We start from the raw sequence: 72,089 nt of genomic DNA on the forward strand, positions 1-72,089 counted from the left end.
CAACTTGAATTGGGGGAGATTTCCAGCTTAAGAGGGTAGATAGAGAATTGCACAGGAATCAAAATTTCAAAGATTCTTAAAGGGTGACAGGAATCTATTCCAAGATGAGCTTAATATTCTGGAATGAATACAGTGTGGTTCAGAAAGAAAAGGCTTGATGCAGAAATGATTATAAATGACCAAACTTACTCAGAAGGAAAATGCAAGAAGCAACCTCGCCCTGGTCTTTCAGGTTGGGCTCTAGGAATAAGGTCACAGGTGCAGAGCAGAATGCCCTGAGGTCACCAGCCTGGCTGCTCCTTAGGAAGCAGGAGATTCTCAATGAAGATGGAGGAGAAACATGAAATTACTTCCAAATGTGCCTCAGGACAGGGCAGTGCACATGGTAATGACAGACACAAAGAGCTTTTGCAAACCTCCCACACATTATCCTATGTGAGCCTCACAACTACCCACCAGAGTGGAGCTAGCAGCCTCTTTAGAGTTGAGAAAATGGTCTGAGTGACCAACCACCCAAGATCAGAACAGACAAGACCTAGTTGTCTCATTGTTTCCATCCAGTCCTGTCTTATTCTCTTTCTATATATAATAAAGGCCTGCTTTCTGACTGGAGTGTTCCAAGTTTAAAGTCACCATAGTGACCATAAAGTATCCATAATAGGAATAATATTTTCTATATGAGGAAACCATTTGGTACATTACTCACACTTTCATTCTTACTTCCCCATTTGATTCTCTCAGCAAACTTTTGGAGGTAAGTATTCATCCCCTCTTTTTTTTTTAAGTATTTATTTATTTATTTATTTGCTTGAGAGAAACAGGAGAGTGAGGGAGAGAGCAGAGGGAGGAGCTGAGGAAGAGGGAGAGAGAGAATCTCAAGCAGATTCCATGCTGAATGTAGAGCCTGACATGGGGCCAGTCCCATGCCCTGGAGATCATGACCTGAGCCAAAACCAAGAGTTGGCCACTTAACCAGCTGAGCCACCCAGATGCCCCCATCCCTTCCTTATGAATAAAGAAATTGAGGCTTACATTCCAGGCACCACATCAGGTGACCCAGCAAGCACAGCTCTAGGACTGCTCTGGGGTCAAACAAACTCAAGTCCTAACTCTTTCAATTTCTGACCTTGTAATCTCATTTACTGACTGTGTGTCTCTCTTCCCATCATCATTAGAACCCCATGAGAAGAGGGACCTTCTCTGATATGTCCACCGCTGATTCCCAGCTCCTAAAACAGAGCCTGGCACGTAGTACCTTTCCAATGAATGAATGAATGAATGAATGAATGAATGATGAATGAAGAAGCTCTAAAACATGATTTATTAAGCCATTGGCCAATGGGCCAGCATCTGTTCTCATGATTCATCCCATCTGCCTGCTTGAGACATTTACAATTTGAAGGCTCCCAAGGTTGTTTGTTTCCTTCACAGGTCACCCCATAACTTTAATTTCCCTACTTGAGCTTCCTGCAGATTTCAGCTGAATTTTAGGGTGGCAAAAACCCACATCCTCTTCCTTCTGGTTTCCCCTCTCTCTTTTCCCCCTTCACAACCCACCAACTAGTTTCAACACATCTCCCATTTTGAGTGAAGAGTATTTAAAAGATTGTAAAGTTTATTGAACTCTTACAACACCACATTTATATTTGTTAAGTGCCAGTGACTCAAAAACAGATTAGTCTCTGCTGAAATTCATGTGGTTTTACAAATTAGGGAGAAAGTTCTAGGCTCAGAGGTATATTGCCAACTTATAAAAGCTTGTTACACACCTTTTGCAAAGCACTGTTTTCTTCCTTCCACTGTCATTTAATATGTAGCTTGAAGCAATGGAGTGAACTATATCTCTATTCCCACTGAAAATATGGAAAAAAAGATTATCCCCTTTTTAAGGGCCCTCTAAGGGGTGGGGAGAATTTGAGGGATTTGTGTTCATTCTTGAATGCAAATTATAAATGAAGATGTACACCAGTTAAACAGCAAAATATCTGCAACACCTCTGGCAAAACACAAAGACCATCAACATGGATCGACAAAGCAAAATCTTCCCTTTGCCATTCTTAAGACTCATGCCTATAATAAAATACACATAATATAGTCAAGAAAATTTATCATACAGTATTCATGTTAACATAAAATTGGATCTGGTCAAAATTACCCCCTGCAAAAGAGGTTTCTTCAAGCACATCATGGTATATACATATACAATAGAATATCATTTTGCAATTAAAATGATATTCTCAAATATTTAAGGAAAGTCATCCTGATACCTTGGTGAATGGGATTCATTGAAAGTAGAGCATATACACTGAGGTTCATTGTTAGGCACTAATCCATTCTAAGATGAATTTTGTCTTCTTCCCGCTCTCTCCTTTCTATCCCCAGTCCCTGGAGCCTTCATACAGTCCAAGGCACTGGAGGATTTGACTCTGCTTTCATTTGATTAAAGGGCATGGTTGGAGTGGAGAGCCCAGATGCCCAGAGACAACTGTCCACTGAGGGCATGATCCTGTGGCCCCTGCCCAGGGAGGCAGCATAGAACCCTAAGAACAGCATAGAGTTGGGTACTTAGTAATGAAGCAAACCTGGATTCAAACCTCAGTTCTGCCACTTATTGGCCACGTAAACTCAATCTCCTTTTTGTTTCTCTACTTCTCCACCAATAATCTAGGGTTAATTAAGCCTGTCCTTCCCAGCTGCTGTGCACAGTAATGGAGAAATGAGATTATTTCTTAAAGTATCTAGTAGAACTCTGAGAAGTAAGAAGTGCTACATAAAGTTATCCCCCTGCCATTCCTACAGATAGTGTCAGTCCCCTATACCTCTCCCGTCCCTACCCCAGTGCTCCCAAAGCACTGAGAATAGGGAGGCTGGGGAGAGAGACTGATTGAAACAATATTTTTCTCATGGAGGAACTTACCCACCACATTTCTCACTGAGCCCTGAATTTATTTTTCCTTCTGTACATTGAGAGATAAAAGAAAAATAAAGACTCCTGCAACTGAACTATATTAATATATTTATCATTTTCTGAATTTTGAGACTTTTTGAAGTAAGCTATCCAGGGTCATACTACACTGGTTCTCACAGCAAAAATTCCATGCCCCAGCAAGAATTCCAAAGCACTGGTATGTCTTGGGATACACCTTTTATCAAACAATCAGGGAATAATAATATGCACACTGATATGAACTTGATGAGGAACCAAGAACTTTTATTTGCTTTTAGTATATAGTGACTCTTTTAATCCCCCCAGTGATTCTATAAAGTAGGTGTCATGACCACCCTCATTCTGCATAGGAGGAAATTGAAGCACAGAAAGGCTAAATAACCCAATGAAGGTTATCCATCCACCCACTGTCAGGGTAGATATGAACTCAGATAACCTAGCTGTAGAGCAGAATCAGTCAACTACATATTGGCCTGTGGACCAAATCCAACCTTCCAAATGTTTTATGGCTCGTGAGTTAAAAATATATTTTTTAATATTTTTAAATGAATGTATGTTAAATAGTGATATAAATCTTTACATACAGTTCTCAGCATTGCCTCTTGGCCCTCAAAATCTAAAATGTGTACTACTTGGTCCTTGATAGAGTTTGGGTTCCCTGCTCTAAAGCCTCTTACCCATTGTGAAATAGTCCCTCTCTAATGTTAACGTCATCTCTTGTTGTCCCATACGCAGTCTGTAAGCCACAGCAATCATATCATTTACTATCAGGACAGCTGTGCCATCTAACACTTCCATTGTGCCTGGTTCGAAGTAACACGTGTAGGGTACTGCATGTGACAACATGCACAGGTATGGCCCCCGTGTCAGGGCAAAGAATGCCCTGGGTGCTCACACAGCACCAGCAACTGGGATAGGTGCTGAGGTAAATAAAGAGGTAGGAGACATCATCTTCACCCTGGAGATTTGCTATCACAGTTTCCTGGAGTGGTGTCTCAAGATCTATCCACATCTCTAGATGGCCTAAGTCCTCAACCAAAATATTTCCTAGTAGATTATTAAGACTGCTAAAGGGAATAAGACAGACATTTAATCCCTGTGTAACTCTGGGGAAATTTTCACTTACTCCCTGCCTTCATTTCTTCCTTTACGAATAGGATGGTGATACTACCAACCTCATAGGGTCATTGTGGGGTTTGACAGGAATAACACATAAAGTAGTTAGCACCTCACCTGATATATTTGTGCTATAATAAATGGCTAAACTAGTATTATTATTACCTCAGAATTTTTTAATATTGGAACAAAGGAAGCTCCCTACAGATGGGCTTCAACAAGCTCATGGACATCCAAATCTCATTTGTTTTTTGGAGAGAGTTTCCCTAACTTATTTCAGATTCTCTAAAGGATCTAGGAGTCAAAAAACGTTAAAAAGGAAAGCTCAAAACTAGACCAACTGTGGCAAGTTCCTGAAGACTCTCAATAGAAAGGCATGCCACCACCACCCCCGAGGTTTCCTGAAGACCACCAAAACCCTTCAGTTGGTTCTGCTCTGTCCTCCTCACCCTCCACACACACATCCTGCTCCTACTCTTAAAGATTCAGGGAAGGAGAAAGAGGCAAACGTTGAAGACAATATCTTGAGGTCACTGCTCTCAGGGTGCCTCCTCAGAAAGACTTTCCCCACCTGGGCTTTCTTCCTTATTACCCACTCATCATCACCCTATCCCTGAAAATTTATTCTAGTGCTCATTTTCAGCGTTATCTGGACATATTCTATTTATGCATTTACTTATGAATTATTTCTGTCCACTACCTGAATGCAGGTTCCACGAAGATAGAGACTTGGCCTATCTTGCTCATGGCTGAATCTTCAGCATTTGATGCAGTAAATGTGTAATCAACAAATAAAGAGACCCTGAAGTCCTCAAGACATTTCAATTCAGCTTGAATATAAACGTTAAAAGGCAACGAGGGGCTCTTGATTGTACTAGGACTGCCAAGCATCCTCCTTGACCAAGGTTGCCCAAATTTAGCTAAAGGATGCATCAGGATGCATATTATGCATATTTTGCAGGGAAACAGGAAGAGTAGGGTGTGCCCATTGTTAAACAACTTGGAAGTACCGAGTGTGTAACATCCAGGATGTTTTGACATCTGGGCTTTCTACATTTGGCTGCTGCTACCTTTAGGCCTGTACACACCTTAGAGGTAGAGTCACTATACTTTCAGAACCAAACTCTACTATAATGAAAGAACAGAATATCTAAATTGAGCCTGTTCTTTAAAAAAAAACACTTGGATTTTAATTTTTTCATTCATTCAACAAATAAGTATTGAGGCACTAGGAACTAACTGAGCTGTGAGGGGTCCTGGGTGGCTCAGTTGGTAGAGCATGAGCTGTGAACAAACAGACATAACCTTACACTTCTGATGTTTATATTCAAGTGGTGGGCTTCTGAAAACTCCCCCTCCCTCAGTCCCATTTCCTGTAGCCTTTTATATCTAGCTTACTCATCTTTCCCCAAAATGCTCCTAGGATAAGGTAACACAAACATACATACTGATACACACACAGTGCACTAAACGTATCATGATCTACAGCAGTGGTTTTCAACCAGGGGAGATTTTGCCACCCAGGGGACTTGATAATGTCCAGAGACATTTTTGGTGTCACAACAGAGGGCAGTGATACTGGTATCTAGTGGGTGGAAGCCAGGAGTGCTGCTAAACATTCTGCAATGTACAGGACACCTCTTTACAACAAAGAATCATCTGGTCCCAAATTTTAAGAGTACTGAAGGTGAGAAGCCCTGGTCTTTATTCTAATAGCAGACCCAAGCAGCAGTTGCACCTTTCCCAGATTTTCCTGAATGTTATCCAGCATTGAAAACTATAGTTGATATTTGGAGTTTCCCATATATGAGAAATTTTCTACATCCTTCCCACTGTCCCTTGCAATGCTTAACCTCGGCCCCACCAATCATATGCCCCTATGAGAATTTCACTGAGAAGTGATCAAGGTGAAAAAGGAGATGCTGGATGGAAATCGTTTTTTGGCTAGAGAAGGCAGTCATGGCTGGCTTTGAGGAATAGCGAAGGTGAGATATCTGGCATCCCAATTCCAGGATGTGAGCTGTGGTCTCTGTGCTCAATGGCAGTGATGAATGCACTGCTGGTGCATTCTTATGATATAGTTTGGATGTGGTCCTTGTCCATAGAGCTGCCAAGTTTGACTCTTTAGCCTCTCAGAGATCCAAAAAGCTAATATACTTTAATAAGTTCTCTTTCCACCCAAGCCCATGAAAATTGTTTCTGTTGTATGTTTGTACTACCTGGATAATGAGCAGAAAAATGCTCATGGCCAATCAGTGATATGAAAGGGATGTATTTATATTCACTTAGACCTCCACTGGCTCACACCAATCATTTTATTTTGAGGCGAAGAGCACCTTGGCTGCTAACATAGTAAAACACCTTATTGTGCATTGTAAGGGGGAAAAATACCACAGAAATTTAATAACTTCATCAACAGCAAAAGAAGAAACCTTGTTCTCAGCCCTATAAAGTAGCTGATGTCTCCATCCACCAAGAACTTTTCCTGGCTGTAAGTACAACCTACGTGCTTATGCCTCTAATTTGCAAGCACACACACACACACACACACACACACACACACACACAAAGGAATCATAAGCCATCTATGCAACCTTTCATATCAAATTAAAAGGAACAGGAGGAAAGAGAATGAGTGAGTGGGAAAAAAAAAAATTTCCATAAAGATTTTTAAAGCCAGAGTGCCTTTGAGCTTCCTTGAAGGTTAGTGCAAGTGGGTTATAACATCTAGCTTGTGGCAGATCTGCTCCACCACAGGGAAGGAGGAGAGCCAACCCATGGAAGATGCATCACTTTCATCTTGGTTTTGCTACTTTGGGAAAGGGCAGACACATCAACCTCCTCTGCTCCCCAGTTCACCTTTGGCCAGGAGAGAGTGGGAGTAGCATTCTGTTCACTGCCCTTGCAGAACTAGGAAAATCACAAAGAGGCTGTGGATCTGCAGTTAGTCTCACAGCAACAATCTGATTGCCCAGGACATAAGGTCTAAAACCACACTCATACTCAAAGCAATGGTAGTCATTTATCTTACGTCTCCCATGTGCGTGATACTTTCCATCTGTCATTTCTAACATCCATGGCAATCCTATAAAGTAGATTAGCACCATTTGATAGGTAAGGAAGCTGCGGCTCTAAGAGGATCTATGATTTGCCTAAGATCGCACAGCGATGTCATAGTAGAATCTGTCTGAACTCAAAGCCAGTTCTCTTTTTGTACTGTCAGGACTCATTTCCACTCCTCTCTAACCTCATCTTCCAAACCATTTCCTTGTCCATTGCAATGGGAAATAACAACACTATCCTTTCAGCCAAAGGATCTAGACAGTCTGCATCTCTCGCTCATCCCAGCAGCAACTACAATGCTTTCAATATAGTGGAAGATCCATAAGGGCTTGCTTGTCAACTGAGATGCAGTTTCTTGTCTTGGCCCTGGCATCAAATAGAAAACCAAATGAATGTGTATTTTGTAAACTTACTTCGCTCTGTTAGGCTTTCATATCCTCATCTATAAAACAAGTGTATTGGAACAAAAGTCTTGAAGGACACTTTTAAATAGTTTATTTTAAGTTTATTTGCCTGGGATGCCTGGATGGCTCAGTGGTTGAGTGTCTGCCTTCAGCTCAGGACATAATCCCGGAGTGCTGGGATCAAGTCCCACATCGAGTTCCCCGCAGGGAGCCTGCTTCTCCCTCTGTCTATGCCTCTGCTCTTCTCTCTGTATTTCTCATGAATAAATAAAGAAAATCTTTTTTAAAAAGTTTATTTGCCTGAGAAAACACTTTTCACCAATGTTGTTGATAAATTTCCCAAATATGCACTCAAGGAAATACACATATGAGTACACATAAGCTTTACCTAATGGTTTTAGCCATTAACTCATTATATAAAATCTCCCTGTGAAGAATTGGTACAAATATTCTGTCTTTAAACAACTGCTCATCATCTCCTTATTAACATCTTATTTAATATATATATTGTTGATTCATTAATATTGCATTCGCGGCCAAGAGCAGGATAACTCATGCTTGAATGAAGCTTATCTACCCATGTATTTTCTCCAGAAGGCACATCACAGCCATCTTGTGCTCAGGAACACTAGACAGCCCTTCAGCACTATGCTTGGGGACCATTTTAAACAGCAAAGTCACCAACAACGAGCATAAAAATGTAAAAAAAAAAAAAAAAAAAAAACTTGGCACTAAATAGATTGCAGAAAGGACACTTGTTTACAATGTGAGAGCTAAAACAAAAAGGCAGACGGTCTCCTTGTTTGACCTCAGCTAGGAACATATGTGTTGAGTGACTCAAATTTTTGCCACTCTGTGCATGTTCATCAATGACTGTGAGAGCACCTCCAGTCTCGATCTGGGGGTCACAAGTCCATCTTAACAAGTAGGCAAGCTCACAAAAACAGAATCCATGAATAATGAAGACCCACTGTATTCCCATGTGCTATACCACCTAATTCTTTTTTTTTTTAAGATTTTATTTATTTATTCATGAGAGACACAGAGAGAGAGAGAGAGAGAGAGAGAGAGAGAGACAGGCAGAGGGATAAGCAGGCTCCAAGCAAGGATCCCGACGTGGGACTCGATCCCCGGTCTCCAGGATCAGGCCCTGGGCTGAAGGCGGTGCTAAACCACTGAGCCACCCGGGCTGCCCTATACCACCTAATTCTTAAACCAACTCCATAAGGTGAGTATTTTATTGCCATTTTATGAAAATAAAAATTGAGAGTTTGAAAATGCTATAACTTGCCCAAAGACATAACTAATTAATGGTAAGGCCATGGGGTCACCCTGGCTCCAAAGCCATGCTGTTGCTCTTTCTGGATCATCATATTGCCTCCTAGAAGAAGAAAAGCCTATGTAGTACCAGTTCTCAACTTCTCTGCCTGGATTTCAAGGCCCTGCCGAATTGGATTGCTCATGGCTCCTCCCACCCTCCATTTCTCCAATGCTCATGACAACCTCCTTCTTAATGAGGAATCTCTCCTGTCTGTGCTCTGCCACCATTTTTATTCTACTTCCACACCTACCTGTTAAACTCTTCTGACAGGCATCTGGTCTACATACTTAAGGCTGGTTAGGAACTGGAATATTACCCAGTCCAGCCTCATTACTTTTGGATCAGACCCAGAGAGAGTCATTGATTTGCCCAGTGCTAGTTAGAGTCAGTACTTGAACCCTGATGTCCTGACCATGGGACAATTATCTCTGGGATTGCTTCACTTTTCTTCTCACCCCAAAAACAATTAACCTCCAACCTCAGAGCAATGAAGCAGGGGAGAGGCAAAGCCAAGCAATGACACTCAAGGATGCTTTCAAATTATTTCAAAGGGTTGTTAAGAAAGGGACAGAACTAATGACTATGTCTGCAGGTCAGGTAGACTCCTGATATCTAAAAAATCCAAGAAGTCATTGGGGAGTAATATCATAGTGCATCTGGGCTTTGAATTTATATAGCATTTTTCAACTCCAAAGCTCAAGTCTCCTTCCAGACATGATCTCATTCTTCCCAGAATGCCAGCAGAAAATGGTTGCAAGTATCATACCCATTTGGCTGATAGAAAAATTAAACTTCAAATGCTGTAAGGGATTTTCTTAGGACTAGGCCAAGTAAGAATCTCATTCTGCAGAACCAGAGCTAAAGCTTAGAACCAGAACCAAAACTTAGTCCTTTTGAATCTCATTCAAGTCACAGAAACAAATGTCTAGAAATAGGACAGAAGCAACAGGGAAGAGAGGATGAGCATTTGCTAAAGACTTGCTATGTGAAAAGTATTTCATACAAAAAAAAATATCATTGATACTTGGCATCCTACCTGAGGAATAGGAACTGTTATCCTTATTCTACAGACAGGGAAACTGAGACTAAGAAAGGTTAAGTAAGAAGGTGTCCAAAGTGGAAATTAACAGTTTGATTGTAGCTCTCCATGACCTAAAAGCTAGCATCACTTCTGAAGATGCATAGTGCCTTGTATTTGCAAAAAGCTGTGTTAGGCTGAGTGGGTATACAATGAATCACGAGGTGGACATCTAGCAAGAACTTATTATGTGTCAGGCATTAGAGACCCAAACATAACTGGGACACACCTTCCAGGAGTTTACATCCTATTTGAAGCAAGAAAAGAAGCATGCAACGAATAATTTGGAAAACATTCTTTCACTTATTCAGCAAAATTTTCTTGAGTGCCTCCTACAAGCCAGGCACAGTGCTTGTTGTTAGGGATTCATCAAGGAGCAAAAATATAGTCCTTGCCTTTACATAGCTAGCCACAAATGACCACAAATGCCAGGTAATGCAAGGAATCCTGCATATCTGGGTGCTCATGAAAGACTTTGACTTGATGTCTGTTTTAATCTCAAAATCCATGCAAATTTGATGTCCAACTTTATATCAAGGTTCATTTTAAGGTTACTATGTATTTTCATTATAAATCCAATAGTTAATGGGTGGTTCAGTGGTTTAGCGCCTGCCTTTGGTCCAGGGCATGATCCTGGAATCCTGGAATCGAGTCCCACATCGGGGTCCTTGCATGGAGCCTGCTTCTCCCTCTGCCTGTGTCTCTGCCTCTCTCTCTGTCTCTGTGTCTCTCATGAATAAATAAATAAAATCTTTAAAAATAAATAAATCCAATAGTTAAGTTCCCTGCCTTTCTTTCATCAATGTTTCAGCAAGAGTTGAGACTTCAGGACTCTATTCATGTTGACTCTGGAGCATAAAATAACTCCTAACACATAAACTATGCCACTGGATGCATAAGCTGGTTTAAAAGTGCCTGGCTGGGGCACCTGGGTGGCTCAGTTGGTTAAGCGTCTGCTTTGGGATCTTGGAGTCCCAGAATCAAGCCCCATGTGGGGATCTCAGCTCAGCAAGGGATCTCTCCCTCTGCTCCTCCCCCCTGTTCCTTCTCTCTCTCTCAAATAAATAAAATCTTTAAAAAAATAATGCAAATTAAAGTGCCTGGCCCATAGTTCAACTGGCCCCTCAAAGGGCCATTTCAAATATCTTCAGTGTCTGCTATGTCCTAAGCATTGTGCTAAGTGCAGGAGAAACAAAACAAACCAAAACAAAATGGTTAGTGGATAAAACAAACTCAAACGATTTCTATCCAATGAGGTAAAAACCATACTCAGTCTCCACAGGTGGCAAACGGAAGAAAAAGAGTGACACCCAGCCCACATTAATAACTACAGGTTCCTTCCATATTTGCATAATATAAGCACACAATAGATGTTTTTGGCTCACGGAGTCACATCAGTTTTGCCATAAGCTTGCAGAATGTTTGTTCCTTGCAAATCACATGATTATAGCTGACATTGGCAGCTCCGTGTGAGGACAGACAGTGGAGGTCTATTCTCTAGACTCTGGTGCCTGACTAATCATTTCTCTGCAAACCAGACCAATCTGCCATCCATCCTTCTCCCCAGAGCCACATCCTAGACCTGCCTTTTAGTAGCACCTATAGGAGTGGTTACTCTTCCACTCCCCAAGCAAAGAGAGCTTCTCACACTGATCACAGTATGAATTTCTCAGCTCTTGACTTCTCTGGGGGTTAATCCTATTACTTTCTGAGTTGGACTGACAACTGCCCAAAAAGCATTTCTTCATGCCCCTTGGGAGATGGATCCTCCAGCAAGGCCGCTTTCTATGTTGCCACAGCCCGAGCAATTCAAAACATAGCAGATGAATCATCAGGTTCTAGCAATATCCAAATGCTTTATTTTTCCTGCCCAGTTATTAGCTGTCCCAAAAATCTTGGTTTCCCTGCTCTTCCTTCTCTCATGTATGTTCAAATTGACATTAACTGAGAACCTACTATGTATCCCTTTTGTTTACAAGTGTTGTTTAATTATATCTCCAGAAAGCCCTGAGAGATAGATTATTGTCATTTTATAGATGGGCTCCCAAAAGCTTAAAGAAAATAAGCTACTGTAACAGTTACTAATCGGTGGTGGACCTCCAAATTCCAACCTGTGTCTCCAAACACCCATGGCAGTGTTTTTGTCTCTCAATGCACTGACCAGACTTTGGGATGACCTGGAAAGATGTGTGGATGGATGGGTGGATGAATAGATAGATAGATAGATAGATAGATAGATAGATAGATAGATAGATAGATGATAGATAGGTAGATGATAGATAGATAGATAGATAGATAGATAGATAGATAGATAGATGATAGATAGATAGATAGATAGATAGATAGATAGATAGATGATAGATAGATAGATACAGAGATACAGAGATAGATGATACATAGATACAGAGATACACAGAGATGATAGATGATAGATAGATAGATAGATAGATAGATAGATAGATAGATACAGAGATAAATATAGAGGTACAGATTTTTTTTCATTCCAGGGTCCACCCCGAAACTACTGAATCAGAATCTCTAGAGATTCTTAGGCAACCAGCCCAGCTGTTTCTGCCAACTAGAATTTATGAGCCACTGCAGGACACCACATGCAGTTTCGTCTGAATCAAATTCTTCCTTTTAAGCACACAGAATGGGCAGTGACATGAAGAGTACAAGTACATAGAAAAGAGTGTCCTTGCCTCACATTTTCTCTTTTCCACATCTTCATGAGTATCCCTTGAAAAGGCAGGTACTAGAGAATATCATAACACATGTTAGCCACCACTAATCATTCCATTTATTCAGCAAATGTTCATTTATTCAGGGGCATGCAGGACCCTGCTTTAGATGATGGGGCCACTAGAGAAAAGAGTTCAGGGCTGCCTCTAGGTAAGAAAAATAATGATGATGGTCTGTAGTTAAGGAACTGTCACTGGGGTGTAAAATGTGCTGTGGGAGTAGAGAGGGACTTGGCAGAAAGAAATCTTTGAGGAATTTCTGTCTGTGTTCTTTAGAACATGGCATGCAACACAAAAAGAGAATCTGAGTGGGAAAGAAATTCAAGCAAAGGACAGAGATTTTACAAAATTCTTTGCATTGACTTTTCTGCACTCCGCTTCCTCTGGCACAAGAAGACCTTAACTGGGTGGAAGAGATTTCACAAAAGTGGTAATAAACAAGACATGTTTGTTTTATTCTCTTTTTTAAAATATTTTATTTATTTATTTGAGAAAGACAGAGAGAGAGCACAAGCAGGGGGAGGGGCAGAGGGAGAGGGAGAAGCAGACTCCCTGCTGAGCAGGGAGCCTGATGCGGGGCTGGGTCCCAGGACCCTGGCATCATAACCTGAGCCAAAGGAAGATGCTTACCTGTCTGAGCCACCTAGGTGCCCCAACACGTGTTTGTTTTATTTTTACATGTGGAATTTTGAGTGACTTTCTGTTCATCTCCACCCTTTTCCATCCAAAGTCATTTTGCTTTTTGGTTTTTTTATGTATATTTTTTTATTGGAGTTTGATTTCCCAACATATAATATAACATCCAGTGTCATTTGAATCTCAAATTCAGCCCTAGGTGGACTGTTTGACTCTTTTTTAGATGTCATAAAGTTATTCTACTACAAAGAATGGAACTGACATCAATAAACCCACCCCTTATTCTCAGAGGTCCAGGGTGAATCCCTGCAGGGGGGAAATGTTAGGGTTTCCACCTTGCAGAATTAGACCATCAGTCCTGCTGGTCACAATAAGGTCCCCAATTACTGTCACATTGAAGTTTGTCTCCTCCCCACCCCTAGGCTCCTTTCTGCCCCATTCAGGGACTCATGGGCCCTCCCCAGCCTCCAACTAAGTGCCTGGTGCTTTCTCCTTCACTCCTGACTATGGGGAGATCTCTGCATCCAGCAACATCCTTTCACTTTCACCATCTGACTCTGTAGTTCAGAGCCAGAAGCCCTCCACAATCTCCATCACTATTTCTCTAAAAGGGCTATCTCATTCCCCTCCATCCCACCTGCCAGCAGAGGCTTCCTTCTGAAACATGAATCTCCCTGTTTACCATCTTGCATCTGCTCCTTTGCTTAACATATTGTGTCAGTTTCAACCCCAGAGGACATTTGGACTGTGCACATCCCCGCCATTCCCACTGGGCTACTTGTGAAAGCCCATGCTTGTTTGAAAGTTCTCCATGCTGTTTGTCATGCCACTGTCTCTGCCTAGAGTGGCATCTGCCCCCATCAACATCAGATCACCTACTGAACTCAAAGTTCTATGACTGAGTCTGTCATGCTCTAGCTATGTCCCTAGCATCTAACTCTACATCTAGCAAATAAGCAGGTGCTCAAGAATATATATGAAATAAGTGAATGAGCAAGTGAGAGAGCAAGAGAGGAGGAAGGAATCCTTGATGAGCTAGTGCTCATGATGAGGCCTCTCCAAGATGGCCAAAGGTGGTGCCATCCTTTTCCCTCTGTGCCCTTACAGCATGTCAGATACTCCAGTGCTCTAACCCTTACCACTTGTATGTCACTGGGCACCAGCATCCCTTCTTGGACACAGTTTTTGCCATATTTAGGTGGCACATAACCACATAATATATAATCACTAACAACTTAATTTTAGGGACCCATTTGATCATATACTTTTCCTCATCCCCTCACCTCTTTCTACAGCCTTGCCTAGCTCCCCACATTTCACCTTATCTTTCTTGTCTTCAGAAGATTTCAGACCTCCTCCCTTACCCCAGTATTACTGGCTGAGATGCTTTCCCCTGCACCTTTTGTTCTGCTTGTTTAAATCCTCTACTCCTCACAAAAACTATCCCCCTTATCCTCCTCACCCTACAGGAACATTCCTCTTGTAGCAATCGGGTCACATTCTGGTCCCTTTAATAGTGATAATGATAATCATCGTGGCTACAAGTTTTTGAATACTATAATGAATCACAGGTGCTTTGTATAGCACATAAATATAGATTTTTCTGTAATCTTCGGCACACCGTTTGCAAAGAAAGAAAACTAAGGCACAAACAAGGTAAATATTTTCCTTAAAGTCAGGCAACTGGTAAATGATAAGAGTATTTAAACCTGACCATTGCTCATTCCTTCATTCATCCATTCATTTCTTCACTGAACAAATAGTTACCTAGTGCCTATGGGGTATTATTTCCAGTCTTGGACACCCTTTGGAGTGAAATAATTCATTTGGCAAACATAACCAATTCTGCTGTTTAGACAAAATGAAGGCAGACAAAGAGGGGAAACCAGAAGGGATTATAGACTAATTGACTCAAAATCAAAGCAAGGCAGGCAAAAGGGAAGAGCACAGAAATGAGTTTCAGTTTTAGATGAGAGCCCTGAAAGAACAGTTCATAGGGAGTAGCTTCCCTCCTCCAGGGCTCCTGGTTGAATGAACTCCCTGAATGAGGAAAAAGTGTTGAGACATGTTTTATTGGTATTTACAAAAGTAGGTTTTAAAGGATCAGCGATTTGCAGATTCCACTTGGATGCGTCACACCAACCTTTCATTCATCACACCAAAGAGAGTGGGGAAGGTGAAAGCATGGACTTTGAAAGACTACATATCATGAATGGGGCAGCCTGGGATTCAGTGAATTTTTCCAGAAGAAGGGCAACAGCATGGGCGGGGGGTGGGGGTGACTGGGTGACGGGCACTGAGGGGGGCAATTGATGGGATGAGCACTGGGTGTTATGCTATATGTTGGAAAATTGAACTCCAATAAAAAATAAAATATAAAATAAATAAAATATAAAAAATAAAATAAATAAAATAAAATAAAATAAAATAAAATAAAATAAAATAAAGGAGGGCAACAGTGGTGCCCTGGACAGGTGTTTATTATCTCTCTTCTTCATCTTCCAGGCAGTGAGGTGCTTGTCAGTTCACCTTTCAGGCTCTACTTAATCAGGGTTAGTACTTAGCAAAGATCACCTGTATTTGGAACTACTGTTTTTACCTGTAGGTCCTCTTCTTCTGTAGACTGTCAACTATTCAAAGACAGGGGCTATTCTAGTCCTGTTGTTCTGCTTTTGTGTCCCTCACGGTACCTAGCACCATGCTAATAAGAATTCATGGGAAATAAGAGAGAGAGACAGAGGGAGAGAGGAAAAGGAAGGAAGGAGAAAGAGAAGGAAAGAATGCCTATTTGATATTTTATAAGGTAGTATTGATGGAATGCACTTGTAACAGAGTTTTGGGATCAAACTCCAGTCCTGGCAATGTCTGTACATCAATAACGGGTCATATAGACTATCAGAGCCTCAATTTCTTACTCTGGGAAATGGAAATAATGGTACCTACTTCATCAGATTGCTCAGGAAATTAAATAAGGTAATGCATTGAGCAGCATTTTGTAAATTTGTCCAGCTATGTGTGTTAAAATGGTTATTGAAAGATGGTTTAACGAGAATGATGTGCTCTTTATGGCTTCAAGGAATTGCCATCAGAAGTTGAAGCTAGTGGCTTTCACCAGGATGTTGCTGGCTTATATGGGCCGTGTTCCTTTTCAGGATGACTCAAGTGACCAGCAAACACATTCTCTGCCAGGTTCGACATTGAAAGAAGAGATACCTGGAACATGGATTAAAGAGAAAAACTCCAACCTGCCATTGTCAACAACACCGGTTGTGTTTGACAGTGAGTGAATCCTATCATTTCTATCAGCATTTACTGAGCTCTTACTGTGTACATGGCATTCTGAAGCATAGTGATAAGGAACAGAGAGCAGAGATCATTAAGATTCACCTCATCCCCTATGATGCTCAGTCTTCTTTCTTCCCAAAAACTGGTTTCTCCATGTGCTGAACAAGAGGTTGGGAAAAGCTATCTCAGACTTTCCACCATGACCTTTTGAGATTCTACAATGCTTGAATGCCAAGGTTTAAAGAGTAATTGTGATTATCCTCTCCTTGGTTTTTCTGGGATAAAGCTATTTGCTAGAAATCCCAAACTGATGTCAGCTCCAGACAATGGCATGTATGCAATTCACAAAGCACTCTCTAATACATTTGCTTACTGGATCCTCGTAGTGTTCTTAGACTTTTTTATAAAGAAATAGTTGAGCCTTAAAAGGACTAAATTATAAAAAAAATTAAAGAATTAAAATTAAAATTAAATGACTAAATTATTTGCCCAAGCCACTGAGAAAGAAATTAGCTAGGTCAGTGCATGAAACCAGATTTTCTATTTATTCATTCATCTATTTATTTACTCATTTATTTATCTATTGTTTTTATTTGAATTCCATCTTAAAAATATGAAACATTTCACAAGTGTCAAGTCATCCTTGGGCAGAGACCATGCTGATCTACTCTGTATCATTCCAATTTTTAGTATATGTGCTGCCAAAGAAGCCAGAACCAGATTTTCTATTCCCAAACAGGATTTTTTCCATCCCCTTTTCTCTGCAAGGCTTTTCTAACCAGGTGATTTAGGAACATAGGCTCAGGGAAGCTGAATTTAGCCAGAGGCCAATGGGACCCTTCCAAAAACCTGCTGTCCTCCCTCAAGCACTTAAGAGCCTAGAGCGGGTCAAGTCTTCCCTGGCTCAGTCCCAAGAGACATTAAATTCACCTGTGCTTGCTCTGAAATAAATCAGTGTCCTTTTCTGCTGCTGCTGTTGTCTGGAAATAATGCAAATGCAATGGGCCTGCACTGACATTGTGCTTCCCTGGAAGGATACACATAATAAATTGTCCCTTAATACTGTTAAAGAGACATTTTCCTCTTACTCAGGAGCTTTTGAGATTGGTCTGTGCTACTCACCCAGCGAGGTGGAAGACATGGTGCCTTGCCACTGGGTCCAGTTGTTCATGTGACTTCTTGGTGGTCTTTGGCCTCCTGCATTTCCCAGCCCCCCAGTTAAGTCATAGGACTCTAGTAACCTAGCCTGGTTTCCTTGTTTATGATTTGAATTTATTTTATTTTATTGTATGCATGTAACTATTTATTTGGATGCGTGAAAGCGGAGGGAAACTGGAACTCCTGGTCCATGCCATTCATTCTTTGGAAGAACGCCAAAGCTGTTTCCGCAGAGGACAGAAGGCATTGGTCTCCCCTGCAGGAAGCCACTGCTGCTCCTTAATTGTTTGCTAGAGGAAGAATCAAGGGTAAAATTTAAAGTAAATGGCTGGCTGGGTTGCACTAATTCATCAAAGCATGTTTCAAGTCAGTAGTCAGAGCATGCATCAGCCCCTGGCACCACCACCTTCTATGAAAGTGGAAAACCCAGCAGACCTCCAAGCAGATGAAATCATTAGGAGGCATTCAGTAATGCTTGAAAAGCAAAGAGAGAGGAGGCAGGGATTTCTGTGCATGCTCCACTTTGCCACATGGGGAAACACCAGTTGTCTGTGACCTAGTTATCTGGGAGAGATACCCACAAAACTGTTCACTGCGTGGGAACCCCATCCACCAGTGCATCCTGTGTGCTCAGAAAACATTTAAAGCTTCCTACTTTGATTCTATTCCTTTTGCTTAGAGTTTTTTTCAGTTGCAGTAAAGACCAATCCACTTAAGGTAGCTTAAGAAAAGGATAATTTTATGAGAATAGACCACGGAAAGAAAATAAAACCCAGGTTCACTAGAAATTGAATGTAGGAACTGGAAAGTTTTCAGAAAACCCATCAGCATTTCATCTCTCTCTCTCTCTCTCTCTCTCTCTCTCTCTCTCTCTCTCTCCTCTCCCCTCCCCTCCCCTCCCCTCAATATCTGGTCCCTTGTCTGTGCAATACTTCTTCCTCCTGCTTCTCTATGAAGTCTCCTTGTTTTTAAGCATACTGTCATTGATTAATTCAGTAAATACTGAATCCTGCCATGTGGCCAGCACTGTTCAGGATGCTGGGAATACAGCAATGAACAAAACAGACAAAAACCCATGCCATTGTGGAATATGCACTGCAGTAGGGAGCCAGGTGCTAAGTGGTATAAATAAGTACAGCGTGTTAGATAGTAGTAAGTGCTTAGAAGAAATAATCAGAACAAGAAATGAAATGTTGAGACAGCAGTTAAAATCTTGCATAGGATGGTCATGGAAGACCCCACTGGGAAGGTCATTTTTAAATAAGGACCTTAAGGAAGTAAGAGAAGCAGCCCCACAATGAGAGGCAGAGCACACTGGGCAGAGGATACAGCAGGTACAAAGGACCCGTGGTGCTTCAAGGAGTGACAGGAGGTTGGTGGGGTGGGGAACAAATAAGCAGAGGACTAGTGAGAGATGAAGTCTACATTTCAGAGACACAAATCACAGAGGGTGGCTTTGGCTTTTGCTCTGAGTGAGATGGGAAGATCCAGAAAGGCTACCTCAAGCTGAGTAACCACATAGCCTACCCAATCCAGTGGTTGTTTCTTACTGCTAATTTATTACTAAATCAAAATCTTTGTCTCTAAAAGACAGAATCCAAGAGACATTAACCCTGCCCTGTCTATTTCTGCACTCATCTTGAGTTTTCAAGGTTTACCTAAGTATCAGTCCAGCTAACTAGGCTAAAGCCCCACCTAGCGATAACCAGTGACAGCCAGTGTCTGTACATGCTAGCGCCATTTCTTTTCCTCCCTAGTTTTCTCAAGAACACAGAATGGCTGAGTAATATTCCATTGTATACATAAACCACATCTTACCCACCATTTGCTTCGACGTAGGTGGAACTGGAGGGTATTATGCTGAGTGAAATAAGTCAATCGGAGAAGGACAAACATTATATGGTCTCATTCATTTGGGGAATATAAATAATAGTGAAAGGGAATAAAGGGGAAAGGAGAAAAAATAAGTGGGAAATATCAGAAAGGGAGACAGAACATGGAAGACTCCTAACTCTGGGAAGCGAACTAGGAGTGGTGGAAGGGGAGGAGGGCAGGGGGTGGGAGTGACTGGGTGGCGGGCACTGAGGTGGGCACTTGATGGGATGAGCACTGGGTGTTATTCTGTATGTTGGCAAATTGAACACCAATAAAAAATAAATTTATTATTAAAAAAAAGAACACAGAATGGTGGAGCCAGCTAATCAAACTTCAGGGACATGGAGACTCATCTGTATCTCCTACTCAGCTTCTCTCTCTCTCCTCTCCCACTTTTCCATCTCCTCAAAATAAATGAGGAACAGTGGAGGGCCTCACAGAATCTTGGCTGAGTGAATGAGTTGGCAAGTGCTGATAAGATTATCAGGACTTTAGGAAATAGAGATCCTTTTAGAAAATTTCAATTCCCAGAAAGATTTTCACATCAGACCTTAAACAAAGACAAAATTAGAATATGTACACTCTCAGCAATCTTCTTATCCAAAGAGTCTTTAGATGTGACAGAAGGATCCAGAAGAGTTGTCATGAGCATTTTGTGAGAGGGTGCCAGTCATGTTACTATTAATAGATACCATACTAACGTTGGACATGTTTTTGAATAAATTAGAATGAATTAAATATTGACCCTAAAATATCATCATTCTCACTGCTAGCATCCAATATGCCTTCTGAGTGGGAGAGAAAGGGTGGAGCTGCCACTGGACTATCCAGAGCTGCACGTAATCCTAGGTGTGCCCTATACAAAAACATCTTCCCTTTTGTGACTCTTGATGGAAAAAAGTATGAGAGCCACTTCTGTGGGGAACAAGATTGGTACAGAAGGGTACTTATCTGCTGGACAACTGCCATTTCTTTCTCAAATGACTGCCACAAGGACAGGCATGTTCTAGAACTTTCCTCTCCCCAATTCTAAGAGCACTAAACTCATGGAATGGCCAAATAGACAATGATCTTTTTCTAAGAACAACTCCAAAATGGTTTATCATAATTATATGCAAGAAAGTTACCATCTGTAGCTCAGCCGTGGCTCTTCACATGGAAGAGGAAATGACTAAATATATATTTACATAGCTCTCATGAATATGCATTTTGTAAATGCACAAATATGTACAATTACTTGATAGACTGTTTTGGTTCCTATCTTTCGAATATTTAATACAACCATAAATGTTTAATTCATATTTACTGGGTTGATTGAACAGTTTCAAAATTATGCCAAGTCTTGCTAGAAACGAGATTGAATGTCTCTAGCATATTTGTGCAGCAGGATTTGGCCAGCAGAAGCCATACTGACTGGTTAAGTGAGGATTTTCTTGTAAAGAATATTGAATAAAGCTGCTCATAAAAATCGACTTGGCTGTAGCTGAGAGGAATGGCACTGCAGTTACATCCTACGGTAGCCTATGGAGCCCTTCCGCGTTTGGCCTCCCTGCCAACCCTTTGCAGCTCTTCCCACTCTGTCCCTCATCACTCAGCCACAAACAGGTTGCATCTCACCTTAGGTCCCCTGCACCAGCTGTGTCGTGTGCCTACAATGCTGTCCACACAGACATCAAGACTGTCCCTTGCTCACCGAAGTTTATCATGACCAGCCCTTTTAAAATTGCAGAGCCCAACACTGTTGAGGACTCCCTCTGCTCCTCTACTCTTATATATTCCATTGTATTCACCTCTCACATCAAACATCATTTAGTAATCTATAATGTTTACGATTAATGGCCTGTCTCTCTCTCCCCTCACTAGAATGTAAACATTGTTAAGAGCACAAATCTGTTTTATTCATTGAAGAATCCCCAGAAGCCCAGAATGGAGCTGATACTTTAAGGAACTACAGTGGAGGGAAGAAGAAATGGAAACCAAGAGTCTTGAGTTCAAACCCAGCATGGCAATGAGGCAAGGCCAGAGCAGAACAGCAGCAGAGATCTCTCCTGGATACAAGTGAAGCCTAATTGGCCAAACCTCTGCACAGCTGGGTCATACATTGTTCAGAGGATCACCTCTAGCGGTAGCACCCATGTAGAAGGGTTTTGTAGTCTTATGTATGTACAAAACAGGAGTGTCAGCATCATCTTCAGAGAGAGATGTGAAAATTAAATTACACAGGGTAAAGTAAAAACATATTCATCTATCAGGGCAAGAGAGGAGGTTAAAAGGGAGTAGGCTTCTCATTAAGTAGGGTATTTTTTTAGGGTAATGCTTACCCCAAAATTGTTTACATTCAGCCAAATGCCAGGAGATCTATAAAACACGGCTTGTCACTGCTGTGCAGACACAAAGCACTCCAAAATATAGCCACTGCAGCAGATCCATTTTGTAATAATAGTATTAGGGGAGGTCACACCCCTGTAGGGTGAAGTATCATATACCCAACAACAGCAAACATGGAAAAGTATCCCTGCAACCACAGCAAAAGAGTAGATGAAGATACTAGATCCTACAATGAGTATTTTGAGCAGTTCGTGACAGAATTAACCACATGTGTGACATAGAATTCATCTAGTGTATCAACCCAAACCAAAATTAAGAGATCATTAAAACATAAACTAGGAAGGGATGTGCAGTTGAATGGGACAAGAAGACAATACGAGAATAACAGAGAAACAGAGGGCAAAGAATAAAGATTAAAAGGAGGGGCTCATCTCATCCCAGGACCAGGATAGAGACACCTCCCTAATTCTCCTGTCTACGGATGTCACCAATATTCTGGCGAAGAAAATTGGTGGTAATTACCAGAACCACACACTCTAGTTACAAATGAATAGTATTTATAGCTTGTCATACATGTGCGGGAATGTTTAAGGGAATGTTTAGTGAACTGTAAATAGCGTGGGTTCAGTTCTGCCCAGCTAATCCTATATGCTGTAATTATAAAGCCTTGAGTAAATACAAACCCTTCAATTTTCAAGAAGAGATATCTGAACCAAATAGAACCAACTGACAGTAGCAGTCAAGCTCCTGCTGCCCACAAGGATGTGGAGAAAGAAGTACTTTCAGACCCTCTTAGAGCATCATAAACTGATTACAAGAAAGTGCATTTCTGGGAACCAATTTTGTAACTATTTTTCAAAGGCTATAAAAGTGTTCATAATATTTATCCTCTACTCCTCTCTATCCACCCTTGCCACAACTTCTGGGAATACAGTCCACAGAAATAATACAAAGTCCCCAGAGAAACAAAGTGATTTGCTCACAGGTGTTTGTGACCGCACTGTTTTGGACAGTAAAAAAATGAAAAAACAACACAAACATTCAATTATTATGTGTATGGTTAAGTATGTTGTGACACTTTTGTTTTTAATAAATAACAATAATAAATAATAATAATAAATAATACCGAGTTTCTGGAGGTAGTTTTATGAGTTTTGAAAAATGTATACAGTTGTGTAATCACCATCATTATCCAGATAGAGAACACTTCCATCACTCCAAAATTTCCCTCAAGTAGCCAATTCCACCCCAGGAAATCCACTGCTCAGATTCTTTCCCTAAGGTTTGGCTTTTTCCAGATCATTACATGAATGGAATCACAGAATACATAAACTTTTGCATGCTTTCTTTCATTCAGCATAACCCATTAAAGATTCACACTGTTGCTGGATGAAATTCTTAATAGGGATGCATCCATATTTGTTTTTTTCTTTCACTATCCCTTTCACTTTTTAAAACTTTCTATTTTGAAATAATCAGACACATGATATGTAATTATTAACTCTCCAAATTAGAGATTTAAGAGATCGGGCAAAGAGGTATCATGTACCCTTCACCCAGATTTCCATAATGGTCACACCTTATGTTTTGTAATTATATCAAACTACAGCGAAACCAGGAAATCCACAGAAGTGCACTATGTGCTTGCAGTTCTACACCTTGTTGTCACATGCCTGGAGTCCCCTGGGCACCACTGCAGTCAGAGAACTCCTCACTCACCATGAGATCTCCCTTATATTTCCTTTCCTACTCACACACCTCCACTTTTTTTTTTTAGTTCTTGTCTTTTTTATTTTATTTTATTTTTTTATTTTATAAATTTATTTTTATTGGTGTTCAATTTGCCAACATATAGAATAACACACCTCCACTTTTAATCCTTTTCACCCTCTGCCGTTAATAAAACAATAGTTTTAAATACTTTCTGCCCTGACATCCTTCAATAAACCCATCAAATAGTGTTATCATTTTGGCTTCAATCATTAAACATAATTGAGAACTCTCAGGAGGAGAAAGAAAGCCGGTCATGTTAATGCTCATTTTTACCTTTTCCATTTACCTTCTATTTAGGGCAATTCCTTTAGAGAAGTTTTGTTATGCCAGTAACAAATTTTCTCAGTTGTTCTTCACCTTAGAATATCTTTATTTCCCTTCTGTTCTGATACATTCTCGGGGCAGAGAATCCTGGATTATCTGACCCTGTGCTTCAGCATTTAGAATCATTACACCACCTCCTTCCAGCCATGGAGATGGTTTCTGGTGAGAAATATGCTGTCATTCATATCATTTCCCTCCTAGAAGTAAGGGTCATATCTCTCTCACTGACTTCAAGATTCTGTGTTTGCCTAGTTTCCAGAAGATTTATTATGATGTATCTTGGTATGGGTGTCTTTAGGTTTACCCTGTTCGAAGTTCACTCAGCACCTTGAATCTGTAGGTTTATCTTTTGTCAAATCTGGGAAATTTAGCATTTTTCAAGTACCTTCTCAGTTCCACCTTCTTTCTCCTCTCCTTCTGAGATGCCAATGTCATGAATGTCAGATCTTTTGCTTTAGTCCAACTCTCAGCTCTTTTTTTTTTTTTTAATTCTATTTTCTTTTCGTTGTTCAGACTAGGTCATTTCTATTATTCTATCCTAAAGTTTTACTATTCATTTTGCCTTTGCCTCCATTTTACCATTGAGTTTTTTGGTTTTTTTGGTTTGGTCTGGTTTTTGTTTTTTCAGGTAATGTATTTTTCTGTTCTAACAGTTCCATTTGGCTCTTCCTTATATCTTTAATTTATTTGCTGAGACTTTCTACTTTTTTTTTCAGTCATGTTCAAATTGCTCATTGAAGCACTTCTATAACGACTGCTTTAAAATTCTTGCCAGAAAAAAAAAATAAAAAAATAAAATAAAATTCTTGCCAGAAAATTCTAACATCTTAGTCATCTAGGTGTTGATATTTTGTGACTGTCTTTCCTCATTCAAGGATTTCCTGGTTCTTTGAAGTGATTTTTTGTATTGAATCCTGGATATTTGGTGTTATAAGACTCCGGATCTTATTTAAATCTTCTGTTTTAGCAGATTTCCTCTGATACGAAGCCAGAGGGAGAAAGAAGATGCTACCTTATTCTGCTGGGTGGAAGTCAAGTCCAGGTGTCCCCCTCATCCTCTGCTGACACCCAGGAAGAGGGAAGGAACCCTCCTTCCTGCTGGGCAGGGATGGTCCTTCGGCATCTGACCACTCTGGCAGGCAGTGGACAGTACAAGACGTGTGGGATGTGGGTGCTCATTATTTCCCAGTAAGGATAAAAGTCCCAGGTCCCTAATTAGCCTTCTCTGACACCACCCCAGCTAGGTGAGAGTAGAAGTCAAGGCCCCCCATACAGCCTCAGTTAATAAGGCAGTAGACTGCTCTTTTCTTGTGGTATTTGGTAACCAGTGTCTAAAGGTTTTCTTTCTTGCTAGGCTGCCCTTTCTTAGAGAAAGCAATCTTCCCTTGGAGATTTTTTGTCTGAATACATCAGCTTTTCCAGGACCCCAGTTTCTCCAGCACTCAGTTTCTAGGATGTATGAGGCAAAAAAAGAAAATCCAGAGAACACTTTTCTGTATCATTCCCTGGGTCCTGAGGTCCCTACCCAGTCTGCGTACTTTTCTCTACCTCTTATATTTGTCCTCTTATATTTGTTTGATGCCTAAGTCCAGAGTTTTAAGCTATACTCACCTAGAGATATAGAGAAAAGTATCTATCCATCTCATTTCAAAAGGTTTTATTTTTAATATAAGACTATGTTGGAGGACAAGAAAATAAAGATCCAACATTACGTGAAAAAAGATTATCAAATTTTCTGTCTCGTGGTTACCAAACCACAAACCAAACCAAAAAATTGTGGACAATTTTTTCAAAAAATCACAAGTGTGCAAGAAAAAAGACTGGAAGGAAATATGCCAAATGTTAATGGGCACTGAGTTAGTAAAACAGTAAAAAGGGCAAAGCTTTTCTCCTCTACTTTCCAATGTTCTATATGATGATAGCAATAGTACATTAAACATACACATCAAGAATAACAAAAACAATTCAGTCACTCAGATATGTAAAGCAAAGACTAAAAGATAGGACCTGCAAAGACCCCCATTCCAGGAAGGCCACATTACACATTCATAATACTGTATTGCAAACCTTACTGCTTATGGAGTATATAAAGGACAGGCAGGGTTGTTACTTCATGTTGAACAAATCCATGAGCTATTTGAGTGAGGAGAGTAATGTGATCAATGGAAAGCAGTTTTATGGGGTATCAGCAGAGAAAGAAATGATGTTTTATATTGAAGCATGTATTCTCTGGCATGAACCCACAGTAAATTGAAATCGACACTAACAGTTGGCCCAAAACTAATCAACTACAAGTATGTTCAACATATAAGCGTTCTCGTGGACAGGACCACAAGGCATGCTCTGCATTGTTCCTAACAGCTCTTTAGAAGTCACCAGATGCAGTTCTAGCTAAAATAACCCAGTGAGGTACAAGTTAATTACATAGTTACCAGCAAAATCACACACATTTTTTGCAGTAATAATGTGGTAAATAAATACACGCTCACTCCATGGGAAATGGTGGCAATTATCAGGAGCACATGTTCACACCATCATATTGCTTACTGATAATTGTGTGATTAACCCGTGGCAGCATGATAAAATGGATATTTATGCTCTCTGAGCTTTGCATGCTATGTGGGATGCATGTGAAAAGCACAGATGGGGAGTTTCAAGGGTGAACCTCAAGTATGTGAGCATTTTTTTGTGGTCACATCTTAGTCCCCAAACCTCCCAGAAGAGGGTTTCTGGGGTTTTAAATAATGTATATATATCTTTAGCCAATTGCTCCACTTACAATTAATGCCCAATAAACTCTTCGTTAAGTGAATTAATAAAAGGTAATAAAAGATTTGTTTGATGTGAGTAATCCAAAAGGAACAAATAAACCAGAATACTTCATGTTTGCATTGGGAATTCAGAAAGAAGCTTTGGGTTTGAAATCAGAAGTTCCTAAACTAAACACCAGGTCTTCCGATTCCTAATTAAGGAATTTCAAACAAATTACTTCCAGCCTTTGAATTTCAGTTTTCTCAACTATAAAAGGGAAGTTAAGAGGTTTGTTATGTGGCTCAAATGAGATAATGTATGTGCAGAAACTTGTAAACCAAACAAAAAGTATACGCATGGGAAATAGTCTTGCAAAGGTGCTACTATTTCAAGAACAGCAAATTCAGACCTTCCTTCGAAGAAGCACATACAATCTAAGGACCTCTCATTGGTGGCAAGAGAAAGAGAGGGAGAGAAATCAGCACAATTATTAGTCAAGAGGGTGAATGGTAGCATAAAAGGATTCCATAATGGGTGGTCTGCAGAGTGAGTGATCAATACAAAAAAATTTGGACATATTGAGTCCAATCTAGAACCAAGCTTACGGCAGTAAGTTCCTAAAAGTTCAAAAGCAGTGGGAGTTTTCTGACTTCCATGACATACATATCAGCTCAAATAATCTATTTATCTCATTTCAACAGACTCATCTGGGAGGAGTACACTTTCTAAATAATAAAAATAGTGGAGTTTTAAAAAAAAAACGTGGAAATTTATTTCTTACAAATCAATAATTCCCATATGTCTCTAAGTTTCTGCTTCATGCCATCAAGAACAAGACACTAATCCTCAGGTTAATTGCAGCCAGAGAAAATGCACCCACATCTAGAAGAGCTTTTTAAGTCAAAAAGAACTCAACAATTAAGTTTTCTTATTTATTGCAATTCACTGACACAATAGAAACTTTTGTTCAATATGAATGGGTCCCAAAGTTGGCCTGTTAATTGAAAAATTGTTAAAATGGGTACACATCTTTCATGTGTTTTGTTTTAGTTGGAAATATACAAATGTTTATTTAGTCACCAACTTTTTCATGTAAGGACAGGGTTTTTTATTTATGGGTCCAGTGATTGGAGATCAAATCACATATCTTCTTTAAACATACCCAATATGCATTATCTACAAGTTCTAATCTTTCCTTGGAATACAGTGACAATGTCAAACACTTGGGAAGAAATCTGAGACAGATCCCTCATCGATTCCTACAAATGCTTCCCAGTAATTTATAGTTGTCTCAATCACACCTAACTCAACAGCTATTTTATGAAAAAGCTGCCTTTCTCAAGTCTTTTCAGAGCATTTAGTTTCAATTTCAAAGACTTATCAATTCTTATTTTGTACTCGGATGTATGTCATCAGTTTATGTAATAATGAAGTGACATAATTACAAGAAGTTTAGCTGGCAAAAAATTTATGCATAAACACAATTCAGTGTAGAATAAGTCCAACTTTTCCTTCTCTGACAAGTACAGAATAATAAGAGAGCATTTTTTAAAAGATTTTATTTATTTATTCATGAGAGACACAGAGAGAGACAGAGACATAGGCAGAGGGAGAAGCAGGCGCCCCAGAGAAAGCCTGATGTAGGACTCGATCCCAGGCCCTGGGATCACACCCTGAGCCAAAGGCAGAAGCTCAACCACTGAGCCACCCAGCCATCCCAAGAAGAGAGCATTTCTTAAACTACAATAAACTAAACTGAATCTTTTCAGTTCTTGCAGTTTCCACAACCCTGTACAAAAATGTGTGCTGTATATTTATTGCCACCATCAGGGATGGAGCCTCTCTTCCTCTCCCCTACAAAGTAAGTAACTATTTTATTTCTCTGACAGCTGTGGGATATGACTCTGAGTTACTGTAGTAAGACACATTTTCGTACTAGTTGCTATTTTTAAAGTAAATTTTCATTTTAGAATAGTTTCAGATTTACAGAAAAATCACAAAGGTAGCCCACAGTTCCCATATACCCCATACCAGGCAGGTTTCCCTTATCATTAACAATTCCTAGCTTTTTATGGAACCATGAAGCATTTTATTTGGAAGCAGACTCTCCCACTTTATAGAAGTTATCAAAATGTGCAACATTTCTTTTGTAATGTTATTACATCTTTTTGGATTCTCCACCACAGATACTAAAGGTGTGTTCATATTTATTGTTCTGATTGCCAACACCCTTTCTTTCTACAAGGGGACAAGTACCTGATTTCCAATATGAAGAACTGCCCCATTCCCCACTCACAGTTTCTGTCATTTGAGTGGGTGATTCTAGGGGTAGCCAGGTGACCAGTCCCAGGTAACCAGGGTACTCCTCACTGTGGCCACAAAAACCAAGACATTGTTAGGATAGACTATAGCCATGGTGGGGGAGCAGCCTAACTAAGAGTATGGCCTAAGAGACAGAGAGAGAGACAGACAGACAGACAGAGAGCAAAAGAGTATTCTGAAGACATACTTCTCCAATTACTGGGGCTATCTCAGTTTTTACCTGTTGTTTTGATGTAAAAACTAGTGGAATTTTCTTTCACCTTCAAAAGTAGTAAATGATACAGTCAACCTAATGAGAGCCCTGGATTTATCTATGTATGAAATCAGACACTTTTCTAGTTACATGAACCAGGGAATATTTTTAGGAAGGAAAAAAAGAAGATTGGCTTGAAATAATATGATAAGCAGAGTGCCACTTGCCCTGTTCCTCATCACACATCCATGGCTGCAATCACAAAGTCTAGTTGACTATCCATGTATAACCTACATAGACTCAGCTATGTATAACCTACATAGCCCATCCATGTATAACCTACATAGACTCAGCTTGGACATTTCCTTAGAAGAGGTACATACGAAGACCTAGAAGCAAGAGAGGAACAATGTATTTCAAGAGCTAAAAGGATATCAACAAGGCCAAAGTAGAAAGAGAAGTGAGAGGGGAGGGAAGGGAAGCAGGGGCCTGGCCTACAGCCTTTTATGGGAGCTCGGGCTCTGTTGTAAGTCAATGAGAAACTGGCAAAGTTTTAGATCCAGACAGAGAGTCCTGGGCCATCACTTGCTCATTTTGCAAAAGCCAATCTGCCTGCATAGGGAGAATGTAAAACAGGAAGCTGACCCAGGAAGCAGTAATGTCTTGAGTTGGGGCCTTGGTAGTGGTGATCGGAAGAAATGGATGTATTAGAGATATATCTGGATGTCTCCCACATGTCTAGCTTGGAGTCCTGTTAATAGAAACTCTGCTTGAACCTGGCCCCCTTTCCCTATTTAGAATAAATCACTAGGGTCTGAAATCCAGCCTTGCACAAATCGATATTTGTTCAGTTAATGAACCTCAAAGTTTAGGTGGTTGAGAAGAATTGGAGAAAACAAGGCACCTCAAAATTCTCTAATAAAAATATCTTGTCTCAGTTCCCAGGGTTTATATACTCACAGAGGAAGTAATCAGGCATTATATATATATATATAATATATATATATATATTATATATATATATAATCAGGCATTATATATATATATATATACACACACACATACACACACACATATATATACACACACACATATATATGGCATTATATATATAATTCATATATAAAAATTATATATCATAATAAATATATATAATAATATAATAATATATAATAATTTATATATATAAATACATACATTTGGCCACCTTAGTTTTCTTGGGCAAAAGCAGAAGTCATACTTTGAAGATTAAAGATTTTCAAGTACTTTATTAAGGTAACTATCTGTATTCTCTTGTCCTTCAAACAATATAGAATCAGTATTTCTTGGTTCCATTGAAACTAGGTAGAGCTATTGACTCTCTTTTATGGCACTATAAAACATGTTGTACTGAAATAAAAGTTTACTTTGCAACTAAGAATTCATGGGCAAGACTTCCTGCTGACTTTTCAGAAGCCTGGTCATGTGTGTTGCTGCTTTTGTGAACGGCAGTGTTTTTTGAACCAATTAACTGTTATTTCCAGAGGATTCTTTGGATCTTTGGATTCTTTGCTTGCATGTGTATGTGTGTGTTTTTGTGTGTGTGTGTGTTTGCTCGCCTATATGCACATGCACACATGTGCTGGAGAAGAGAGAAAAAGTACCATGCGGACATGAGTAGATACTTTTCTGCTAAATTAAAAATTTGCCAAAGTGACAGCCTATACTTACACAAGTTATAACCATTCTGCTAACTTCTGCTCAAAGCAGCAGCTGACCCTAAAACTATCTTGCTTTCTTGTTCCACAGAGGCTAGAGCTGTTGTTTCTTCCTGATGGAGGATGGAACCCTTGCCAAATTTTTTCCTGTGCCTGAAAAAGACAGAAGGTGGAGAGTGCACCCCCCAAAAAAAGACATTTAGCCAAGGCACTTAGCTCAAGACATTGACTGTGGTTCTCTATTTCTTAGGCTAACAGTAGAACATTTGGGTTTCAGTGTCACGAGACTACGAGGAGGAAAGGGGTCTTTGTGCACTGCTAGACAGAAAGGCATCATGAAAAAAAGGGCTCTGGATTAAAAAATTCCAGGCTTGAGTTCCATCAGGATCACTTCTTGGCTGTGTGGCTTTGGACAAGATGTTCTATCTCTTTTGAGCCTCATTCTCCACATCTGTGAACTGGAGCCAACCAATGTTGAGGGTAATGATATCTTCCTTGCTGAATTATAGCAAAGACTGCATGATCTAGCAATATGAATATGTACCTGTGAACTGTAAAGAACTAGAGAGATAGATCCTCTTATTGTTCCCCAGTTTTGCCTTTTTTTATCCAAAAAGGAAACTGAGACCCAGAGAAGGAAAGGATTTGTCAAGGTCAGCAGCCTGACTACCCTCTAGAGTTCTGCTCCCAGATCAGGAAAGTTTCATACCCACAAAGGATCTCCCAGTTATTCAGACTCCCTCCGGTGGGACTAGGTTCATCCAAACTGTCACATCCAAGTCCAGGAAGCCTCTCTGCTCCCTAATCCAGCAGTCAACATTCAGTTGAGGAAATTTGGAATGTCCAGGCTTATAATTTCTGATTTTAAATCCAATCACTTAACTGAAGACTAGAGGCATTTCTTCTCCCCAGCTATCTCCTCCTCAGAATATTCAGTGATATCACCCTGGTGACTGAGTAGTTCTAGTTTGTCTGACACAGCCCATCTCCAGTACTGCAAGTGCCATATCCCAGGAACCTCCTCAGTCCTAGACTAACAGAGACCTCAATCACCCTCAATGTCTACATTTCACTGATGTCTATATTGTGCAGACTTTCCTGAGTTCTCAATATTCTACTTGTTTCTTCCAAACAGTCTGTGAGGTGGGCCTGGTCACTTCCACTTCACAAGATGAAGAACCCCAGTTTGAGGGATCCAGGAACTTGCTCCAGGGCACACTGCCCATGTGTGTTAGAGACAGAGCCCTGGACGCCCGAAGCCAGAATCTGTGTTCTTTCCAGCATCCAAAGCTGGCTCCCAACACATGCCAAATATTCCCTGGAAGAGGAGGGGCATATGGCTTTTACACTGCATTATTTTATGATCAACCAGTCATATCAGTTTTGGACTGACTAAAAAGCACTTCTAGTTTTTAAAAGTCAATGGTTTAGGGAAAAGACCAGTGAAGGAGGCTAAGGATCTCAATTTGAGTTTCTACCACCTGACTTCCTGACTTTACCTCTTATTATGTGAAATGAAGAGAGTAAGACCTATATCAGAGTAACACCATGAAACTGTAGTAAAGTAAGCATTTGAGAACATTCTGTAAGTGAATGTCTTAATACATTAGTAAAAAGGAGCTAATTTATTCACAGTAGTTTAAATATGTCATTGACAATTTATATGGTATCACTCTTGCCAGCTAAACAAAACAAATGAACAAAGAAAAAATGCAAATGGAGTACCTGGGTGATTCAGGCAGTTGAGCATCCAACTTTTGATGTCAGCTCAGATGTCATCTCAGGGTTGTGGGATCGAGCTCAGCAGGGAGTCTGCTTGAGATTATCTCTCTCCCTCTCCCTCTACACTCACCCCCATTCATGCACTGTCTCTCTCTCACTCAAATAAATAAATAAATAAATAAATAAATAAATAAATAAATAAAATCTTTAAAAAAGAGAGAGACAAACAAACAAACAAAAAACAGACTCTGAAACACAGAGAATGAACTAGTGGTTGCCAGAGGAGAGGTGGGACAAGGGGATGAGGGATATAGGTGGAAGGGATTAAGAGAACACTTATCATGATGAACACTGAGAAATGTACAGAATTTGTGGAGTCATTATATTGTACACCTGAAACTAATGTAACACTGTATGTTAATTATACTTCAATAAAAAAATAAATGCTCTATTAGCCACTACCTTTTATTTCCTAAAATTCATTCCACTATTGGAATCTTCCAGATAAACCTTTAGCAGACACTTGTGGTTGCCTATGCAGCCTTCCTTCCTTTTACTAACAGGATTCTGATTTCCAAGGGGGATCACTATTCTTTCCCATTTTGAATGATGGACTTTCACCAATGAGTGCATTAGTCCATCAGTCAGCAAGATATTTGCTAAAGACTCTGGGAAACAGGAGTTCCCTTTATCTTTCCTGAAAATTTTATCTCTTCCCCACTTGATATGAATGAAGACAGCCATAGGATCCAGCTGCAGAGGTATCGGTGGGTCAGAAGAGTAGAGCCTAACTACCGTGGCAGTAGAACCAAAAGAATGGAGAGAGAAACTAGACATTGGTCACATCAATTTATCCTTAAATCAAGTCACATGCAAATTCCAAATCTGCTTGTTAATGGCCAAGTGACCTTGGAGAATGCCCATTAATTTTCTGGGCTCTTGTTTCCTTGTTTGTGTAATGGTGGTAATAATACACTCCTCACGGTGTTATGGAGAATGTTGCATTAGATGACAATCACCAAGTTCCAGAACAGACCTGGAATATTAAGGGCCCAGCTGATGAAGGCTGGTCCTTCCCCTAAGGAGAGAACTAGACCAGGATGATATAAGATTTGAAAATAAAATTCTTGTTTGGAGTTTGAGAAGACTCAAAGCCCTTCACTCTTGCTACTTTGTGCAGTACATCACCTCTGGAAAGGGTGGAGGTGGGGCATGCTCTGCCAAATTATTTTTTACTGTCTTATTTTCCTATCTGTTTGCATAATTCAATTTGCATTTTAATTTGCATATTAATCCCCTTTCCAAGAGCAACCTTGGACCAATATGCAATATAATGTGGGTGTTTCTTTGCATGTGTGTGTGTGTGTGTGTGTGTGTGCTATAAAGTGTGCATTTACAGAGAGGGCAGCCTGGAGCCTGATAAACAGACAGCTAGAAACACAATTCCCCTAGTTACAGCCATCCTAGACCTCCTTATTTCCAATCTCTTTGACCATATATTAAGGTCCTGGTCCCACTCAGTACAGAATTGCCCAATTAATAAACACGAGAAAAGGCAGCGAGAGGGGAAAAAAGAGAAAGAGAGAGAGATATCTGTTATTAGAGGAGGTCTTCTCTTGCTGCTCAGATGTATCTGGGAAACCCAAGGACCCAGCTGGCCCCGTCTCAACAACAGCAGTAGATAAGGAAGCAACATGTCTGACCTATTTGAACATCATCCAAAAGGAAATCCTCTCCCCACCTGCAGGAAACTCCAAGACTACATCTGGCAAGGGAACACAGGCACAAAAGGCAGCTACATTTAAGGGCAGGAGGAGCATAAAATTGGCAATTTGTAGCCAGCAACATTCCTACTGCATATTTCCAGCCCCAGGGTCCCCAGCTGTAAAATGGGCTGTCCGAAATAATGGGGAGTGAGAACTAATGTCAACCTCAGGTCTGCTGCTCCCAGTACAATCCTGCAAGCATATATCCCAGACCCCACAGGAGGTGTGAAACCAGCAAGAGTACGATAAACACCCCAGTACTCCTTCCAAAACTACTCCTTTTGTTTCACAGGATCTAACCCCCTCCCCGCCTTGCAAAATCTTCTTCATCTCCCAACTTGTTGCCTCTTCTGTGATGTCTTCACAACATTAATTACCCAGGCAAACCTCTGCATCTTCTCCTCCTGGTCCCACATTGCTCTGAAAGTCCACAAGCCCCTGTAAGATCCTGATGCATTACTTCTTTCAATGCCTGTGTCCCCTGCCAGATCGATAGTCTTCAGCTGGATGTCACAGAGTCTTTCCCAAGCCACTGAATAATCAAAGTTGAGTAAGATGGAGAACCTGCACTTCAGAAGCTCACAGTCTAAAGGAGGATACAGAAGGGAAAACAGAATTACAGCTTATCTCTGGAGGGATAAGCTCTGTTGGGAAGGGGTGAGAGGTTCAGGGAGGCCTCCCAAAGAAAAGGTACCTCAAGGATTAGGATCTACTACAGCATCTGGCACAACTGTTCCCCCAGAATGCTTGCTGACTGACTGACTGAATGAATGAATGATATCAACAACCAGTTTTTTCCATTCTCTGACTGTTCTGGACCTCAGGGACATCTTAGGAAGTTACTCACAGCCGCATTCAGCTGCTCTAGCAATAAAAATCAACTTGGAACTCTGCAAATCTATGCTGGCGTTTAGCATTTTAGATTCGAATGGAGGGTGCCAGCCATGTGGCTGAGATCAGATCTAATTCAGTGTTCATCCCGGAGATTCATTAATTATTAAAGAATGATTTTGCTTTGCTCTCTGTGAGAGCTGGAACTGGCATTATCTCCTCAAAGACCAGTGTTCAGCTCCGTCCAGCGTTAATTCATTTAATGATCCAACAAGAATATATTGACCACCTACTGTGTACGGAGCACCATTCTAAACACAGAGATAACTACAGGGAATAAGAAAGTAAAGTCTCTAATCAGATCTAGTGGGGATGAAAAGCCTCTCTTTACCTGTCTGCACGTTGCAGAATCCCTTCTACAGTTTGATACTCCTAGTTGGTCAATCACAGTATTGATTGAAAATCCCAGTAGTTCCCTGCACACATGATGCAGAGCTCTCCCTACCTTAATGCCATTCTCTCTTCCCCCTCAAATGGTCTCTCTCTTCCTTGAGATTCCTCTGTGTTTCCTTGAGATTCTAGTAGAAGCTCCATGAAGACAAAGAACTTCATCTGATTCTTTGCTGCCATGTCTCCAGCACTTAGCCCCAGGCCAGGCATATTATGAGGGTTCAATAAATATTTGTTGATTGAATATATGGCATGATGGATGATAAGACGAAGGTATCTCTTTCTCCAAGAAGCCCTCTCTGATCCCAAAGCTGGACGTAAAGGCCTCTCCTGGCTGCTCCTACAGTCTCTCTGCCAGGTCCAGCAGGACATATTCTCTTTCTCTATGTTTCTGTCACCAGTGTTAGGCTGTGAGCTCCACTAGAAAAAGGCCGTGAGTGTTTCATCTATAATTCCCTGCCTCCAGCCAAGGGACGAGCCCAATGATGTGCTCAGAAAGTAAAGGATGGTTAACCCTCAACTCCTAGGAAGCTCATTGCAGACTGGCCCTTGAGCAGCTCCCAAGAACTCACACTACCAACTGAAAACTTCCTGGTACTGAAGAGCTTCTTAAGCTCAAAAATATCAGTAGGGTAGAAATTGGGAAGTGTGCTGGATTGACTGTCAGGGGCCAAAAGCCCAGTCACAGCTGTGTGCATGGGGAAAAGAGCAAATTTTAAAAGTGTTATTGTTTAATGCCATTTAAACTAAAAATTATGGGGGTGCCTGAGTAGTTCAATTGGTTAAGCGTCCAACTCTTGATTTTGGCTCAGGTCATGGTCTCAGAGTAGTGAGATCAAGCCCCTTGTAGGGCTCCACAATAAGCATGGAGCCTGCTTAAGACTCTTTTACTCTCTCTGCCTCTTTCCCAGCGCCCCCACTCACTCATGCATGCATGCTCTCTTTCTTACTCTATATTTTAAAAATACTAAAAATTATATTCTAACTCTGTATGCAGAAGAATCCTATGCATTCTCCAAAAGTCAATTGACATAGGCTTGGTGATAGGAAGCACAAGATAACAAGGACCATTATAACAATAGGGCACAAATGCTGTTCTATTTATCCCAGGCAGGCATTCCATTGACTCTTCCTCCTCCTAGCTTCCTACCAGGGATGGCTGAGGCCAATTCAGGCTAGTGCCAATTGTTGCTTGAGATAGCATTGTGGTCAGAATCATCATCAGTTGAGAGTGCTGTACCCAGGCTACTCTTTTGTGATGGTGATTTTAGTCTGAGGGGACAAGAGGCAGGTTTTGCCATGGATCACCTTTATTTCCTCCCTATAATGCTGCCCCGACCCATATCTCTCAATAAGCACAGAGGTGTGCAACCTAGTATCTATCAACCTGTTGGCACATCCTCAAGTTATTCATGTAAAATATATTTGTAAGTGCATTGCCAAAGTCACAGTGTGGCTCTGGGTCAGCTCACCCAAAGCAGGACATCATTTGTCTGTCCCTCTCACTGATACCCGGCTTCATTGAGAACACAGATGGCTACAACGACCTTTCTAGCAGTAACTCCTTACTGTGCTAGAGCCAATCATTCCTGGAAGGAACATCTGGTAAACCACAGGATCTCTCTTTCCTTTATAACGTCACGCAGAATTTCATGCATTGTGGTGGAGAGCGTTAGCTCTACTCGCCAATCTGGAAATCCCCCCTAAATGATATCATGCCTAAAACAGACCAGGTTTCAATTAGAGCTAATTGCTTAATTTCTCTGTGTCTCACTTCCCCTATATATATGGAAGAGGAATAATAATACCCACCTCCTCCCAAAACTATAAAGAAGAAGGGGCAGTTCCCTTTGAACACATGATACCTCAGGGGTGTCAATCACTAAGTGGAGATTGTTCAACTTGCCCATGATAAGAATAATTATTCTCTAGTGAGAGAATTTTGTTTTGAGTGTTTAACCATGGGCTGGGAAGTGTGCTAAGTGCTTACATGTATTATTACACTTAATTTTTACAACAAAACTATGAGGGAGCTTTCATTATCATCTCCATTTTAGGGATGAGGACACAAGCTCTAAGAGGCTGAATGAAGCCCAAATCCCCATGGCTAATTATGGAGAAGGATTATGTAGGCCATCTGAATCCAAATGGCCTGATTTCAAAGCCCAGATTCTTAGTTAATCTAGCTTGGGATAAGAAGAAAATTGGTGGATGTATGAATCAGAGAATAGGCCAGATTTTTAAAAGCTTGAGGAGGGGCATCCAGGGTGGCTCAGTGGTTTAGTGCCACCTTCAGCCCAGGGCATGATCCTGGAGACCTGGGATCGAGTCCCATGTCAGGCTCCCTGCATAGATCCTGCTTCTCCCTCTGCCTGTGTCTCTGCCTCCCTCTCTCTCTCTTTCTCTCTCTCTCTCTCTCTGTCTCCTCGTGAATAAATAAATAAAATATTTTTTAAAAAAGCTTGAGGAGTTTCTCTTTCTTTAATTTTTCCTCTTAAGGAGTTTCTTTTCCCCACTGCCTTGACTTTGCACATGGATGGGAAAGTTTTGAAATTGGAAACTCCTTAGCGCTTAAGCCGTTGTCAGCCAGCACCTTGGCAGAAATGAGTTTACCCACATTGTTTGCAGTTTCAACAGCTAAGATCATAGGCTAGTAGCACACTCGGCATATGGTAATCACTCAAGTAATGGTAGTTTAAAGAAAGAATAGCACCTTGACTTAGACCAAAAAGGTCTAGATCTATATCCATACTTCATCATTAAGCATGATCCCTTCTCTATGACCATTTTTTTGTCTATAAAAGGAGCACAGTGATTTGTTTGTTTTTTGTTTTTGCTCAGCCGTAAGATGCCAAAATAGGCTAAATAAATGCACTGAGGTGCATTCCAACAATGCACTTTTGTATAGATCTTAGCTTTCTGATGACTAAGAAAAGAAAACCTTCATAAAGATTTTAAAAATACAATGAAAAAAGAATAACTGAAAATGTTACCAGACTGAAGATCCCCTGAGGATTAGGACCACATTTGCCTCAATCACCAGTGTATCCTCAATGCTGAGATGGGCTTGCAGAGTATATACATTTGGAGATTAAAGGACTGTATCACCAAGAGTGTTTAATATGGTGGAAAGAGATTTCTGAGAGAAAGGTAGGTAGGGAAATTGTGAGATTAAAAAATTGTACATACAACATAAAATGTTCCATTAAAAAACACAAACACACATAGGAAAAAATTTTAAATCTGAAACATAAAGTGGTTTGCATTTAGAGAATAAGATAATGGGAAATCATTTTTCTGCTCCACTGAATGTTTTCTGAATTCTCCAAATTTTCTGCAATTATTAACTGCTAATCAGAAAATAAATAAATAAAAAATAAAACCACCCAGTGTCCAGCTTCTGGTATAATGAGGAGGTAAGTCTGAGTCTCAGCTGCGAACTGCCCCACTTTACAAAACAGTAGATTCTTAGCCCTGGGACCTACTCCTCAGCCATGGTATGAACACATGCTTGCCTTCTGCAACTGTGAAAGCCACACAACTCACTTGCCGAAAGCCCCGTGTGTCTCTTTGGTGCAGGCCAGGAGGGGGTGCATTGTCAGGATATCTCAAAACAGACAAGCCCTGCAGATGCATCCCCATACAAATTCACAGCCATGACTATTCATCAAATGAAGCCAAAACCTAAGGGACAGACCTAGCAGCACCTCATGCAGTCACTTTGTCTGTGTCTCCTTTGCCATCCTCTTAATTTTTTTGCAACTTAATAACAAACATATTTCTGAAATCCCCAACACATCTCTGATAGGGCCAAAGAGGATACAGAGAGAGGGCCCGGGGTGGATGTATGAGAAGGGAGATACAGAATTGTAGATATACTCAGGGAGAGTATAACAACTTGCAGAAATTTTGCAGAGTGATGGAATGTTTCAGGGCCCATCAGTGCATGGGGCAATGCTCATCTTTGAAGTGATGGACCCTGCCACTTGAATCCCTTCCACAAGTCTTCTCTGGTCTATGGCTCTGTCTCTGGTTGCCTATCAACTTGAGTTAGTGCCAGTGTTTTGCAGTCTATTCCTCTGCAACAGAAAACAGCCATTCTTAGGGCTGGGGGGTCATCCACAGGAATGACAATGTACAGAAAAGGAACATGACTTCTCTGTGTGTCTTTCACCACCTTGCCCTGACAGAAAGCTACAGATCTTATAATGACAACACTTCTTTTCAGTGAGTGCTGGCCCCTGAGCCTCTAAGGTATAGTCCTGCTTCTCTCCTTCTCCATCCTCACCATTCAAGTGAGAGATGCCAGCATTCCTCATGTCTCTCCTGCACTGCATGCTCCCACCCTTACCCACTATGGCTCATCCCCCACCTGCAGCCAAAGTGAGCTATCAGAAACAAGAATGAGATAATCACATTACTCTCATGCTTAAAATACCTTGATAGTTTCCCATCACGCTGAGAACAAAGTAAAAACTGTCTATGTTGGCCTGCAAAGGACTATATGACTTGACATTCCTCCCTGATATCCACTGGATTCATTTGCTTCCTTTGCTGTGTTTCAGCCACATTGTTTGTGAATGTATTCAGCTGCTTCCTCCTCAGGATCTTTACACTGATGACTCCTTCTGCCAAAAAGGCTCCCCATTCTACCTCCCACCCCTTGATCTTCTCTCCCTTGACTCCTACTAGGCTCGCTTTGCCACAAATAGGCTTCTCCCAACTACGCAGTCACTCCCGATCATGTCACACAGTCCAGCTGTCTGTATGTTTATTACCAGCTTTTATTTTTTAAAAGACTATATTTATTTTTTGAGAGAGAGAACAAGAGACAGAGAGAGAGAGAGAGTGGGGGAGGGGCAGAGGGAAAGGGAGAAGCAGACTCCTCACTGAACAGGGAGCCTGATGTGGGGCTCAATCCCAGGACCTTGGGACCTTGGGACCTGAGCCAAAAGCAGGTGCTTAACTGACTGAGCCACCCAAGCGCCCCTATTACCAGCTTTTAAATATACTGTCTTGAATTGTCTATCTTCCTCCATAAGAAAGCAAAACCCATAGAAGACCAAGGACCTGGACACCTGAATTTAAATTTGTGTCCCCAGAACCTAGGATATCACCTGGCAATGTCAATCAAAATTTCTTTATATATATATATATATATATATATATATATATATATATATATATAATTTATTTGAAAGAGAGAGAGAAAGAGAAAGAATGAACACAAGCCAGGGGGAGGAGCAGAGGGAGAAGCAGATTCTCTGCTGAGCAGGAAGCCCTACACAGGGCTCTATCCCAGGACCCAGGACCATGACCTGAGCCAAAGGCAGCCACTTAGCCAACTGAGCCACCCAAATGTTCCAATCAAAATTTCTTTAATGAATTCCTGAGTGAATGAATGAGTGGACAAAATTCAAGCTTAAATGCAACCCAAAACCACAGAGCTGCTATTGTTCAATCTGTTACTATGTGCAAATGCCCCTCTCACCCCAAATCTTTAAAGTGAAGAAAAACCTCTTCAAGAAAAAAAAGTGATTCTGAATCCTAGTTTTACCATTGACTATATGATTCTGGACACGCTCTCTTAAATTCTGTTCCCCAGTCTTCTCTTCTAAAGTAGAGGAAGCAGAGAAATAGAGCCACCTACCTCACAGAGCCATGGTGCTGGTTAGATGAGTAGACATGTGTCAAGTGCTTTGAACAGCACTTAGCACATGGAAGTCCTGTGCAGGTGCCCCACGTTACCACCACTATAATTCTATTCTAGCCACGTTGGCTACATTGTGTAATAGAGAAAGCCCTTAGTTCCGCCCCTGGAAATAGAGAGTAGTCTGTGCTACAAGGACCAAGTCTGAAAGCAGGTTGACAGCAAAGAGACTAGTCACTCCCATAGCTGATTGGTAATGAGGCTGGGCCAGGGGAGGGACCGTGCAAATGGACTTGAGTTGATTGATGAACAGGACAGTGCAGAGGTAGAGTTAATAGGATTTGAAGTCATAGCTAAAAATTGGCCATTTGCAACTCAAAGGAAAAGTCTTCATCAGAACACAGTCATGATAGCAAACTGATCTTGGACTTGCAGCTTCCAGAACTATGAGAAATGAATGTTTTTGTTAATAAGCTGCTCAATATGTGGTCTTTTGTTAAAGAAGCCCTAATGGACTAAGACATGAAATCTACCTTTTTCCTTCATGGGCTTATACTCTGAGTGTGTTCAAAGACAAGCGGCAGAGGGGCTTCAGATGAGGAAGACATACACCCCACATAAAATTAGCACTTTCTCTTTTCCATTCCCTTGCTCTCCTCTGTGGCTTTCCAGTCCCTCATCTTTAATGAAATACTGCCACTACTTCACTAGCTCTTACTCTGAGGCAATGTCTAACATTTCATGCACCTTTCCCCCTGACCCGCCATTTAGGCAGAACTTGTATGCTTGCTTGGGTTCAGAAATTCTTCCACTTTTCTATAATATTTGGGATATATATTAAGTAACAGGTGTTCAACATTCTTTCTGTCAAAAAAAAAAAGCATTCCCTTCTAATGTTATAAAGAAAATGAGGTAACCCAGAGAACATTCTGTCCCCCTGACCATCTTCCCATTGGCCCACCAATCATCAGGCAGTTGATGAGAAATGAACACAGAGAACCTAGAAACACAGAAGATAACAACCATGGACCCTCAGGGATATGTTAAGGCCTAAGATGCAACAAGAATGGAACCAGATACCTTAAAACCTGCATTTCCCTCTCTGGACTCCCAAGGGACCTCAACACTATTTCTATATGAAGATGTTCTGAAGTCAAGAATTTGTAACTCTGAGGTCTCCTGCATATAACTGGACAGAGTCTTCAACTATTAAGAAGTTAAACACAAAGAAAGTCAAAGAAGAATGAGTTCCACCAAGAACTTTCGGAAGGATGGAGACCCTGAGCCCACATCTTGACATAGACGTGTGGCAAACCACCTTTCAAACGGTCAATGTCTCTTCAATCCAACAAATGTTAATTTGGCAAAGCAAAGATCCCTGCTCTTAAGCAAGTTACTGTCTATTTGGGGAATGAAAAAGTCCACCCAGGGGAACAAATTCAAGTGCCTTCAGGGGCTAGCAGATTTAACAATGTATATCATGACCAAGGAGTTAGGGGGATGAAAACCAGATAGCCAAGCCCACTTTTAAAGGCCCTCAACTTCAGAAACATTTTCAGTTCCATGACTGACAAACATCCTCTGATTAGTGACTGTTCATAACCTCACACAGATCTCAGAATGGAGTCCCTCATCCTGGGTGCTATTGATATTTGCATCCAGATAATTCTTTGCTGTGAGGTTTTGCTTTGTTATTCATAGAATGACCAGACTCTACACACTAGATGCCAGAGGCACCTCCACAGTTGTGCAATCAAAAATGTCCCCAGACATTGCCAAATATACCCTGGGGGACAAAATTGTTCCCTCCTCTCACCACTTGAGAAAAAAGTGTGGGATGTCACCACAGCAAAGAGCAATGCAAGAGGACAGCCCCACGCTGGAAATAGCTTTACAAACAACCACATTTCATCCCCACAGCAGTCTAGTGAGGAAGGAATCATTACCCTAGACGAACAGATGAAAGAACAGAAGCAAAGCCAAGTTACAGTTGGATGCAGCAGAGGTACTACTTAAATCAAGCCCTTCAGACACAAAGCTGCATTTTTCAGCAGTCTGTCATACCTCAAGCAGGGGACGTTTCAAAGGACAGGATGGCTATGCTGACAGTCAGAGAGAGCTGGCCTTAACTTCTGTGTTTGGAAGATATCTCAGCCATTCCTTTATCCACAGCAGAGGATGGAAGAGGAGCTGGAGAGAGGCCACCACAGTTTGAGGGATGTTGTGGCCATACGGATGATAAATGACAAGGCTCTGCACTTGCGCAGTGGGAGTAGGGATATAGAAGAAGATATGAAAAATATTTGGAAGACAAAATTGGCAGGATTAGTGATTAATTGAACTAGGATTTTAAAAAATGGCGAATTCTAGAATGATTCAGCATTAGTGGCGATAATTAACATCAGCTGCTTTAACAAACAATGCAAATACCTCAGCAGCATAACAAAGTAGAGGTTATTTCTCACATACATCATAGTCCCTTTGGGTGTATGGCTGGAAGACTTCAATGTGGTGATTCAGAGATCTTGCGTCCTGTGATGTGCCATCCTCTAGGTCAGAGGTCAGCAAACTACAGCCTGTGGGCCAAATCCAACCACTGACTGTTTTATAAATAAAGGTTTATTGGAACACAGTCATGCTCATTTGTTTACATATTGTCTATGGCTGATTTCACACCACTCTAGTAGCATTGAATAATTGCAGCAGAGACCATATGGCCAACAAAGCCTAAAATATTTACTATCTAGCCCTTTTTAGGAAAACACTTCCCTGGAATTCTCTCACTGAATCCCCTTCAATCAACCAATGACTAAAAAGAACAAGTAAGAGGGATCACATGTGAGATTTTATAGCCAGCCCTGGACACTGTGCAGACCATTTCTGGGGCCACACACCTTCTGTGGACCAGGACTCAATCACGTGGCTGCCCTCATGGCAAGTGAGCCTGGAAGATGTAGAGGAGTCCATGGCTGACTTCTCCACATCTTCCAGGTTCACTTGCCACATATCCATGGCCACATATCCATGGATATGCCACATATCCATGGGAAGCAAAAACTTCCCTTTGCTTGATCATCATTCTGTGGTTTCCTTAGAATGGAAGAGCCACATATTCTTGCAAAGTCCTATAAACAACCGTATCTCACTGAGACGCATTAATGACCAGCGTAAACTACTGAGCCCTGAGTTTAAACAAATGTGTTATGTTAGTTGATAATACTAGAATAAACATGACCCCAATTAATGAATTTTCTCAGAGCTGCATAGCCTTTATTAGTTCAAGTAGGGTATAAATGGAAATTCAGTTTAACTCAATAATACAAAATGTCTACTTTATACTCAGTGCTGTGCCAAGCAGAAAGAAAAATAAAGACATCCCGGATACCTGCCGGGGACCTCATCCTATGCGTGAAATGCATAAATATAGAAATAACAAAGGAAGTATTATGGCTAAGTTCAAAAAAGGTGGAGCTTTATCTTTTCATCAGCTCAGAGAAATATACCATGAGGACTGGAGTGTTGAGATTTACTTCCTGGAGTAGAAGAATAAAACCCATTGTGATTTATACCTGCTTTCAATAAAAATTAAAATAAGAGTGAAGGTTGACAAAAATCCAAAAAATGCTTTATTGCTTAGAGGTCATTCTCACTAGGTGAGAATCCAGAAAAATTTGTAGCATCAGGACTAACTCATTGCCACTGTGAACCAATCCGTGATTGTGACTTGCCCTGGGACACACAGCTGGTGAGGGGACAGTAAGGCCTGAAACAAGGGTTAAATTTTTCTTTTTTCCTTTTTTTCTTTTTTTCCTTCTCCCAAATTCTAATCCAGGGCTCTTTCAACTCCACCACATTGTCATTAAAAGTAAAATAGCATTCTTTAACAGACTTATATTGTGATAACCACAGAGAGCTCACGATGTGTTCCAAAGCAAACAGCGGCCAAGAAAAACCTTTCCAACACAGACAGTGAAATTTCTACTGGCTTGAAGACGACCCAGCCAGGGGCGAGGGAAACAAAGCCACAGGCTGAACGCTCTCCCAGAAGATTGCTCCATCCAGTTCTCAGGTTGAAGGCAGCTTTGAAGTTAAAATGCAGTCTCCGGATAGGTAAAGGAAGTGGATCAGTGGGGGATGTCAGTGCCATCAAGTTCAATCAATGAGTGGGAAATATCAGAAAGGGAGACAGAACATGAAAGACTCCTAACTCTGGGAAACGAACTAGGGGTGGTGGAAGGGGAGGTGGGCGGGGGGTGGGGGTGACTGGGTGACGGGCACTGAGGTGGGCACTTGACATGATGAGCACTGAGTGTTATTCTATATGTTGGCAAATAGAATACCAATAAAAATAAATTTATTAAAAAAAGTTCAATCAATGAACTATTTTTGAAGCAATAATATTTATTAGATAAAATTTACAAATTGTAGCAAAACATACAAATGAATATTTAAATCACATATAAACAATCCACTTAGTAATAATCACAGCTAACATTTGCTTTACATTTTTTAATGGTATTTTAAAAATATATTTAGTGGGTATTCTTTTTTTTATAAATTTATTTTTTATTGGTGTTCAATTTGCCAACATATAGAATAACACCCAGTGCTCATCCCATCAAGTGCCCCCCTCAGTGCCCGTCACCCAGTCACCCCCACCCCCTGCCCACCTCCCCTTCCGCCACCCCTAGTTCGTTTCCCAGAGTTAGGAGTCTCTCATGTTCAGTCTCCCTCTCTGACATTTCCCAATCAATGAATTAGACACAGAATAGTTAACCAAGAATATAGCAGCCCTTTGCAGATAGCTCCGAGGAATTCTGGCTCCTAACTAAGAGTCATGTTCTTTGATCCTGAAACTCCATCTGTTTGTCATCTTGACTCACAGGCAGCTAGGAAAGTGAGGTCCTAAATAATGGAAGATATCTGAGTATGTGACATATATGCATACACAGAGTTCTACCTTCATGAGCAGCAGGTTCTCCTAGGTCAGTGGAACAGAGAAGTGCCATGTCATGGTAGAATATAGTAGATCTGTTATGGCTCATTCGAACCAACATTTCCATAGGATGGTAGTGACAGTCACTTCTCTTTGGGGAAGCTACCCATGGAAATGGGAAACAAAAATGAAGTCCAATTTGCTTTGGTCCTAAAACAAAGTCTACACCCACAGCAGGACATATAAGCTCTTGTTGATATTGTCATAACCTGTGTCCTAGTCCCTATAGATATTCAACAAGTATTTCTTGAGTGTAGTGAATCTCAGACAAAAACCTGGCTGGAAGGAAGCTGTGAGGAAATGGAAGAAGTCTAGAACTGAAGCTTGAGTATCCCAGACCCATCACTATCCATTCGTGGGACCCCAGACACATCAACAAGCATCTAGAAAGTGGAAATACTTTAGTTCTACCTCAAAGAACTAAAGTCAGGGCTAAATGATAGAAAGTTGGGGGAAAATCATTGGCTAATCATGTCAAAAGTGAACCAATAAGACGAAAGGAATTTTCACCACTGTACTGATCCATTGCTACAGAGCATTAGTTAAGAAAAACAGAGGATAGTATCAACCAATAGGGATAAGAGGAGGTCTTTCAGTAAGTGAGCTGGGAAAAAATTCAGATTTATATCCAAATGGTCATTTGTTCCAAAATGATGGAGAACAGAGAAATAAGAAGACCGAGACTCCACTAAAATCATGATTCTGTTTATGCCTCTGGATGCCATTTAGTCACACTGTTGTTCATGTTTGCATTTGTTTATTAACATTTGCATTCATGCAAAAACCACACAGCTCACTCTCAAAGTTTGGCAACTCTGAAGAGGTTGGTTCCACGCTAGATGGATTTTCTCTTCCCAGCCAGTATTATTGCCTTAGAGTAGAGAGTGCTGCATCTGCCTTATTTAATAATACTACCAATGGTAATGGAAAACCCAGGTAGCAAAGGTTGTGCTAAGGATATTCCATTTATTTAAAGCTCACTGATGGCCATGAACCAGGCAGCCATTTAACTCACACTTCAGTACGCCTTCAAATTCCAACTATAAGTGACTTACTCCCTTTTATTCAACAAATATTCAATGAGATCTTCTAGGCACTGGTTTTATAGCAGTGAACATACTAAGCAAAGTCTCTGGTCTCCTATCAATTGCTACTTACTCGTAGGAGAAGAAAGACAACAGACAAAAAAAAAAGGTAATCACATTAAACAATGAGTTTTCTGAGGAGTAGATGTGACAGATGAACTGAAAGGTTACTTAATGTTAGATAGTAGTTTAATTATTAGTCTAATTTTACCCATGAGGAAATAGAGACTCAGAGAAGTTAAACAACTTATCCAAGATCACACAGCTACACACTGACCATATGAACATAAAACAAGAAAATAGCCAGCACAACAGAATATAGTCAAGAAATACATATATTAACACCTTAGCCTTTGTCTAGTAGCCCTTAGGAAGGACAAAGGTCAGGTTTGGCTGGAATGAGTGCAGAAATCTTCATGAGGAAGAAAAAACTAAAGCTAGTCTTCAGAAGTAGGTTAGGATAGAGAAGGGATAGGGAGAGGATGGGAGAGAAGGGAAGAGGAGAGGAGAGAGGAGAGAAAAAAGAGGGAAATAAAGCAGAAGTGAGCAGAAAAAAATACGTACTTGTTGAGGACTTATTAAGTTTCGGGCACCAGGTGAAACATTTTAGATCTGGTATTTCAGTAAATACTTAAAATTTTTGAATAAACAAATAACAAAGCAAATATTTAGTCATTCTACAGACAAAAGAAACTGAGATTCAGGATAATTAAGTGACCTTCTAAGGTGACACAGTCGGTGAGTGATGACACTAGCCATTAAGCACGTAGGTAAGAATTGGAGTGCTATGTGCAAGAAAGACTAAGAAAGTGGGATGCTTGAGGCAGAAGTCCACACTGGGGATTACTAAGAACAGTAACTCAGTAGTTTAGCAAACCAATAAGAGATTGCAGAGAATAGTTGAAGGGATGAGCTGGAAATTGGAATTGGCATAGGAAACCATAGGGGGCTACAGCAGGTTTTTCGGCAAGAAAGTGAAATTCAGAACTGAAAACTGAAGCTGTCTCTGCTCTCCTCTCTCCCCTTGAAGGCATCACTTCTAAGTCCAGTTCCCCAAAGATATCCTCCTCTCCTGTTACCTTAGAGTTAGTTGTACCTCCTCTCCGCTCACTGGGTTTCTCAACAACACAGACTACGTCATTCTGGTCTCCCCATCCTCTTGGCCTTTGGCACAGGACCAGGAACAGAGTGTCCAACTCCAACTGGCAAGGCTCATTACAATCGGGTAGACCAGACTGCCCAGCAGGTGATGGAAAAGATGGCACCAAGGTGGAGAGTCATAGTGACAGATCCAACCAGGAGGAGATCCACCCAAGCAGACCTGAGGCAGCACAGTCAGAGAATACTGAATCCAACACTACTAAAAGAGGGAGTCAGGTCACTGCTGTGAAGGGGATGGGCGGTGAGACAGCAAACAATCCATTCGAAGTGTGAGTGAGGCAAAGTTGAAATAGGAGAATGAGCTGGAAGGTTAGAAGTAGAATCAAGAACAAAGTAGAACACAGGGTGAAAAGTGAGTTGGGCCAAGGGATCTGAAACTAAGACCATTGAACAATGAGATTCCTTGTGGGAGTTTTCCTTTAATGTTGCCTAGAACCAGTAACAGCAAATGTGGTGATTTAAGAACAACTCACAGGTTGGATCCCTGTTCAACACACATTGAAACAAAGATAAAAGAAAGGTAGGAAGGAAAGGATATAGGGGTGAGAACCTAGAAAAGGGAAGGAAACCAATGAGAAGGGAAAAAAGAAATAATGTATGGCACTTTCAGGAAGGGTTTGTAACAGAGGTCAGCAAACTGTGGCCCTCAAGCCAAATCCAGACCACTGACTGTTTTCATAAAGTTTTATTGGAACACAGCCACATGCACACACTTAAGTAGTGTTCAGGGCTGCTTTCACACTACAGTAGCAGAGTTCTCACCACAAAGACTGTCTGGCAAGAAAAAAAAAAAAAGAAAAAAAAAGAAAGCCTGAAATATTATCCAACTCGCCTTTTACAGAAAAGATTTGCCAACTTCTGGCGATAGTAAGAGAGTGTTGTACTTTGACCAAGAGTGGCTAGCAATAAAACTGAAATTTATGCTTGGAGTCAGAATCTTCAATGTCTTGCTGAAGAGTTTGAACTGTTTTTTAAATGCAATGGGGGGATCCCTGGGTGGCGCCACGGTTTAGCGCCTGCCTTTGGCCCAGGGCACGATCCTGGAGACCCGGGATCGAATCCCACATCGGGCTCCAGGTGCATGGAGCCTGCTTTTCCCTCTGCCTGTGTCTCTGCCTCTCTCTCTCTTTCTCTGTGTGACTATCATAAATAAAAATTTTTAAAAAAATAAAGGCAATGGGAATCCATCTCGATACCCTCAAGTACAAAACTTGTCTCTTCATAAGCATAATTAAAATGCACTGTTGGGGATTTACCCCAAAGATACAAATGCAATGAAACGCCAGGACACCTGCACCCCGATGTTTATAGCAGCAATGGCCACGATAGCCAAACTGTGGAAGGAGCCTCGGTGTCCAACGAAAGATGAATGGATAAAGAAGATGTGGTTTATGTATACAATGGAATATTACTCAGCTATTAGAAATGACAAATACCCACCATTTGCTTCAACGTGGATGGAACTGGAGGGTATTATGCTGAGTGAAGTAAATCAGTCGGAGAAGGACAAACATTATATGGTCTCATTCATTTGGGGAATATAAATAGTAGTGAAAGGGAATATAAGGGAAGGGAGAAGAAATGTGTGGGAAATATCAGAAAGGGAGACAGAACGTAAAGACTGCTAACTCTGGGAAACGAACTAGGGTTGGTGGAAGGGGAGGAGGGCGGGGGGTGGGAGTGAATGGGTGATGGGCACTGGGGGTTATTCTGTATGTTAGTAAATTGAACACCAATAAAAAATAAATTAAAAAAAAAAAGCCAGTCAAAGAGGGGGCACCTGTGTGGCTCAGTGGTTGAGCCTTTGGCCCAGGTCTTGATTGGGGTCCTGGGATCAAGTTCTGCATTAGGCTCCCCACAGGGAGCCTGCTTCTCCCTCTGCCTATGTCTCTGCCTCTCTCTGTGTATCTCTCATGAATAAATAAATAAATAAAATGAAATAAAAAAGAAAAGCCAAAGAGCTCAGCCATTTTGACCAGTATGGTACTCATATAATAGGGACAGCCACCACATGTTAGTTAGCAGAGTTCCATTCTGACTTTGATTCACTAGGACTTAGGTACTATATGCTGGACCAGTCTGCCATCTTTGAGAATCATATCACCTCTCTGGCCTGGTCTTCAGTGTTCTCATATCCAAAATACAGGAAATAATCCCACTCATAGGCTTATTGTAAGGTACAAAGTCAGATAATGGAGCAAAAACAATTTGTTAAATGAATAAAGTATTTTGTAAACATCAAAGATTATTCACTTGTTCACTCAAGCAAAAATGTATTGAGTGTCTCTTATTTAAAAAGTGAAATGAGTGAGGTTAAGACCCACAATCTAGAAGGGAAGGCGGCATGCAAACAACCCTGTCAAAGCACTCCATGAGTTTACATATACTGCAAAGTAGGGAGAAATCAATTCTGCTTGGAAGGAAGTGGGGCTGTCAAGAAAGTGTCAAAGGAGAGGTCTCTAATAAGGAGAAAAAAGCTCACCGTGCCAAGGAAGGAGATAAATAGCATATCCAAAGGTCCAAGGAGGTTCAATAGGAGTGGCTAGGAGCCAAATATGGATGCACACAGAAATAAGGCAGAAAGTAAGGTCAGACACAGAAGATTTCTACATGCTATGATAAAGAACTTGGACTTGCTCTGTAAGCAGTGGGGAACCTTTGAAGAGTTTGGCACCCAGGAAGAACTTGATCAGAGTTGGGGCATGAATGGCTCAATTGATCAGGCTATTAGTTGGGTTTCCACATTTCCTGACTTTCATGAACAAGGACTCTGCACTATAGCAGTGGCCAAGATTACCACTCACAGTCATTGTCCTTGCAGCCATTGGACAAAAGCCACAGGACCAGAGACAAAAATGATAGCACATGAAAAACCCTGGACTAATCCTCCTGATGTGCCCCTGTCTCTGGGACACCTGCCTATAGACAACTCATGCCTACATCTGTGCCATGTTTCACATTCCCCAAGTTGGGATCTTCTCCAAGCACCATCCGAACAGCCAATATAGATCAAGCAGGAGAAGCGATAATCCAGTTATTCAGGAGAGGGCGGAAAGAAAAAGATAACTTCTTGATCTGGGCTTTCATAGTGGGTCAGGGTTTTTGTTGTCCTCTCACTTTCCCAAATCTCAGTGGTATCTTCTCTACCTTAGGAAAAAAGGGTTTAAGAAGTGATTCATATAGAAAGAATTGCCATGGGAAGGATGCCACATGAGCCAGTGCCAAAATTCTGTCTTCCTGATCAGCCCCTCTGCTGGTCAGACCACTTAACCAAGGGGGACAGCTTCCTATTTTTGTTCCTGAAACCTCACAGTGTCACGAAAGGGGGAACAGGACCAGGTTCGCATTTGACATGCACAGAAGTCCAACACGGACTCACTGCCACTCAGAGGGACTCTTACCTAATCGGAAAGTATGCATCATATGGGTAGAGAGACACAGGTCTAAAACTAAATCCCTAGTCCCACTTCCCATGGGACCTTAAGCCACATGCTCAACCTTTCAAAGCTTCACTTTTGTCATCTCTACAATGAGGATCGTAATTCTTACTATCCAGCAATGTGATAAAGTGAAATTAAGTAATATATTCTAAATGCTAAGTACAGTATTTAGCATGTGCTCAACATATTTTATCTATCATTAAAATTATAGAGGCCTAGGGACACCTGGGTGGCTCAGCGGTTTAGTGCCTGCCTTTGGCCCAGGGCATGATCCTGGAGTCCCAGGATAGAGTCCCACATCAGACTCCCTGCATGGAGCCTGCTTCTCCCTCTGCCTGTATCTCTGCCTCTCTCTCTCTCTCTCTCTCTCTCTCTCTGTGTGTGTGTGTGTGTGTGTGTGTCTCGTGAATAAATAAATAAAACCTTTAAAAAAAATTATAGGGGCCTCTGGGTGGCTCAGTTGGTTAAGAGTCCAGCTCTTGATTTCCACTCAGCTTGTGATCACAAGGTCCTGGGATGGAGCTCCACCTAGAGCTCCCTGCTCAGCAAGGAGTCTGCTCTGTTCTCTTTCCCTCTGCCCCTCCCCCTGCTAGCACACCTGAACTTTACCTCTCTCTCTCTAAAATAAACAAATAAATCTTGGGACGCCTGAGTGGCTTAGTGGTCGAGTGTCTGTCTTCGGCTCAGGTCATGATTCCAGGGTCCTGGGATTGAGTACCATGTCAAGATCCCAGCAGGAAGCCTGCTTTTCCCTTTGCCTGTGTCTCTGCTTCTCTCTGTGTGTCTCTCATGAATAAATAAATAAAATCTTAAAAAATAAATAAATAAATCTAAAATAAAGAAATAAATAAAATCATACCTCCACCTGAGAGCTTCATGCATATGATAAATTCTCAGGTTCATAATTTAGCCAGGTATGATATACTTTTTTTTCCTTTTTTATTCATGAGAGACACAGAGAGAGGCAGAGACATAGGCAGAGAGAGAAGCAGGCTGCCCGCGGGGAGCTGGATGTGGGACTCCATCCCAGGACCCCGGGATCACACCCTGAGCCAAATGCAGATGCTTAACCACTGAGCCACCCAGGCATCCCTGATATACTTTTAAAAATAAAAATAAGAACCCTGCAACAGGAAAATATGAAAAGCTTGACATACTGAAAAGAATCTTTGAAGAGATAGTTACCCTATTACCATTCAAGATTTTCCACAGATTCCTTAACTGGTATATAAGAGGTGCTCAGGAAATTTTGTTGAATGGTTAGATAAATGAAAAATTAATAAGGGAGATAAGCAGACTTGAAGAATATAAACCTACATAAAACAAGTTTTAATATGTGGGAAGTTTCTATATACTAGTAAGACTGCAAAATTGCCAGAGGATTCAAAGAACAACTCAGAGAAAGGGAATTTGAAATCACAGATTTTACTCATATGTGGAATTTAAGAAACAAAACAGATGACCATATGAAAGAGAGAGTGAGGAAAACCATAAAAGAGACTCTTAACTATATAGAAAAAAGTGAAGGTTTCTGGAGGGGAGGAGGTTGGGAAGATGGGTTAAATGGTAGATGGGGATTAAAGTAGATACTTTAGATGAGCAACTTTTAGATGAGCAACTGGGTATTGTTATGTAAGTGATCAATCACTAAATTCTACCCCTGAAACTAATATTACACTATCAACTAACTGGAATTTTAATAAAAACTTGGAATTAAATAATAAAAAATAAACTTAGGTGCAAAGTCACAGATAATACAACCAAAACAATGTTCAACTAAATCAAATAAACATAAAAATAGACTGAAACACTATTGTCCATCAGATTGGAAATGACTTTTAACCTGTAGCTTTCTACGATGACCTGGGTCTGGTGAAATGAGGCAGTTCACGCACATTTGGTCAGAATGCACATGTATTAACTTTTCTGGAGAGCCACTTATCCAGTACTATCAACATTTCAATGCAATAATTCTACTTTTAGAAATCTACAGTACAGAAACACCAGAGCCACAGATGAAGATTTCTCTATAGGAATGTTCATCACACTATTATTTATAGAATATCAAAAGATGAAGAGGAGAAGAAAGAAGGAGAAGGAGAGGAGGAGAATGAAAAGGAAGAGGAAGAGGAGGAAAAAAGCAAAGTGAACGTTTAGGGTAGAGGTGGAAGGATAGAAGGAAGATCCAGGGCAGCTCTATAGCAAGACAGCTCAATGAGAAATAAGCAGAGTTCAAGTGTTATACATTTTTTGGTGTTGTTATAGGGTGTAGTAAAAAAAAATACTAAATTTAGATTTTGTTAACATAATAGGTCTGTTGAAAGAGCTAGGTAACTTGTAAAACTATAATCATACAGCTTATAGCTGCCAACAAGTAGAGAAAAAAATGAAAAGAGAAAAAGGAAGAACTGAATCAATCACAAATGAACACAGGAAAGAAAAACAATGAAAAACATAAAAGATAGGACAATTGGAAAGCACAAGATCCAATTGTAAAAATAAATCCAAATGTATCAAGGTGTTAATCTGATCCAAGTGCCACAATAAAATACCACAGGCTGGGTGGCTTAAACAATGGGAAATTATCTCTTACAGTTCTCAAAGCTTGAAGTCTAAGATCATGATGTCGGTGTGGGCAGTTCTGGTGAGAACTGTCTCCCTGGCTTGCAGTTAGCCACCTTCTTGCTGTATATTCTCATGGCCTTTCCTCAGTACATGTTCATGGAAATAAAGAAAGAGCATTTAAGTCTAATTACCTCCTTAAAGGCCCTATCTCCAATATAGTCACATAGTGGGGATTGGGGGCAGAATTAGGGCTTGAACATATTAATTTGACAGGGACATGATTCAGTTGCTTATCAAGGAAAAAGCACCTTGTTATGTATCCTCCAAAAAATAGACTGTAAACTTGTTATTTACATATATTACATTAAAATCAAGTCACTCCTTATGGGGGAAAGGTTAAAGTTTTGCTCAGCATTCACAAACAAAAAGAGTCTGAAAGGCAAAAAAAAAAAAAAAAAAGAGAGAGAGAGAGAGAGAGGGAGAAAAGCAATTTTTTCCAATAAAAATGAGATAGAAAATGTAATTCTAAAGACATATATTTACAATGGCACTATAAAATGTAATGCATGCAATAATTAACAAAAATATGTACACTATTTATGGATATTATAAAACTTAATGGAAAGATATTAAAGAAAATGTCAACAAATGGTAAGCCATATAATATTCTAAGTAAGAATTACTATCTTAAAGATATTTATCCTCCCCAAATTGATCTATAGATTTAATATTATTTCACCAAAAATCCTAACAGTATTTTTCATAAAATTGATAAAGTAATTTTTAAATTTGTATGAAAGAGCAAAAGTCCAGGAATAACCCAGATGCTCCTGAGGGGTGGTAGAAGGGGAGGAGGGCGGGGGGTGGGAGTGAATGGGTGACGGGCACTGGGTGTTATTCTGTATGTTAGTAAATTGAACACCAATAAAAAAATAAATTAAAAAAAATGTTAGAGAGAATTAACCTATGGAAAAAAAAAAACAAAGTTATGGGGCTTCCTCTGTTGGATATCAAAAAATATTAGAAAGGTATAAGAATTAAGCTAGCAAGTATTGGTGCAGAAACTAACAAAAAATAAGTAAGGAACCTGTGAACACACACACATATACACACAAAACGGAAACTTCATTACCACAGAATAGCCATGATTGATCATTGGGGAAAGGATAAACCATGGAATAAATTGTATTGGGCTATCAGTTATTCATAAATGCTAAAATGAATTTTGACCCCCGGCCAAAAAAGCAGCCTACTTGAATAAAGATTTGGATTATGAACCAAACTATAATGTTTTTAGAAGCATTAATATAAGAGACTATATTTAATATTTGGGGGTAATGAAGTCTTTTTTAACAAAACACAAATATCACAAACCTTAAAAGAAAACACTGACAAATTTCACTATGTCAAAGTCCAGAATTTTCATCCAAAGGTGAAATAAAGAAATGAAAAGCTTCTGGCTGGGTGAAGATTTTTGAAACCAACCAATAAAGGCTCTGCATTTGGCATATACAGACATTTCCTACATACCAAATTATTTGAAAAAGACAAACAACCAGGTAGAAAGTGGGACAAAGTTAAAATTAAAAGTGAACAGAAGAGGACATACAAATAATCCAAAAATTTAACATGCTTAATCTGTTTGGTGGAGGGACATTTTCAATAGGGAAAGGAAAAACCCACAGTGAGTTACTATTTCACACATAATAGGTTGGTGAAAATTCAAATGGTGAATCTCACCAAGTGTTGGTGAGATTGTGAAACAACGGGACCCCAAACCCACTGCCATTAAGAGAACATGCTGGTATGGCCATTTGGGAAGTATTTTGGCACTAAAGAGTAAAATTGAGCAATACGTATATCTCAGCAACTCTATCATCAACTCTATGATCTTGTACAACAAAATTCTGATACCGTGAGCCCTAGGCCAGCCATCAACTTCCCAACCCCAACTCCTCCAAACACCCCACTCCAGCCCTGCAATCAGATTTTCCCAGTTCCACCAGAGAAAGCTCGACAAACACAGCACAAGAGCAGATGAGTAATATCTGGTGATCATTGCTTCAGTGGGTCATGCTCAACACAGACAAAGATGCCACCATGAACACAGGTCCTGTGCAGGGTCCAACATGTGGCCACTGGCATCAGAGCCTGAAATAAGAGAGGCCAGGTATGAAGTCCTAATGGGTAGGACCAATGGTACTAGCTACCTACTACTAGCTCCCAATATCGACCTACTAATACATCGATGCTGGTTCCACATCTCTGACCATTCCTCACAAGTGTCACAAACTTGTGTGTCTTTGCACTTGTGGCACCCGAGCCAGTTCCGATGAGCTGCTCATGCATTCTAACCAAGGTCCTGAACCTCCATACACATTAGAGCTAGAGCTTCATCATTTTTTAAGTGCTTGGTAAGAAACTACTTATTAGGATTTGAAATGTATTTGCACTGTGACAAGTAATTTTATTTTTTTTAATTTTTTTAAAGATTTTATTTAGTTCTTCATGAGAGACACACACACAGAGAGAGAGAGAGAGAGAGGCAGAGACACAGGCAGAGGAAGAAGCAGGCTCATGCAGGAAGCCTGACGCGGGACTCGATCCCAGGACTCTAAGGTTACGCCCTGGGCCAAAGGCAGGTGCCAAACCGCTGAGCCACCCAGGGATTCCCGACAAGTAATTTTAATACAGCATTTATCAACAAAAGTTACTAGATCCTGTCACTGTTGCAAAACTTCAGAGTTAAAAAATACAATGCTCATTTTACATCACTTACCAGTGCAAAGTTTCTCATATATAGTGACCATCAAGAATTTAAAGACAGCACTATTAAAAAATTTTATTAGAGATTATATACAGCCAATTTAGGCAGAAAGATTCATATAAAAATTTATGGAAACAAATTCACACTTATTAAAAATTTGAAAAAATTTATTTTACTTTACTTTTCTAATGATATTTATTGGTAATATGAGAGATAATGGTTTGCCCTATGTGCTCTACAAATAGTATCATCGTTTTCTAAGAGTTTCCTGACATGAAAAAGATTGAGAATCCATGCTGGAGAGGAATGATTGCACATGTGTTCCAGAACACACATTCAAGAGGGTTCTTAACAGTCCTGTTCATCAAAACAGAAGCGGAAACTCTTCCCAGCTCCCCATCACCAGGAGAATAAATGATAGGATGTCCACCCCTCTGCACCACCATGCTGCAGTAACAAGGAACACACTACAACTGTGGGCAGGAATATGGATGGATCTCAAAATCACAACTAAACATCAGATCGTCAGGGAATTATCTGGAGGTGGCAACATTACAAAGAAAAGCAATGGAATGATAAACACAAGAAGAAGGAGGGATGGGCAGGAGGAGAGGGGGCAGTCCTCTAAAGAAGCTTTGACGAGTTCCCTAAGCTCAATGGCATGTGTTTTATTATTGGAATGTTCTTTCTGATTTAAAAGTGGGTGTCATGAATTATATAATCAAATAAACAATGGATGAAAATTAGGGGCTTTTACATTTGCCTGCCATTTGGTCAAATCTTTTTTTTTAATAAATTTTTTTTTATAGGTGTTCAATTTACCAACATACAGAATAACACCCAGTGCTCATCCCGTCAAGTGCCCCCCTCGGTGCCCGTCACCCATTCACCCCCACCCTCTGCCCTCCTCCCCTTCCACCACCCCTAGTTCGTTTCCCAGAGTTAGGAGTCTTTATGTTCTGTCTCCCTTTCTGATATTTCCCACACATTTCTTCTCCCTTCCCTTATATTCCCTTTCACTATTATTTATATTCCCCAAATGAATTCTCATTCATATAATGAGACAAACATATAATGTTTGTCCTTCTCCGATTGACTTACTTCACTCAGCATTTGGTCAAATCTAAACGGAGCAGAGGACAGGAGGAGGTGGGGGAGGGTTGGCTGACTGGGAAGCAACAGAGAAGAAGCGAGAGGAAAACATGTAAACGCATGATCACATCCAAGTCCATTACCTCAGAGTAAATCCCCTAATGCCCTCTTTACTGAGTTCTGCATAAGCTCTAATCACCTCTGCCCTAGGTTCTGGGAATTTCAATTTACATGTTGATAATGACTCCTCAAAGCACCCTGCTCTGAATGGAAAATGCTCTTCTAGAAGAATAAACCTGTTACCAAATCCACTCTGCACCAAGCCATCCAAACACTCCGCCTTGGGAAAGCTGTCCTTAAAATGGAAGGAACAGCACTGAAAAGATGAATCAGGTGAAGAAATGAACTTCCAAGAGAACAGAGGAAGGGCAATTCTAATGTATAATTTACCTCACATAAACCAGTATTCTTATCTACCTCTTCTTATCACTCTACATTTCCATGATGTCTATCATCTTAACACGAGGGCCATTAGATGGAAAATATGAGATTGGGAGAAAGCTGTTAAGTAAACGGGGCTTCCGAGAGCCTAATGAAATGTACTTTCCATACACAACAGCCCTCAGAGGGAAGAATCACCAGTTTGCAGGATGATTTATGAGTTTCCTGAAGTTAGGTCTATGCCAGATTTTTCCGTGCTGGGCAAACTCATTTAATTCTGTATTTATTAAGCGTAGGTTAATAATTTCCGACCGTTTTACATGCCAGCCATAGCATAGTGCAGGGGAAATAGAAGTGAGTACTAGCCTAAACAATGTAATTCAGCAACTGTGTGACTTTGCGCAACCCATTGACCTTAACTCCCTCTGTGTATAATTATATAAAATGCCTGACCCACTGACCTGTGGATTTGTGTGTGTGTCAAGTGGTTTGTTATATGGAAAAGTGAGCAGACAACAAAAGTTTAGACCAATTTAAATGGGAAATCATATACACTTAAATCCTGGAATCTCAAAACAAAATTTTAACATGAGTTCCTTCCCCCTTTGGAAAAACCAATGGATGATAGCCAAGGAGTAAGGACTAAGATTTTTGTGACCTGCCCCCTACCAAAGCAAGATCAGGTTTGCACTCAGACTGACTAACCAGCATGTCTGATTCTATGAGGTCAGAGCCTCAACTTTCCAAATAGAAGAGGAAAATGCAAGGAAGATGCAGAGAGGTAGGTGCTCATCCATATTCCGAGGGAGTCCAATTCTACAATTTTTTTCTCTGGAATACAATCCAGTATATAACAAAGTCCAAAATGCAGTCGAGGGAGAGGTTGAATCTGAAATATTCATTGCTAAAATATTTATAATGCAAAGAAAGAGGATGGGGAGGGAATGAATCATATCTGGAATAATCAATGAAATGGTGAACACCTGTTGTGTGCTAGACACTATCCTGGGCATTTTACATCTATTTTCTCATACAGTGTTCACACTTAACCCTATGTGTCCACCCTGACTCCCATTTAACAGAGGAGAAAACAGAAAGTCTGAGAGAATAGCGCTCAAATAACTTGTCTAAGGATATACCCCTGGACTAGCTCTACCCGACTCATTCCACTATGAATTCTTGCCAGTATTCTCCAGACTCTGGGCACAGGTGAGGGTGGGGCCCCATGTGGTTAAGTGATGTGCTGGTCATCTTCTGTTTCCCTACTCACCTCCACTCCCCCTCCTTCTCTACCTACTCTCATCCCAAGAGGCTGACCTGTGTGGCTCCCATCCATGGATTGTCCCCATCCTTCTGACTACCACATGGCAAAAGATCAGAAGATGGGAGACAATGAAGTCTGGGTATTGGGTTAAGGGCTGACTGTGTACCTCCCTGTCAGAGTCACAGCATCTGTCTGAAAATTCTATGTGTTCTGAAGCCCCTCCAACATTTCACTAGTTCAGACTGGAGGATGACACTGCCCCCACTGTACTAGGTCAAGATACTGCACTAACCCTGTGGATTTCCTACACCTCCTCAACACTTTTATATACATAGTCCCTTTATGGAACTTTCCTCAAACACAGACTTAGTGGGCCATCTGGGTCCTTGTATAGACCTTAAATGATACGAGTGACAGGGAAATCCAAACAGAAAATGGCAGAGGTCAAGGTAGAGGTGAGGTCCTAAGAGGGTACAAGGGATCTCCCGTATGGTGAGGTCCTAAGTGGGTACAAGGGATCTCCTATATGGTTCTTGGTCAGCCAAGTCAACGTCACACAGATTTATTGACCCCAAATGCTTTGGTTCAGATGGGGTATGTCACGCAAGGAGCTCACAGTCTCATCATAGACACAGAGATATCATAGACAGACAATGCAGGACTCCGATAAGTACCACAACAGTGGTAAGAAGAAAGTGCTGAGTGGGCATGGGAGAGGGAGTATCTAATTCTGCCCTGAAGCAAAGTCTTCAAAGAGGAGGTGACATTTGAGAGATGAGTCAAATTTTACAGGCAGAGAGAGTAAAAGGTCATCTAACTAGTAGGTAGCTGCAAGAGTTGACTGGCACCTGCAATCTCAGATCTAGGTAGATTCACACTAGTCTTTTCCAAGCATCTCCCAAAGGGGCATTTAAGTCACCAGACGCAGGGCGTTGACAGTGACAGCCCTGTTCTCACCCCTTCGCCCAAGACTACATGAGGCTGGTTTCCCTTCACAGTGAGACTCATTGTCCTGGCAGCCCATCCCCAGCTGGGAACAGACCCCAGCAAATGGATTTTATATAGCTTTAAGCCTTAAAGACAAGCTCTTGTCATATAACCTGTCTTAGACAAAAACCGTAGAATTCTGCCTTAATTGACACATTAAACCGTAGAGTAGCTACATGCCTCATTAATGTTCAGATATGCAAATTCCACACAGGGCAAGTCATACCACCCCTTCTTAAACACGATTCCAGACAGTGAATAAAGACTGCAAAGCCAGCTCAGTCTTCCAACACAGGCTGCTTCTTCCTCTACGTACTGGCAACTCGGTGTATGTCAAGTGCAAAGTGTTAGTCAAAGGCAGGGTCCTGGAAGCCTCTGAAATGACCAGCAAACTGACTGCCTCTAATGGATAAAAAAGAGCCACTGCTTACATGGCGGTAGGTTTCTTAAGCTGGTGTGATTCCATTCCCAAGATCCCTACTCCTGAAGCTTAAGTAAAACACTAGGGCTGGTGACCTATTTCCCAGAGAGACAGAGCCTCCTTTCCTGTGGACTTTACAGGATACAGATGCTCTCATCTGGCTACCTTGAATCCCTTAATATTTATCTGGGGAATGGCAATATTAGTCTAATGAATATGATAGGTGTCTCAGGCCAAAAGCAGGATTATGGTGCAAGGGCCATACAGATGTAGACTCCATTCCCTGACTCACCAGCTGACCTTGGGCAATCCACTTAACAAATCCATTCCTCAGTTTCTCCAACCATAAAATGAGGATAATCATAGTTCCCACCAGAGCTACTCTTTGTGAGAATCTTTGATGTCAGTTTCCACAGACAAAGGGCTGTTATAATTATCCTGGGTGCAGTAATAAGGAAGCCAAAAAGCCAGACAGATTTTTATAAGATTTCTCAGGTGCCAGTTTCCGGCTCCTGCTCAGGAGACAGCTTAGAGTACAGGCCCACTTGCTCGTGGAGAGAAGCACACTCTCATGGTGGGCAGCAGAGTGAGGCTTGAAGGATGTTTTCTCAAACATTGTAGGTTTCAGGGGTACTGTGGTTGAAGACAAGCACAGACTTCAGAGCCTGACACGTGTGCACTCACATCTCTTTTCCATTCCTTATTTTTTTCCACGACCTTGGGCAAGTCACTCAAACTTTCCGGGCCTGAATTCTTTAATCTACTACTCACCTGTTAAAAGAATCAATGAGTAGTGTATGCAAAGTGCCCACCACAATACCAGGAGCATTGTAGGCACAAAAATATTCATTCCTTTTCAAAATAGACTTTGCTTTATGAATAGTTTGAGGTTCACAGCAAAATTGAGCAGAAAATACTGAGAGTTCCCATGCACCCCTTGCCCCCACATACCCAGAGCCTCCCCAACTGTCAATTTCCCAACCAGAGTGGTACATTTTTGCAATTGATGAACGTACATTGACACATCATTATCACCCAAAGCACATAGTTGACCCTAAAGTTCACTCTTAGTATTTATTGTACATTCTATAGTTTAAGAAAATGTATGCTGATATATATCCCTCATTATAGTACAATATAGAATATTTTCACTGTCCAAAAATTTCACTGTTCTCCACCTATTTATCCGTTCTCCCCAACAACTGGAAGCCACTGATCTTTTACTTTCTTTGTAGTCTTGCCTTTTCCAGAGTAAAATAATCCAGTATATAGCCTTTCTAGATTGGCTCCTTTCACTTGGTAATATGCACTTAGGGTTTCCTATGTCTTCTTGTGGCTTGATAGCTCATTTCTTTATAATGCTGAATAATATTCTACTGTCTGGAGATACTACAGTCTACAGTCTATTTATCCATTCACCTACTGAAGGACATCTTCATTGCTTCCAACTTTTGACAAAAACTAATAAAGCTTCTATGAACATCTGTGTGCAGGTTTTGTGTAAACATATATTTTCAACTCTTTTGGATATATAGCAAAGAGCAAAATTGCTGGATCATATGATAAGAGCATGTTAAGTTTTGTAAGAAATTGCCAAACCATGTTCCAATGTGGCTGTATCATTTTGTGTCCCACCAGCAATGAATGAGAGTTCCTATTGCTCTACATCTTCATCAGCATTTGGTGTTGTCAGTGTTTGGGATTTTCACCATTCTAATAAGTATATATATGTTCTCTTTTTTGGAATCATAAATATCTCAAACAGGCTGGCAGTGATCCAAGACATAGAGAGCAGTAGTACCCCCCAAATATTAATAAACCCCCAACCTCTACAGTTTACAGGGTATTTCTCTCCATTGTTCAATACATAATGAACTGATATTTACCACACCCTCTATCTAGTCTGTCTCGATGACAATATGAATCAATTTTAGCCATAGAATCCACATCCAGAATCAGTAGGCATATTCTCACCATGCTCAAAAGCAAAAAAGTGAACAAAAGTTTAGAATTACACAGCCCCGTACTTTCCATTTATTTCATTTATAGCTACTAATCCAGTACTTACTGGACTCTCAAAAGGCTTTGACAAAAAAAGAGCAAATGATTTTGCAGAGAAATGGGACCAGAGATCCTCTAGGGCAGGGTCAGATTGGGAGTAGGCAAGGGTTGAAGCTCTTTCATTTGGAGAAAACCATATAAGCCAGGGGAGCGAGAAAGGTTTGTTCTTGGAACAGGAAGGTGAAGAAGGAGAATGGCAAAGGCTCTAGCTTGTCTAGACCAGAATTGGCTCATGACTGATACAGTCTAATTGGATTACAATCCACCTTGCTGATCAAAGAGAGTTGAGAGGAAGGATGTGTGCTGTAGTCAACACACTTTGCATAAGGACACCTGCTGACATCTCATGAAACACACTTTAATACATTTGTTACCGTGCATTGCCTTCATTAGCTTGTGGAGAATGCATTTCAGAGTTTGTTTAAATAAGGTGGAAAACAGAGTCATGTCTATTTAGTTTAACTAAAATACAGGACAATTTGAGTGGCCAGCCCATTGAAATATTTGACACTCACTCTGGTTTTTCTTTCTGCTTCTTTTCCCTCTAAAATGAGGACATGAGCAAAAGCAAACTCATAGGTCCTTGTTATTCTACCCATATATGATTCTGTCTTATGATGGGTTAAAATAATTTACCTCTCCTGACTACCCGGTTATTTTGAGTGTCATCCTAACTAGTAATTAAGATTAGCATACTATTCAAAGTCACAGAGGAAGTTTATAACATAGCTCAGATGAAAACATGGGTTTCATGCTCTTTTCCCAGGTCATTTGACACATTGAGTGATACTGGCAAAAATGAATAATAAATTATAAGAAAGGTAACTGGTTTTGACTTAGAGAGAGAGAGAGAGATAACTAAAATTCTTCTTTCCTCAGACCATGAGAGTAATTTGCCCAGCTTTATTAATGGGCATCTTCAAATCCTTACCAACTTTAATTGCCAATTAATTAAAAGATTATTGGATAAACAATAGGTTGTACTACATTGTGAAGATAACAAAATTTGCTGTCACAGTGCCTAATGAACATTCTTTACCCTATTGCCCTACGAATCTTTCAGCTCCTGGATTTCTGAAGTAAAGAAACCCAAGAGCTATTTCCTGAAAATTAGAGTTAAGTCACATCGACATTAAAAGGCTTCTGGGTCAAACTGTGTTTAGGGCCAGCCCCAGGCAATCGTAATTTAATTAAAGCAGAATAGGGAGGGAAAAAAAATAGCAGCAAGTGAAATAGTCTGAACAAAAACCTTGGTCTTAAAAATCCAATGCCTCCATCCCCAACATTTGCTATATACTTCATTTTTCTCACTTTTCTTATCTGTAAAATAGAGATAATTCATTGAACTGAAAATAACAGAGACACAAAAATAACAGTGGTCTCAACAAGGTAGAATTTTATTTCTTCAACTTGTAAAAGATCCAGAGGTAGACAGTCAAGGACTTTGGCAGCTCTGCTCTACAGAGATTTCAGACCATAGGCACCTCCTGTTGTTTTCCCTCCATGAGAGGGGTTTCTACTTCCAAGATCACCTCCAAGTCTAAGAAAGCTGCTCTAACATCAGCCTTCATACATTCAAGCCAACAGAAATAAAATTCATAGGAGGAACAAACCATCTATACCAGGTCTCTGTTGAGGAAAGTTTCTGGAAGCTTCCAAGTGACACCCCAGCTTACATCCCATTGGCCAGAATTTAGTCATATGGCCATATATATCTGCAAGGAAGGTTGGAAATTTTAGTATTGGTCTGGACAGCTATGTGTCTAGGATGGGGAGTTTTACCACTATATAAATAGTGGGGGGGGGGGGTGGAAGCTGGGGGATACCGAGCTATCTCTAACCCAAGGTATAACTCAAAGAGTTGTTATAAGAGTCTAATAAGATGATGAATGTGGAAGAGCTAGCAAAGTGCCTGGCTTATAGAAGATGTTCAATAATTTCTGGCTGAACCTGATGAACAAAAAAGAGAAAATAAAGTTTCTGAGAATCTTGAACCCTCTAAAGAGTAATGAGAGTGTGCTCCCTTAGGACATGCATAGACGAAAGGATCTGAATTCCCCAGGGGCACTGATGAACCAGGTAATGACCCGTCTTTGACCTAAGCTTCTGTTCAAGTTTTCAAGAGACCAAGAAGTGCTAATTGTCTTCTGCATCTCATTCCTCCATGTCTTTGATTACACATTTTTTCTCTCCAAAATCTCCTCTTTCTCCTTCTCCACCTTGCCAAGACTCAGTCCAAATAGCACGGTCATCAAGCAGCCTTCTTAACACCCCAGGCTGGGTTAGGTGTCCTTTTTGCTGAGTTATCAGAAGTTGATGCATACTGCTGTCATAGAAGTAACTGTATTGAGATTCATAAGTTATTATAAGTTGATGTTGTCATAGCAGTAACTGTATTGAGATTCATCTGCTAATATGTCTCTGTTATTGAACTGTGAGGTCCTTGAGGGAAAAGATAAAGCCTCACACATCTTTGTATTCCCAAAACTGACCAAATCCCAGACCTCAATCCCTTATTCTCATCCAGGGAATTTGAGTACATGTTTGATGAACATTATAGGAGATTGTTGGCAAGATGACAATGTAAGGTTTTATGTACAACTTGGAAATAAAATAGATAAAAATTCTCTTCCCTGACTCCCTGATTTCTCATGGACAGAACCCAGCACATATTGGGTCCTTGGTGACTTCCTGTTCTGCCCAACTAAACAGACTGAAGATTAAAATTCATTGAGACACCAATATTCCAGAGATACTGACAAGTTTGGGAAAGACAGAAATCAAATGTAAACTCTGTATGTACACAAACTTGGATAAAGAGAGGATGGGAGAAACAAAACAAAAAAAAAATGCTTTGATGTTGTGTGTCAACTATACTCAAATTAAAAAAAGAAATTAATTACAAAAGTCAGATCTGGCTTCTTTAGGAAGTCGAAAAATTTTGGTTACCTCTAAAATTATATTACAAACAGTCAAAATTATAACAGTCAAGTAGTTATAAAATAAGAGTCATAGATTTATCCACTCCCCACTAGAATGTCTAGGGTACATCTCAGGATTAAGGCTGTTTGCAGACAGCTGATTTCAGACTATATAAATAAAAACAATGCCTAAAGGGAAAAGAAAGATATACATGGAGAGCTACTTAGAAGGCAGAGTCATGAGAACTTGGTGATCGAATAAATACAACAGAATATGGGTAAAGAAAGACATTAGGAAAACTCTAGTTTAAAATTTGAGAAAACATTAAGAAAACAAGGGAACTTTGGCTTGGGAAGAAGTCTTCATGGAGGCAGACCTGTTGTTTCCATATATCAAAGACTGTATTCTATGGAAAAAAAAAAAAAAAAAAAAGCTGGGTTTGTTGTGTGTGATACCAAAGGTTAAAACTGGAACCGGGGTTGAAAGTTCACAAAAATTCTGCTTGAATGACATGAAGAATTTTCAGGGATCCATGGCTATTCAAAAATTAACACAAGTGTCGGCAAGAGGCAGGGAGCTTCTCTTCAAGACTGTAACTGGGGAGATGTCAGATACAGCTACTTTAGAGGCCATCTATAGATGCAGACTGCCTGCCTCTCATCTCACTTCTGGTAACATCCCAACTGTCTTTGAAGAACCACTCCTTTCCCCTCTGAGTCCATGGGAGTCGGGTGAAACTGGTTCCGCTCTGTTGCTCCCAGGCTGGTCTGGTGGCCCAAGTCTGTATGGTGAAGCGTCTCATAGAATGGCTATAAAGAGAGCATGTAATCAAAGCCAGGCAAATAAGGATCCCCCACCCCCATCTGAGTTTTTGCAGGAGTCATAGGGAAGTTTGGCTCTCTGAGCAGAGCACCTATGGTGATAGACAGAAAGCCTGGAGAGGAGGGCCAGCCAGCCACGAGCTAGGGAAAGAGATTTAGGAATGAAGACAATACACAGGAAAGCCAAGTGGAGAAGGAGAGAGACAGAGATAGAGATTCAGGAGACAAAGAGGAGAGACCAAGACAGAAGGAAAGAGAGAGATTAAGAGGGAAAGAGAAAGAAAGAGAAAGGCAAAAAGGGAGGAAGGAAAGAAAAGAGTCAGATTCAAAGAAAGAGTAACAGAGGTTGAGAGAAAGGAAGAGGAATGAGTATAGGGAGTGGAAGAGAGAGAAACCCAAAGACAGACCTGTATGTAGCTGTTCCTCAGACTGGTTGCATCTTTTTAGAGACTCAAAAAGAAAAATACCTTTTTGCTTTTAGCCAGCCAGTTTAAGACAGGCTTGTTGTCACTTGTTCCCCGCACCCCAAAGAATCCTTTCTGTGGACATTGTATAGAAAATCCAAGTATAAAATGAGAAGTGGCTCCCGACAAAAGATCAATGTCAATGAAGCTTTGAAACCAGTGTATTTTGATAACAATTAGACACTTTTAGGTTAAAAAAAATTTAAAAATAATATTTGACATGCTGTAAAGATTAAAATAAACCTGGACAATAGTGTTGGTCCTTAATGCTACCAAGAGCTTCCCAGGTATAATCTGATCCCAACCTCCGTCAGAGGGCAGAGAGAGACTGGAAGCTGGAAGTGGCAGGCCACTTGAGGCTGGTAAGGGGCAGATTTAATAATAGCAAAGGCCCTAACTGGGCACAGGGCGCAGTCACGTACACCATGCAGGTGTTCTCAATACCACACCACTATCCCAAGGCTGTGACCTCGGAGACGCCTCTGGGAGCTGAAAGTGGGAAAGGCCAGGGGAACTCACTTTCCAAGGACAAGGGAGGGGGTGAGGAGCCTCTGGGCCCCCTGGGCCAGCTCACCAGTCAATCAGCCTTTTTGATGATGTTCCCCAACAAATAACAACAATGAAGGTATCTTCTGTCATAATGGTACTTAGGGTACTTACCAAGCACCTTGTAATGCATCAGAGGGGAGCACATTTCTCTCCTGATTCTGGTGATTATTTGTAGAAGTTACAGCACTTCCTTTCAGGAATATACTAACGAAAACGGAAAGGAAAAATAGACAGTAAATATGCCCAAACCCAGAACAACAGGATTGGGGTGGGAGTGGGGGAGGAGGGGGAATACAAAATACCAAAAAGCAACATTTTAATTCTAAATGCTTTGGACCTTGCAAAGCACCCTGACATTCTGATGCGGCTCTTCCTCGCTAAAGATGTCTTTCAGTGTCTTTGAGGGCCTCCCCCAAAGATCGACAGCATACTAAATAGAACTGAAACGTTCTTTATTCCACCACTGGATCATGCTTTTAATAGGAGAGTATAATCTCATTACAAGCTCTAGTAGTCATCCAGATTACGATCTTAATTGCCAGTATAGGTAAAAGTGTAATAATATATGCTTATCCTTTTTTTTTTTTGTAATGACATAATTAAAGAAGAACAAGAAAATTTTTTCTGTGAGCCAGTCTCCTAGGCCTCAGGCTATTACAGACTTTGCCCCACTTTTAGATGTGGTATTATGTGGTATCAATTCTTCGAAAACTATACAATATTTTAAAAACACTCTTACATTTTAAGAACATCATAGAGTGGGTCATTCTGTCCCCTCCCAAAATCTCTTTCCCTCTTTTTGGAAACAGAAGATCTATGTTCATCTGCTGACCTATCATCACTTCTTACTTACCTTGACAAAATCAGTTAACATCTCTGAGATTCAGTCTTCCTCATCCATGACATGGGACTATAAATGCCTACTACACATACACATAGACCAAGAGAGGAAAAAAAAAAGTGTAAGGCTTTTACAGTTCTAAACTATTATATCACTTTAAAATGGATTTTCATTGAGTGTTTGGTATAAATGATATGCTGAGGTGACACACGTTATTTACTTTTTACTCTTCTGATATAGAACCTCAATGGAAGAGATCTTAAAAACTCCCAAGGACCAGGTACATTCCTGTGAATTAAATAGCCATCTTCTCATGATTTCTTCTGTAAACCAGGTGTCAAGCCTCTCTGGAGGAATGGATTTGAACATGTAGCCACTAGTGATACGCTAGGAATGGAAGCCAACCTCAGAGTCTTAGGGTCCAAGACTGGAATACACACAAGCTAATGATGGTAATCAGATCAAGATGGAGGAACAAACATATGCTCAATGTAGATTATGAGAGTGAGGACCAGAAGCTGGGAATGGGTCAGAAAGAAACAAGGATCCTTCAATGAGATGAGACTTTGTGGATCTAGATTGAACAAAAAATTCCTCACGACTTGTTCAAGCTTTGGACTCTATCTGGGTGATCAAACCTTTCAATATTGAGGACATTCAGGGGAAGAAGAAAAATTTTGGGGGTCATTACTACTTCCAGTAGATCCCTAACTCAGTAGGGATCTATGAAACCCAATTAGAATTATTGCGAGAACTTTTAGTAACATATGACTTCAAGTCTCTAATTTTAACTTTTCTTGTACTTCCTTCCTTCTGACCATATATCGGCACCCAGTGCATAGTCGGGGTTGAGCAAAGCTCCATCAAAAGATGAATAAATATGAATTATATAGTTCATGTGCCATGCACTGAGCTTAGCAAGGGAAATAAGAACCTTAAAAGACAGGCATGGCCCTGCCTTCATGGAACTTATGGTCTGACCATGAAGACGGGCACTTAAAAGCAATTCTTCAAGCACTACTGTGGGTAAAGCACCAGAAATAAAGGGGAAGCAGAAGCAAATGGGAGATAATTAGCTGAAAAGGGGCTGATGGAAAAATGCAGAAGCAGGAGGAAGTGCTTGGTTAGAGACTACATCCCTGGGAGGGCAAGGGGCATGGCACATGTGATCAAGGTCCAATCCAGTCATCACACCCAAGAAATGTTTCCCCTGGAGAAGCACATGTAACCTCAGTTTAAAAAGGATGGACAAAAAGGGTGCCTAGTGGTTCAGTTGGTTAAGTATCTGCCTTCAGCTCAGGTCATGATCTCAGGGTCCTGGGATCAAGCCCTGCATTGGGCTCCCTGCTCTGTGGGGAGTCCGCTTCTCCCTCTCCCTCTGCCCTTCCCCCCACTCATGTGCGCTCTCTCTCTCTCTCTCTCTCTATCTCTCTCTCTCAAATAAATAAATAAAGTCCTTTTTCTATGTAAATATGGAGCACAGCAGAGCTACCAAAAGTGGCTATGTCTGTTCGCCAGCTCCAGGGGCCTTCCTTCACAAACACTGCCTGGCCCTGCAGCCAAGATAACAGGGACTGTAGATGTGGACCAAGTTAGCCAAGGGAGATTTTTCTAGACATGGCAGGGAGTGGAGAACAGGATTGAGCTCCATCAGGGCAGGTTGTCAATGGTGGGTAGTCATGTACAAAAATCAACATGTAACATAGCTAAGATTTCCTGGACACCTACAATGTGCTTAGTGCTCTTTGAAGACATATGTATATCTTAGGAGAGAATATCCGTGTGTGTGTGTGTGTGTGTGTGTGTGTGTGTGTGTGTGTGTGTAGAAATATTTATTTAACCTTCATAGCAATCCTATAAGGTAGGTGCTATTTTGTCCCATTTGACAGATAAGAAAACAGAGACTCAGAAAGGTAGTGAGCTGACAAAGGTCACATAGCTAGGAACAGGGCTAGGGTACAAACCAGGAAGTCTGGGCCAGAGCCCTTAGGACCAAGAACAATCACCAAGAACCAAAGTGATGCAGCAGAGAAGGGCTACTAGAAGCATCCTTCCCCTCAGTGCTTGGAGACCAGCAGCTTTTGCTGAGGCAATTGCTCTTGGGTTTCATAGCCATTCTCTCAAGACTAATACAAAAAAAAACTATTTCTAAACCCAATAGTTCATGAAACCAGGACCGTCGATACAGTGGCTTCTGCCAATCTAGGAAGAATTGGAATAACCTACATCTCACTGAATGTTTCTGAGGAACAGCTTGGTCAGGGGCAGCTGACAGGGCCTGACAGGAGCCTCCGGCAGCATCAACACAAATAATACTTCTGAATTGGAAGTAATGTGAATCTAGTGGTGGTCAGCTGTCCCAGAAATCAAATTCAGGTCCAAAGCATCTACCCTATATTAACCTTTTATGTTTCCAAATTGCAGCCTTAATCTCTTTCCATCAGCTTACTTGTAATTGCATCAGAGACCCCACAAACCTATCATTATTCCTCTCAGAGGCCCTGAGGCAAATCATTTGTGTGCTCTCTGATTGAGTGCCCTGTTAGTTAAGTGGGGAAAGGGAAAAAACCTTCTTCACCACAATGCCGTGAAAATTCACAAGATTCCTGCACAGTGCACTTTGAAGATATGGTACTCCCTTCAAAGAAGACATGTCCCTTGATTTTCAAGATGTCCAGGATGCATGAGGAAAGGGAAAACCAATATTTTGATTCTTGCTCATAGAAGTCTTTCATTCATTCATTCAAAAAGTAATTCTTAAAAAAAAAAGTAATTCTTGGG

At 40.7% G+C, this 72,089-nt stretch overlaps 1 long non-coding RNA gene and 1 other non-coding gene across 5 annotated transcripts in view; both read right to left on the bottom strand.

The window, feature by feature from the left end:
• Positions 1 to 17,198: 17,198 nt before the first annotated feature.
• LOC119865528 lies at positions 17,199 to 17,308 on the bottom strand. Its single transcript, XR_005369129.1, has one exon. It is a non-coding gene; the product is annotated as a U6 spliceosomal RNA (small nuclear RNA).
• A 47,798-nt stretch (positions 17,309 to 65,106) lies between these two features.
• LOC102151705 overlaps positions 65,107 to 72,089 on the bottom strand; it is an 8,909-nt gene continuing 1,926 nt past the window's right edge. For all 4 annotated transcript variants that reach the window (XR_005368302.1, XR_005368300.1, XR_005368303.1 and 1 more), the window contains 3 exons: positions 69,321 to 69,390; positions 68,579 to 68,671; positions 65,107 to 67,442 (listed from right to left, as the gene is read on the bottom strand). This is a non-coding gene — a long non-coding RNA (uncharacterized LOC102151705). The remainder of the gene's footprint in view (positions 67,443 to 68,578; positions 68,672 to 69,320; positions 69,391 to 72,089) is intronic.

The sequence above is a fragment of the Canis lupus genome, chromosome 13 (genome assembly GCF_011100685.1).
Source record: "Canis lupus familiaris isolate Mischka breed German Shepherd chromosome 13, alternate assembly UU_Cfam_GSD_1.0, whole genome shotgun sequence".
Classification (NCBI taxonomy): Eukaryota; Metazoa; Chordata; class Mammalia; order Carnivora; family Canidae; genus Canis; species Canis lupus.